A 72,089-nucleotide genomic window follows, 5' to 3' on the forward strand; every position below is an offset into this window, starting at 1 on the left:
TTAATTTGGGAAAAAAAATCTCTAAGTATCAAATTGAAAAAACTTGGGTACTAAAGTAAATATTGAAACCATACTCAAATACCAAGTTAAACATTGAAACAAAATTCAGATTCCAAATACTAAATTATACACATAAAAATTTAAGACATAGAGATTAATAATTTTAGGGTAAACTATAATAGTCACTCAACTTTGGTCACCCAATTTTAAAAATTTTCAATTTAGGCACTAATGTTTGAATTCATTCCTGTTTTGGTCACCCGTCGTTAAATTGATAACGAAAAAGCCTTTTTCTAACTGCTATAGTAACACATGTAGTCCCCAATACTTACTTATTCTATCCATTTGATCCTAATTCTAACTAATTCAATAAATTTAACCCAACACATTTACAAATTTTATCAATTTAATCTTCAAACTTCCTAATCAAAGCTTTCAGCTTTTAGCTTTTAAAATAAAGACATTCCACATCGATAAATTTGAAAACCCCAAAAAAGAAAAAAAAATCTCTCAACTAACAACCCGTTTTCCGAACAAATTCCTGATACCAATAAGTTTATCTTGAAACATAATTTTTTCCTTTTTTTATTAGTTTTCTTCTAAATATAATATTTTATAACCCTTTGATTGATAAAATTTTGGCTAAAGAAAATAGAAAAACCTTAAAAAAAACACTTTATATTTACTATTGTTGTTAACAATATGATATTTCCTTCAAGGTACGTAGAAATAGTCCTCAAAGTTGGTCATTAAAATTGGAAATTAAATTTAGAGTTAAAAAATATGGTTTTGAAAAATTCAATTGTTCAATTAATAATTATATAAGAAAAAATTAAAAACATTTAAGTTTTCATAAGGAAAAAAAATGTGAACGAACTAATTGAATTTCCTTTTGTTATAATGATTTTTTTTTAAATTTTATAAATTAATCAAGATATTATTATTTGTTCTATTTATTTCTAATTTTTAAATCCACAATAAAAAATATGTATCACTAATAATCTGATTTAGTGTCAAATCATTTAACAAATTAATTAAAAACTAAAATTATGCTAGTTAAACTAAAAATATATATTTTACAAATATTAAATTATTTATATAATTATATTATATATTATATTTTTAAAATTTTATTTTCCATTATTTTTAATGGTATTTAGTTAATTTCTAATATTAAACTTCTTAAAAATATAAACAAAAAGGGTTATATATCGAGTTAGATAATTTCAACCAAAAATAAAATAGTTAATAGAATGAAATGACTCTGTTTTAAAAGCTGAAAGTTTTGATTAAGAAGTTTAAGGATCAAATTCATAGAATTTGTAAATACGAATGGTTAAATTTATTAAATTATTTAGAATTAAGATCAAATTGATAGAATAAGTAAGGATTGAGGACTAAATGTGTTATTATATCAATTAGAAAAAAAAAACTTTCGATTATCAATGATGGGTGACCAAAACAAGAATAAATTTAAACATTAATACTTAAATTAAAAAATTTTAAAATTAAACAATCAAAACAAAAATACAAATATAATTGAGTGACCATTTATATAATTTACTATAATTTTAACATCATCCACATCATTGTCATTATCATTATCATAAATGACCCAAGCTTTGGGGTTTTTTTTTCATATTCTAAAGTGGAAAATTTAGGATATTTACTAATGTGAAGTAAGGTTGTAGCCATTATTGCATCATATGTCATATAGCCAATCCTATAGCTCTAAATTAATTGACCAACTTCAGATAATTAAGAGAGGATAAAGGAAAAAAGTGACCATGATTTTAGGTTATCTAGTGGGGTCCCCTTTATAATCCACATGCCTACAGTTCCTCTAAACCTATAGCATTGTGATGATTCTTGGATCAATTGTTGCAAATTAAAGATAATCATCTAGGAGACATTAAATTTTAATTTATTTTTTAATTTTGAGATTTCAATTTAAATTTCATTCTATTTGTGTTCTGTTTAAATTTATTTTGATTTAAAATTAGATATTTTAATTATTAATTGTAAATTAATTTTTGGTTGTTATTATTTGAATATATTTCTTGTGATTATATTGTAAAGTATGCATCACATTTCGATCAAATTAAGGCACAAATAGAGAGCGATATCGCGACGAGAAGCCATGGGACGTCACAATGACGCGACAACAAAAATAGGGGAGAAGTAGAAACGATGTCGCGACAACACAGCAGGGGACGTCGCGGCGTGGTGACGTGCCATGCAATTTTCTTGATTTTCTTCTCCTAGTTAAACTTTGAGTATTTGTTCCAGTCGAACTCCAATTAGTGTAGATTATTTTAAAATTATTTTATCTACGAATTTAGCCTACAAATATGTTTTTTTCAACTCATCTTAATTAACCCGTGATTTTTTACCCTCTTTGAAGGGATTTTTCTACATAAAATATTTATGTTCGATCTTTTCAAATTTTTTTATTATTTTACTTGTTCGTTGCTTAATCGAGTTTATTCCCAACATATATTTTCATTAATGAAACGGACAGAAAGCATTTGCAATAGAAGATAAAAACACTTGACCGTCATTAAGGGCACATTGAGACGAGCCTGTGGCAATTTTAATTGTCTGCTTTAAAACAAATTTTTAGTTAATATTGTTGTTAATTTAGTTAATTTGTTAAAACTTTTTGAAATTTTTTAGTACAAAACCAAAAGTAATTGGTTGAATTTTTAAGGCAATGCACATGCCTGTGCTGAACCTACCAATATTTTTTTAAAATATTGATTCCATTTTTGGCCGACAAATTCATCATTGCAGATTAAAGTGATTGAAAAATCATGGTAACATATTCAACACTCAGGAAAAACCTATCAACTAAATTAATTCAAATTTTTGAAGAGTTTAAAGGTAATTTTTGAAATCTGAATAGGCGAAATTATGATAACCCAACAGCTTTGTGTTGAGAAGACGTTAACCTATAGCGGTCATGTGGGAAATTATGATACTATTAAGATATCTTCGTATTATCTGTACCATACTCTAAAAAGGATTTTTTGTTGAAAAATTTTATGTTTTTTTCGTTAATGTACAAAACATTGTGCAAGTCAATAATTATTCTCTTTGATATTGTTGTGTTGAAGAGTGATGCATCTTTAAGATTTTATCCTCCAATTTTACAAGGAATCAATGGGCGCCTTTGGATGTATAAACAAGCGGAACCATGACTATTATAAAGCTTTGCACTTATGTATCATACTTGCCTACGTGATCTTTATATTTTGTACATCATGGATTCAAGTATTTCCATATGCAAAGCTTTTTTGTAGCTATAGTTTTGCTTGTTTAAGCATTCAAAGATATCTTTACACTATTTTTAAAGTTGGGAAACAAAACCTTGATAGTGCACTGCTCATGACACCTAAAAAGAAATATACGTATGATTTAGTTGATAATACTAAATTTGTTAAATATAATATACTCATGGAATATAAATTATATTTAAATATCTAATTTTGATATTTTAAAAAAAAAACTATTTAAGCTATCGTAAAAGTTATTCCTCACCATGTTTTAGTATATAAATTAATAATAAACTAATTTTAATTGTCCGTTAGAAGGTTTCTTTTGCTTATTTTTAAATTTATACTAAATTATAATTATAAGTAATAAATAATTTTTTCCTCATATTATTACATAAAAATGCAAAAAAATAAAGTAATTATTTTATTAATTTTAATTTTTTAAATAGAGAATTTTAAACTTCACAAAAACCCCAATATAATAACACACAGCACTATGAAAGCATCTATCATAATCACCATTATTCCACAACCTAATGATTATATTATAGAAAACGATTCCATATGTTCTCTTTGAGCGGGTTTGAATGAACAATACATTTATTTATGGTTAGTGTAAAAGTAGTAATGGTGGTAAAATTAGATACTATATTAATATTATAACATAAGATAAAAAATAAGCTAATGGCTAAGCACTATACTACCTATCCAAGCCCTTTTTTTTCCCTTTAATCCATGCTTTTTCCTAACATATTTCAACCTTATTTTTTCCCTTTAATCCATGCTTTTTCCTAAGGTATTTCAACTTTGCTGACATACTACATACAATATATTTGTTATTAAAAAAATTTAAAAGATTAGTATTTAAAATATTTTAATTTCATAAACAATTATATGCTTATTTTTTTATGCTAATATATACTGAAATCAGAGTAAGATCGATCGATTGATGAAATCAAGAAATCTTGATCATCCACGTGTGAAAGACATAATACCCCTAGAAACCTCATGTATTCCAGGGTTGAACCCCAAGCATCCAAGGAGACCCTGCTTGTAAGGCAAGAAAGTCTTCCTCCTCATCTCCTCCGACACCGCCCGGTTCGCCGTGTAATGCAACTCGTGGGCAGAAACCGGTCCTCTCCGTCTCGAACTCGACCCAACACTCTCAGTAGAACGAAAGCTCCAACTTTTAACAACCTCTGCCTCTTTCTTAGACAAGACGGCATATTTCTTGAAGGAATCCTTACTCGTTGCTCTACCTTCTGATGCACTTCTAAACAACAAAAGATCTTTCAACTTCCATTTCCTGTTACCTTTAGAGAATGAAATTGCTGACAAGATTGAAGACACGTAAGATTTGGGATTCGTTGAAGAAGCAGTGGTTTGGTCTTGCTCGAACATGGTGTGGTCGGATACTCTGAAAGGAGACAATGATCTGCTTTTCTTGTGAATGTAGCTTGAAGATGATGATGAAGTTGTTTCTCTACCTAGTTGTGTTGTGTTTTTGGGCTCCACTGCCGATCTTCTACGAGACTTCTCGATGGCGGTTTCGAACGGATCAATGTCCTTCTTTCGAAAAGATCTGGGAGATTTGGGTGAATAACTTGACAACTCTGAAAAGCCAGGTGGGGGTTTCAATGGCTTAATCTTTCCTCCATCGAAGAGCTCCTCGGCCGACGAAGACGTCCTCTCTAACTGTCCACTAAAGTCGAACTCGAAATCTTCACACCCTTCACCACCAACACCGTGGGTGTTATCTTCTTTCTCGATTCCGCCATTAAAATCATTCCTTTTTGGTATACCAGGCTTTTCCTCCCACACGAAAGGGACTGCAACCGAAGAAGAAGCACGAGTTGGACTGGTTGGAGCACTGAAGATGAAGCTGCTGCCATTGCCAAAGCGTTGAGGAGTGGAAGGAGCAGTCATATAGGGAGACGAACATGCGCTATCGAAGTTGAAGTCCAGCGGCACCGGCACCACCACTTCCATGTCCATAGGCTTCTTTTTGGAGGTCGAGATGGGAGGATCTTCGTTTTATAAGGAAGAAAGAGAGAGGGGAAGGAGAGGATGGGAAAATGGAAAACTGATTATGTATGTATATGACTCAAGAGAGCCGCCTATGTAAACCTACCTACACATCTATGTGTGACATAAAATCTTATATAAATCGGATAAGTGAATTTTTACTTAATAGAATTATACACATGAAACTTTTATCATGGTTCAAATGTATAAATAAAATTTTGATTGTCATTTAATCATACATATTTTTTAAAAATAAGTACTTCAAATTTCTTTTCATGTTAGATAAATACAATTATTTGTATATGCAATATGTAAACATAAAATGATATTATACTGATAATTGTTTTAGAGATTTGTGAAAATCGAGTCAAATTAAAATTTCATGTATAAAATTACACAAAATTATAATTCATATATAACATTGCACATTTAACCAAAGTTCATGTATAATTTTGATATTTATCCTAATATAAAAATAATAAGATAGTTTTTTTCTAGGGCTAAATATCAAATTTATACATGAACTTTGGTCCAATGTGCAATTTGATACATGAACTTTAATTTATTACAATTATATACATGAAACTTGAATTGTGGTTTTTATGTATACATGAAACTTTGATTTTGGTTCAATTGTGCACATTTAAAGAATTGAATACATACATTTATTTTTATATCTTAATATAATTGTTTGTGTATACAATATATCAACATAAAATTGTGCTAATTTAATAATATTATTAATGATTTGTAAAAATTGAATTAAATCAAAATTTCATGTATAAACTGCACAAAATCAAAGTTCATATATAACTTTACACATTGGACCAAAGTTCAAGTATAGTTTTTATATTTAGCCCATTTTTCTGTCCTTTTTCTCTTTTCTTGGTCAAATTATAGTGTTGGTCCATCTATTATGCTCAAACTTAGGATTAAGGCCTCATACTTTAATTTTTAACACAATGTGGTCCCTTTATTTTATAATATCATTAATTAATCCAAATAGCTAACACTTTTAACCATTGTAGTTAAAATAATTATGTGTACTTTTTTTTTCTTAAAACAACCCTTTCAGCTACATGATTTAATTACCTTCTAATTAATCATTCTAATACAAAATTTCTTCTTCTTCTTTTGTTGGAATGATAATTTTAAGGAAAAATCCACTTTAAAATTTTAACTAAAATTTCTAATCATATTAATTATTTAGACTAACTAATTATACGAAAGTACTTTAACAAATTATGACAAATTAAATAACAAGGATTAAATCTCAAACTTAAGTATAATTAAAGGACCACGCCCATAATTTGACATTATGTCTTTCTTTCTTTGTCTATTTCTCTCTCTTTTCTCCTTCCCCATTTTTCCCTCCCCGCCGGTACCTCCTCTTTCTCCCCCCACCAACCTAATTAAATAAATTAATAAATATGCTAGGTGTCAAACTGTGGGATAAACACTTCTACTGTGCCCCATATGTATTTAGTTTTTATAGACGTTATACATTGTTTGTGTAAACGGTACAGAGTTCAAGTGCTTGATTGCAGTAATCACCATAATTGGCATTGCGAAAATTAAGTAAATAAAATAATAAAGAATTAAAAATTTAATGTTTGTTTATGTAATTCAATTTCCCTACATGCGGAGTCTTACTCGGTGAGTAATTTCACTATCTTTAATACACAATACAACAAATGAGTTATACTCTATTATTACCCAAGTATGGAGATATTACATTTGTATATAATGACTAGAACACTAAACATTAAAGGTTTACACTATAATTACAATTACACAATAAGTTCCCTAACGAACAAAACAAAGTGCTTTCAATAAGCTCCCTTACATAACCTGTACAAGCCTCGAAATATAAATTAAGTTTGGTTTGTTAAAATACTAGAGATTGGATATAAAACGACTCCTTAAAATTAGCAACTACAAAATAACAAAATAATATACTAATAAAGTCTAGTAAATCACAATATGACCGGAGATACAATCTTTTTAATAAAACAACAACTCGATTTGAACAAATCTCCATAAGTCAAGGGTTATAAATGATTCAATCTTCTCCAATACAATCTTTATAAGCAAACGGATTGGTTTCTATAGATAGACTTCCATATCTTCAAAATATCAACTAAGTTAATAGCCTAAAAATTTTGTTTCATTAATTTGCCAACACAAATATGACAAGTTTTGTTTCAATGTTATAATAATAGATTAATGAATACTACCAAGTAAGTACCACTTAAAATTTTACTTATAAATCTAAGGTAATAATGAAGAGTTATATTAGAAAATTGTTAAAAAGTGTTTTTTTTTTTACATTTTAAAAAGTTTTTAATGAGATATTATTACTAAATCTACATAAAGTGGAGCAATTAAATTCAAATGGGTCATACTTGGTAGTTTGGCTTTGGAACATCTTTTTCTTTTTCCTTCTTTTTTTGAGGTAAAAGATGGAAATGAAAAACTGGAAAGCCAAGGCTAGAACTAGCCTGGCCACCACTACATGATTTTGTTAGAATGGGTTTCATTTGGCTTTAACAATTATAATTAATGTTTTGAAAATCGGATTGATGATGTAATTAATTAAATTTTTAATTTTTAATTTAATTGATTCAATTTTCAATTTAATAATAATTAAATAAATTATTAAAATTTATAAAAAAATATTATATATAAATGATTCAATTGTTGATTTTTTATTTCGATTTTTACTTTTTATTAATTTTGAATAATTCATTTAAAGATTGGTTTAATCCCTTTATTCCAATTGATATATCAACTGATTTCTAATCTGATCATTTGATTCATTACGATACGAAAGATGAAAACTATGACCTGAGAGTTCTATATTGAAGCACTCTAATAATTTTATATTTGAGATAAAATTATAAAATTTTGAAATTTCAAAAAAAAAATTCAATGGTAGAATTTTATTATTCTGAAAGTTCCCTTCATGCTGGAAAAGTGCAGTGAAAGGCGAGGCAGGCGAAGGGTGGCAATTGGCCATTAATCGACAAAGCAACCGACGGCCATACAAGTAGAATTTTTTTTTTATAAATTACACTATTAGTCATTCTATTATAGATAATTTTTATTTTAGTAAGTTAACTAAAAAAATTTATAATATGATCACTAATATATTCAAATTTACTTTTTTTTATCATCTGATTGTTAGTGACCGACGGTGGTACTTTTTTAGTTGATATAATAATTCTTTTAGTAACATGTATAATGGTAATTTTAGTTCTCAGCTTTATATTTCCTGTCAATTTAACCTTAATTTTATATAAAATTATAAAAAAAACTCGATTATTTTAAGAATAAAATATTTTATACAAAAATTCAAGTTATTGCAACAACAAATTTTCAGCATTGCAATAAAATCATGAAATAATTTAAATGATTTAACTTTTTTTTTTATAAAGGCCGGAGCACTCATAATTTCCTTTTTATTTTAAGAAACTAATTCTAAACATTCTCGCAATACTTGTAATTATACATAAATAAGAAAAATTATGAAATGTGATTAGGTGAAACTTTTCGATTGGACACTCATGTTTTGTAGTTTTTCAGTTTTTATTAAATCATCTTTGACGTCTGATTCTATAAAACTTTTCATAATTCAAACATAGGAATACATAATCGTTATTTTATTTCTTGCTAAACGAAAAATTACTGTATAGGCCATTCCCACCACATTATTCATGGTTTCTTTTTAATTATTTAATGATATTTTAGTTCTTTTTTTTCATGTCATTGAACTTTAAACCTTAAACTCCAAATCCTGAATTCTAAAGTAGAATTCCTTCAGGGTTCAAGGTTTAAAATTTTAGATTCGGGATTCAGGGTCAATGTTCAAGATTTAATATTTTAAATTCAAGGTAAAAGAATTACCCAAATTATATCAACACATAAAAAAAATTATTTAATGAAAGATGATGTGATGGGTAAGTTGATAAAACAATTTCTTCTTGCTCACCATGCAAAATAAATGAAAAGGGAAATTGGGAGATAGGGGCAACTCATGTGTGAACAAAAAAGAGAGTAATGTTTGCAACTCAACATACCCATCTAGAAGATGTGGAAATAAATCAAAGAAGATGGCCGAACCTCTTCTTCCATGCACCTTCTCCTTTTTTAACATTCTTCTCTCCTTACCCTTCTCCTCTTTGGACCAGAAGTTAGGGTTGTCTTTTCCCTTGTGCCCAACTCTCATCACCATTAGGCTGTTGCTTTGTCAATTCTGATTTCTGAATTTCATTTTTAATTCAATTTCATAATAAAAAGTTAATTTGATTTTAACTTAAATTGATTTAAATCCAAGTCTTTCTACAAATAATTTTATTTTGATCTTTCCTATGTATGTTTTTTATTGTATTTATATCATCCCTTTTCATAGTTGGGCCATCAAAAATTTATTGATTACATTACCAAATAAAATCATTTTTTTAAATTACGAGAATAGGTCATTTTTGATAAAAACAACTTCAGTTGGAGTCGTTTTTTTGGAAAAACTTAGAAAAAAACTTTACTAGTTATATACTAAATAATAATCTTAATAAAAAGTTATTGAAATTTATCAAATGTAAATATTATCTAATTTAATATCAAGTGTCAATTGAAAATGACAAAAAAATTGTGGACATTTTTTTGTGAAAATTTTGTGGCCATCTTTCTAAGTGAAAATTATATATATCACCCCTATTCATCGTTGAGCCATCATAAATTTATCAAAGAGGACCAAATTTAAATACAAAAGTTGAGTTCATTTAATCACTAAATATATTTTTAATAAATTAATCAATCAGTTTAATATGATGTTGAACTCATTGTTTAAGTTGAAATCTTATAATTAACATTTTCCTAATACATGCAGATGGGTGGTGAGAATGGGTTCGATAATATTAATCATTGCGATAAAGGTGAATTTAATTATTATAGTAATGAGATTAAAATTAATTATATGAATGTATTTGAATTCAATCATAATGATAGCGGCAAAATAAAAGTAAAAAATAACTGTTAGAAAATAAGTGTATATATAATAAAAAATTATAATCATATTTGTATTAAATAATAATGAAAATCATATTTATATTAAATAACAATGTTGAAAGAGCACATATCAATTTACTCACTTCATGTCCAATGAATAAAGGTATACATGAATCAAGTCGAGTCATGTTGAGGTTCTGAGTTTAAAATATTTTTCAAGTCTAAATTTATTTTTGAGTTGATTTCATCGTCCAAACAACTCATTTTACTATTAAAAATTAATAAAATATTATGTTTTTTAGTTTATATTTTATATATTCTCATAATCAAATTTTAATTTAAAAATATTTTTTTATTATTTAAACTAAATTCAATTAATTCGGGTCCTCTTGAAGAGCAAAAATCTTTATTCAAGTCCAGCCTAAGTTTGGCCAGATTTACCGAATAGGGCCAGCTATATGGCTCTTGAACAGGTCTGCCAATGAATGCATTGGACCCCTTGTATCACTAGTTAAAAATTAAGATAAACCACCTGGATGGAGACCCAACTCTTTTTGATACTTCTATTTTAATCACTCAATTTTAAAAAGTTTCAATTTCATCACTAACATTTTCAAAATTTAAAAAATTAGTCAACCACCATTAAATATGTAACAAAATGAGCTTTTCTTTATTGATCTAATAACAAATTTAACCTTTCAATATTTACATATTTTATCAATTTAATCTTAAATTTTAAAAACCAACAAAATTATCTACAAAATTTGTCATTTAATTCTAATTCTAAAAAATTCAATAAATATAACTCTTAACATTAACAAAATTTGTCGATTTAATTTTAATTCTAAAAATTATATAAGAAAAAGTCATAATTCTAAATTTAATCTAATTTTTTATTAACAATACAAGTTTAGTTATTTATTTTTAAATTTATCAATGTGAGGTTGATAATTTTAAAAAACAAATTACTTGTCAAATCTTCACCGATTGATTTAGCAATTTATTAAAAATATGTTTACGCCAAATACCATAACAAAATATATAATAATACACATTAGACATTTTCAAAATAGACATTATCTCTTTTATTATTAAATATAAATAAAATATTATATTCAATGAACCAAAATACTGGCCTATTCTCATGAATAACTATTCAATTTTTATTCTATTTCATCCCAACTAACCCAAAGTAAAACAACATAAATACAATCTCCTAATTTGCTGCAACATTCAGAAAATTGGTGATAAACTCCACCTTTTTAATTGTCAGTGAACTGATTCTGAACAAATAAAAAATTTTAGAGAAAACGAAAATCTTCCCAACACATTAAAAAAACGAAGAAGAAGAAAACTCTCAAACACAATTTAAAGTTGTAAATAAATCCGGCAACAAAATTCTTTAACCTGAAGATCCAGCTAAAGCAGCAAGCAAAACCCATCCTACCTAATTGGTAAATCTGATGAAAAAAATCTTAAAAACTTCACCTGAAAGTTCAGATTACAAGCCATTGTTAATTCTCAGACATGCTTTCATCTCTTAAACCCCTGTTAAGATGCACCCGGAATAGCAGCTGCAGCATACATGCTCGGATCCTGATTTGATGGCGTAGCATAGCCGTAACCATAACCACCATATACTTGCCCTTGATAATATCCTCCATTCCACTGGTTACCCGAATCGGCTCTCCACTATCAAAAACCGATTCTAAGAAGTAAGCCGAACAAGTCGAAGGGAAACAATAGCAGTAGAGAGGGGGAATGTCATAAACCACTTTTAGGAGATTGTATAAGTCATGCTATACTATTATATTATGTAACCTCAGGCGTATTAATTAGGACTTAGCCAAAAAATTCTTTTTTTTTTCTTTCCGTAATATAAGCATTTCGCAATGAGCAAGGCAACAATGGGCCATAAGACAGTTGCCACTGGTAAGAACATCAGTTTAGCATAAATTAAATTTACCTGTTTGTTTACATTGCGACCCCAAGAAAGACGGACAGTCTGCTTCCCTATGGTTGTCCCGTTCAAACTCTGGATTGCTTCCTCAGCGTTCTTCCTAAAATGGATATACATTACATTACAACAGGCTCATTATTGAATAATACACCCACATTACCGACTGTCAGAAAACCTATCTTCTGCATCACTTAAAAATGTGCATCAATGTTTTTATGGTGTTATCAACGATGGAACTCTAAATAACATTTTTTAACAATATAGTTACCACACTTTCAACATTATGTAAAGTATAATGTGGTGAAGTACATATATAGGGAGGCACCTGTTCACAAATTGCACAAACCCGCAACCTTTTCCAGGTGGTATTTTCACAGAGACGATCTCACCAAACTGGGAAAAGGGTTGTCTGAGATCATCATCACTAACATCGGAGTCAAGTCCTCCAACAAATATCTGAAAGAAACATAACCTTGTCATCAATGGTAGATATAGGGGAGAAGATAGCAAAAATGGAAAGAAAAGGACTTACGGTTGCATTATTTGAATCATTATCGTATTGAGAACCTTGGGCTACAGCACCATTTGATGCATGTCCACCAGCCAATACCACAGCTAACAAAAAGGAGAACAAAAATATAATCATTCAACTAAAATTCACACTGAGTTTTACAATACAAAATGCAATGATTGGAAAATTTTACATTTAAAAAAAGAAAACACTAGCTCAGCAGTCATTCATTCAACCGACAAAAGAACATGATGACAGATGGAATAAGGAAAATCCTGTGACCCTGATACTGAACAAAATAGAATGTCCATATGATGAACAATTTGAAATAGCATAGTTCGCCATATTAAAACGAGCCTGAAATGAAGAATAGATCACGATATGCTCCACTAACGTAGAAGTATCAATCACCTCACCATCACCATTATGGCAGAAATCATAGAGAACCCAGAAATGGCCCCTGCATGTTTATCCCTCACAGTTTTACTCAACTGGACTAATTTGTCATGGATAAAATATTAAGGTACCTTGTGAAGAATACTGTTGCCGATATCCGGATGCTTTCTTGGGAGTAGCAACACCAATTCTCATAGGTCTACTTGAGCAATACACACCATTCATTTCAGTCATGGCCCTTGACCTTTCATTTTCATCACCAAACCTAACAAAACCGTAACCTTTAGAACGACCAGTATTTGAATCAATAACAACTTTTGCTCCTTTGACAGATTGAAATCTACTAGAAAAGGTTTCATGCAACATTGTATCAGTTACATCTGCAGCCAAATCTCCTACAAATATAGATAGGTCAGAGCCTGAATCAGGTCGCCTTTCATTCACACTGAATGAAGCCCAATTCAAACGAAAAGGCTGTTCAGTATTTGGCATTAAAGAGCCATTATAGCTTTGCAAAACCTTTTCAGCTGCTTCCCGTGAGTAAAATTCCACGAATCCATATCCTTCAGACTGACCAGTTTGCTTATTGCGTATGATCTTTACAGAAGAAACCTGGATTTTGAAATGCCAAATGTCCATAAGCTAGGTAAAACAATGATGACAAGAACATGTCATATGGATAATTAAGTAAAATTTTCAGAAAGGTACTGGTCACACATCAAGAATATGATATGCAATGAGCACCTAATCGTCAAAGAAAATAAAACCACTAAAGCCTTGTCAGATTTTAAACTTCCAAAGAATAGTAAAAGGTAGCAAGTCTTTTTAGCCCCTCCTAACCATATTTTTTTTTTTTCAAGTAACACAAGTAGAGAAATCAAGAAAGCTTTCTACATGATTAACGATACATGAGAGATTTTCTCATAAACAAATTCCAACAAGATCCAAGCACCTTCTCTGAAATGGTGTTCGTAACTTTACACTACCATGTAGCCATCTCAGTAACCTTTCAATCCAAAGCAAGAGGATTCTATTTCCAGTATTTATGAACAAGTTATCTATGTTGGAAATCTTAAATTGAAAAAAAAAAAAAAGCATCTCGAAGTCTTAGAGAAGTCCATGTAGCAAGGCAAAATGCAAGCAAAATTGATTTTAACATCTAGCCTACCTCCAATACCCCACCCCCTCATTAACACCCAACATGAGAGGATGTTATGCTTCTAGTTCTAACTAACACACCTGTCACGTGCAAGTCTCTAGAAAGAAAGTGCAAGCTGTTAAAGAAGCATTATACTGTCAAAAGGCAACCAGGCAATCATAGGTGAAGAATTAAAAAGTTGTTTCTAGTATTCAAACTGAAAGCTCTTCTACCATGTTAAATTAGGTGACTACTTATCATAAAAGCTTAAATTGATAAGAAACAATCCAACCACATCCATTTAAAGTTCTACCAAGAACGACGTTAGACTCTGCTATTGCTTCAGCTTTTGATGCAAGTAGTGGATTATGTATGATTAATCCACTTCTAATTCAAGTTTATTAAATGAGATGCAAGCAGACTTCAACCAAAACCTAATCCTCTAACAGTCGACAACAGCATAACCCGATTTTTCCGCATCTAGTCAATATTACTTAATTACGGCAATTAACAACAGTCTATTGATCCGTTCAGTCGTATTTTAATGAACCAACTTTAACATTCAAGACATACAAGTTAATCTAAATAAATTACCCTAATTATACTAAGAAAAATAAACCACAAACTTAACATTCCTTGTATCTTTTAAATGAACTAAACCACAAATTGTCTATAATACACTTCATGAATGATCAAGGCGCAGTTACCTCTATCCTAGCATTGACAAGACCAACTTATTTATGGGAAACAAGCTCTTAACTGCAACCATTTCATAAACTTCAAACCTTAATTACCCTTAAACCTCTGTTATCTCCCTAACTATTTCCAATATCGGCATGCACGTTCCCAACCCAGAAACACTATCAATCCAATTAAACAAACTAGCACTCCCATTATCATATAGTTTATTATAAAATTATTGAGTAAAACAAACAATTCACAATCGAATAAATAGCATTTCATTCCTACTAATCGAACCCAAAAAGACTATCTTTACTGAATTAGGTTTTGTATAAGTAGCGAATTGCGTTCCTACTTCCTAGCTCTCATTCCCGCACAAGACCGATCTGCATTCCAGCTAACATTGCTAGCTCAGCAAACAAGAAATGGCAACAAAGGAACAAAACCAAAAAGATTCCTTAAAACCACAAAAAAGAAAAAGAAAAAAAAAATCTAAAGCAAGATTCAAATATAACAACACATACATCTATTATTCAATGATAATAATACTATTATTACTGCTTTTTACCTCTCCAGTGTGAGAAAAGCAACTATGAAGATAACTCTCATCCATCCAATGAACTAGGTCACCAACCCAGATCGTTTTAACCTCATCCGAGTTAGATCCATGTTGTTGTTGTTTCGTTGAGTAGCTTTGCTGCTGCTGCTGCTGGTATTGCTGTTTACCTTGCTGTTGTTGATATTGTTGGTACTGGAAATGATTATTATAAGCCATATAATGATGAGGGTACATCATCATCTGTTGCTGCTGCATCATTACCATAGCCGCCGTCGTCGGGTACTGCATGGCTCCCATCCACTGGTTCGCCACCCAATGCGGCGGTTGTTGCGGCGGCTGCTGTTGTTTTTGTTCTTGATTTGAGCTCAAATCAGTAGCGTTGGTTGACTGCATCTTGTTATGTCGATAACAACGTGATCTAACGCTCTGGGAATTGTTTTTTTCACTGTTCCACCGTAAAAATAGGCGAAAGAGAGAAAGAAAAAGGTGGTAGTGTGTAAGGTTTTTTTTTTTTTAATAAAGGGAGGCGGTGGATCTGAGTTTTTAATGGGGGGTGAAGGTTACAATGTTGGTCTGGAGGTTGCTTTGTTGCCGTCCCGTGGGCGAGTGAGTTTAGGATGGACCCCACTTGGTTGTCGCGTGGGGTCGTGTCTTGCTGACCTGGACGGTCTGGATGCTACCGGCGGTCCAATTTGGATCTGCTTTTACTCTCTCTTTTTCTCCTTTTAATTTACTTATTATAAAAAATAATTAATTAATTTATTTGGTTGTAGTAATTGAATTCTGTCAAGGGCTGTCACTACTTGCATCTTTAAATGGATAAGGAATAACATTAGTTTTAATTGTAGATTAAGTCTTAATTTGATTAGTATGAATATTATTGTTAATACAGAAAGTTGTAAATTCGAGTGCGTTGAAGCACATTATCTTTTTATTTATGGGTTGAGAGGAAATATGAGTAGCTCTAGACATCTTATGTCAAAAATAGTATATATAATTAGAACCTATAATAAATTTAATCTCCATCTTATAATTAGAATATTTTCATCTTTTTTTTATATAAAATTTTCATCTAATCTATCGAGTTTATAAGATTTTTTTTATTTACAACAGCATTTTCATCAAAATTAAAATTGATATTATTAAAAAGCTTTTATCTGAATATCACCCCCGAATAATACTCAAACTATAAAACTAACCGAGTGGAGGAAAAAGATTACTCAAACTATAAAACTAACCGAGTGGAGGAAAAAGATTATAATTTGATCTATTGATAAACTTTTTAATGAAGCATTGAATTTCAAGATTTAACAAAGTCAACCTTTTTCTTTAAAAAAAAAAGTAAGCCTTGGAGAGTAGACCTAGAGTTGCTAGCTTTGATATATAATTTGCAATTAAAAAATATATTTTATATGTTAATTATATTAAATGTTAGAAGGTGACATTGATTCTCCTAGCTTTCAAGGATTTTTTGTTCCACCAAGCAAAATTTGACCTAATATATTTGCCGACATAATTTTAGTGGGAATAAAACTGGTGGGTCAAAAAGGAAGGCTATGGTGAGGTCAGTGGTGGGCTGGAAATCTCAACTTTGAAAGTCAACGCGTTACTTATTGTTTGGTATCTATGAATAATCCAATCCTGAAAAGGGCTATTTCATCTTCGGACTTCATTTACAATTTTACCTGTATAAAAGTTGAGGACTATGGCTGTAAATAATACTAACGAGACAAATCAACCATGATTGAAGCAAAAGCCAGTAACAGCAACTCCACTAAACAATCAAACCATCCTTTTTTTTCTTCTTTTTCCATGCCCTTTTCACATGTATTTGATGATCTACATGCAACCTAACCTAGTAAACACTGTCTTAGATACTTGGTATCTAGTCATCAAAGTCGATTGAATCATAGGTGGCATGTGCTCAAGTGTTCAGTTGAGGCCAAAATCCCAATTTCGACCCCTAAACTCCTGCTCCCTACCCCTTTATATAAAAAAAAAAACATGGTAACCAAAAATATATATATGGGTTTTGATGATAAATAGGATTTCCTTGAACCATCATCACTATTATATGCAACTGTAAAATGGGGGAGGAAATGAGTAAATGACACCACCTTTAACCATTGATATTCATATTATGGTTACTCAAAGAAAAATAATAGATGGGGCATCATTAACATACACATTGCAGGAAAAAACAAATTTCTCCTTTGACTGGAAAAAAAAAAGATACAGCAGAGTTTGTGTGTTGAGAGGGCAAAAGAATGAATAGAATAGTCGATGTGAGGCTACAAAAGAAGAAGAGGAAGAAGAAAAGAAACAGGTTTCTAAGTTGAAAGCAAAATAAGCAAAATCTATAGCCAAAACTGCAACAGGGTGGCTTGGTGGGTTCCCCACCCTGTTGACTCCTGAGTCCTGTCATTTGGAGATCAAAAGAATTAAAGGGTCAATAATAGAATGTACATGCCAATGATTTACCTCCTGTAATCTCCATATAGGTAACTTTCATACTGTGTTCCGTTGAGTGCTTTTTCTACATCATTCCAATTCTGAATGTGTTTGGATAATGACCCCTTGTGTATCTTTACCTGACGACTACTTAACTCCCTCTTTGGAACTTTTAGGAATTCTTGAACTTCGGTTAGTTTCTGCACAAATAATAGAAACAACAATCTTAAGAACCCACAGTTGGATAAAAGATTCATTAAGAAAAGATGTCTTGCTTTCTAGCATTTATTTTCTTACAGTGCGGTTCTTTACTACATCCTCGTAGTAAAGTATGATATGCCTGGTGCTTTTGAAGTACTCCAATGCCTTTTTAGTAGTCTCTTCAACCTCCCTTATGTTTGGAACTAGCAGCGTTGCATTGATTACAGGCTTGTAACTGGCAAGTATGTCAGCCTGAAATCATTATGAAAGAGTTGAGTCTTTTAGATATGAGTGCGAGAGAGATAAAGAGAGGAGGAGGAGAGGGATGAAAACCTCAAGAGGGGAATGAACATGAGACTTGTGGGTTCCATTTAGTAGCTTGGCATTCTGATCATAAGAATTAGCTAGTATCGAAATCATCCTGCGCAAAAGATTCCTCCTAAAGAGAAAAATAGCTGAAACACCCCGAGCATTAAAGTATTCCACTATTTCTTTGTGGTACTGCATCAATCCCTGAAGTAAAGGATTATGGTCATGTATAACAGAGACATATTTGTATCATGAAATCAACACTTAGAGCAATGTGTGTTCATAAGAAACATGACTTTACTAACAAGACTAAATACATATTCTCAAGTTAACAAAAAATCGAACAAGGGGCAATCTCCTGTTTAATATATATTTTCTCCACTTCGCAACACATATTTCTACGTAGTCCCTCAGAACTTCATAAGCTGCCATCTCTTCTTTCCACGTTTATTTGTTACAAAAACATTTTCTCCTGTTCCCCTTTCATTATTTTGCTAAAGCCTCCACTGCATTATTCAAGGTTACAAAAATTTATAGCTGTTTCCTATCAATTTAATGGTAAATATTTACCTATAATTATGCTTCTCATTAGAAAATGAATAAAACCGTAAAATACCAAGAACTTATAAACATGTCTCCTTTCTTTAGTGATGGCACTTAAGATTACTCTCAGATGTGAATACCACGGTATCCAATAGTCGTACCCAACTTCATGCAGAAAAGAAGACACCGAACCTGCTTTGTGAGAAAAAGGAGTGTCTAGATGCAAATAAGGCTCCAATCAGTCATAGTTGTACAGAAAGTCATTTGCTAGGTTAAGAATATATGATTGGTTATGTTTTGGAATGAAAACAAAATGAAAGGATTGACGATTGTTTTGTGCATAAAACAAGCTAGGATAGTCTTTTCTTCTTCAGAGCAATAGGGAATGTGTTTCTACTGCAGGGAAAATATATCTGGTTGCTAGAGAATTACATAAAACTAGAGCTAGAAACAAAGATTGTGGATAATTTTAAGAAGACAAAAGAAAATGAAACATGGAAAGAGAAGATGAAATTATGACAATGCTCTAGAAACCAATGAACTCAAAGGTTGTTTTCACCGAAAGAACATTAAAAATACTATAATCACAAGTGTATCCATAAATATGAAGGATGTTTCCAGTTTCTTCTGCTTCATCCCTGATATCCTGGTTGTAGAGTTTGCTTCGATATGCTAAGTCATTTCTATAACTAAGGCTTTGTATAGCTGATATGGTGAACCAATTTCTAGTTTAAAAGGCTAATCAATTCCTATTCTCAGACTCATGAGGTAAAGGGCATAAGACATTTCATTAAGGCCACAGATTTCTGCTATAACAATGTTAGCAAACATTACGTTTCTGCTATATGAGAAGCTCACCTGATTAAGCATCCACTTCAATCCAACAGCAGCTGTGCACTCATTTTTAGAGGCACTGGTGAACCAGTCTAAGTTGTAAACTTTGTCCAAAGTCTCAACAATTGTTGACACATTAGTCCTCCTAACTTTGACAGAGAATATCTCCCCATTCGAGCTTATGTTAGTATGATTGTTCAATAAGGTTTCAAACCATCCGCTCCCAGATCTCTGCATTGACATAATGGCAAAATACCGGACAGGATTGCATGCACACTCGGCCCTAATCACACACAGGAAAACCCATAATTAAGTCATAAAACTGAAAAACCAAACTCTGGAGCAACAAAACCAGTTTCATACCTGCTAAAAGTTTTGGGGTTAGGATAGTGCACGTAAGGAATTTCCCATGGCTCAATATTAGGTTCTGGACAAGGCTTTTGAATCACTCCGATATTCAAAAACTCAGACGTGCTGCTGGTGCTTATTTGCTTCAAACAAATTGAGAATATATACACACCACAAACCATTACAAACAACAACACAACCATCCTCAACACCAATGGAGACTTCTTTGGCAGCTTTAGGATGAAAGAATCCTGAAATTTAAAGATCACTTCAATATCGATAATCCCTTCAAAAATATGATATGGGGTATTGCTATAGCATTAATCTCTCATCTAATTCAGCTAGAAAAAACTCAACTCCGTTCTCAATAAGCCATATTAATTAATTGATTAATCACGTTTTAACGTACAAAAACATATCAACATCGAAACCACAATCAAAGAACAAAGCTTTCATGAAAACGAAATCTGGGTGTTGCTTCAATCTTAATAAAGTGATAAAAGACAACAAAGCCCCTAAAATCATGGGTGTTTAATGCAAAGATTTTATGTTTTACAGAAAACCAAATAAGGCAATATAAATAAATATTTAATATTAATAACAGAATCTTCAATCTCACTCTATATGACGACAATGGAACCTACTCAACATACCCAAAGAGGAAAATAAAAATACTAACCTTGCTGAAGAAACTCAGATCGTCGGCCATGGCTTCAAAGCTCAAAGAGTAAGACAATCAAAAGGCATTGGCAACTCCTTTTTTTTTCTATGGTCTTTTTCCCTCTTTTTTTTTCACTCACATAGAAAAAAAGAAGTATTTAGTTTTCATCTCTCATTTCTTTCAAATTAAATCTTTTTTTTTCTATTAAAAAAATTCAATGCAAGAGAAAGAGAAAGAGAAAGAGCAGGGTTAATTCTCGTGAAGAACAAAATGATTAGGCTCTTTTCTTCCTCAAGTCCGTTTGCCGTTGATGAAGCACACGTTCGGTCCTATGTTTTTTTGGAGTATTGCCTTACATTTTGGGGGTTAAATTTCGTTTTGGTCCCTCTATTATGATCAAGTTTTGGATTTAGTCTTTATACTTATTTGGTAGGTCCAAATTTGGTATAATTCTTTTTGGGGGACAAATCTCAAAATTATACATGAACTTTGATTTAACGTGTAATTGTATACATAAATTTTAATTTGGTGCAATTATACACGTAAAACTCTAATTGTGGTTAAAACATATACTTGAAACTTTAATTTTAATTTAATCATGCATATTTAAATAAATAAATGCATCAATTTATTTTTATATTGGATAAATATAATTATTTATATATGCAATATGTAAACATAAAATGATGTTATATCAATAATTGTATTGTAAAATTTCATGTATAAAATTACACAGAATCAAAGTTCATGTATACAATTGCACATTAAACCATACTTCATGTATAGTTTTCAGGTTTATCCTCTTTTTTTTTACTTTTATAATAGAGATAAGGTAACATTTAGTTCCCAAACTTCATAAATTTTCTCAACTTGACCTTTAAAATTTTTTGTCCATTTATCCATATTAGCCTCTAAACTTGGTAACATTTCTCGGATTTAGTTTATGTGATGACATGACATTTTGAGAATGTATTACAACATCACTTCAATTTTTTTATTAAAAATATAATTTTTAGCTTACAATGTGGCAAAATTTTAAAGCAACATGTCATAGCATGTACCAAAACGAAGAAAAGTTGCTAAGTGATTGTTCTTACCCACTTAGACCTTTTAAAGGCATGGGTCTGAACGATACCAAGGTCAAATGATAGAACATTTCCTTGGTGGACTCAGGTGCTCCTATCGAAGCTCCATGAATCCTTTTGGGCTCTTTTTGAAGTAGGGAGACAAAAACTCGAGGCTAAAATCAAGCATAGACACTTTATGAACAATACCTCCACTGTTGAGGGCGAGTATCTACTATGGAGTGTCTCACTCCTTCAATAGAAGGTATTGTCCCAATGTCAAGGTTTCATCTCCTGTATTCCAATGAGAACCCAAAAGGGTTCACGGAGTTTAGGGAGCGCCTCGTTTGGTGGAGATATGACTTGCAAGCTCATGGGAGAAGTGTCAATATTGTGCGAAATATTAATTATGCATATTACGCATGTGATGGTTCAAACCACCAACTAAGGCTCAAATGTCTTACCTTTGCATACCTAGTACCACTTGGCCGACACTTCTCTCATGAGCTTGTAGGTCATATCTCCACCAACTGAAACACTCCCTAAACTTTATAAACCCATTTGGGCTCTCCTCATAGTACAAGAGACAACCTCAACAAGGGAACAATACCTTTCGTTGAAGGAGTGAGACACTTCATAGTAGATACTAGACTTGTTCATGGGTCAAGCTACTCGCCCAAGCCAGAAGGCTTACTCGAAATTTGAGAGGGTTTGAGCAAAAAGATTAAGCTCAAAAAATGGGCTTGGATAAAAAAATTAGGCTTGTTTAAAATATGGGTTGAGCTTGAGCTTGAACATTCAAGACCCGAACTCGGCCCGATCTATTTTTAAGATAGTAATATTTTATGGTATATTATTTTTATATATTACGTAATTTATAACACATAAAAATTAAATCTACAGTAGTATATAATACAAGTACTATGATGTAAACATTATAAATTGCTAAGGTGACTATACATAAAATTTTAATAAATAGAAATATATAAAATTATTAAATATTAATTTAAAAATAATATGGGTAGGCCTAAAATAGTTTTGAGTTAGTCATTTACAAATATGGATGTGCTTGAGCAAAATTTTAAGCCCATATTTCGAGTTGAACAAGGCTTGAGCAAACATAAAGAATGTTAATATCATATATAGGCCCGACTCGACTATACCCGACCCAACTTATGAACGCCTCTAAATAGATACTCACCCTCAACATATTTAATAATATTAACTATTTCAGTTAAAATATTAACCTAATTTATTCTTGAAAAAATCCCTTTCACTATTAAAAAAATATTATATTAGTATGACAAGTTAAAATAGTTATATATCCAAGGTAATATTTTTACTAGATTAGCATTTTAATCAGAATAATTGACTCCGTTGTGTGTTGGCTCTCAACGCATAAAATGAATCAAAGAAAGGATGGATTGAATCCTTAAAAACTTGGTTTGGAAGATACATTAACATTAAGGTATTTTCTAGAAATCAATTTAATCAAGACTATAAACTCAAACTAAAGTGAATGGAAAGAAAAGCTAATATAAGGGTTTATACAGGTTGAGCCATACTAGCCCACCTCCTCTACTTAGCTCGAGAAAGTTAATACAAAGATACCTCTTAACTCGCTTACGAAAGCATTTTCAATTCATTAATGTGAACAGATACATTTCAAAGATAAGATATAACCTTTACAAGTTCGATTAATCTTCTATGTAAAATAAGATGTAAACCTTTCTTTTTATCTTTTACAATGATAATAGTAAAAGTTACTCCTAACTTTCAAAATTGAACTATCAAACCTCTTGTTTTACAATTTTTCAATAAATAACAAAAATATATACAATGAAAGATATAAAAAAAAATGAAGTTGTCTTACAATTTCTTACTAATAAACTGTATTTGATGCTTGAATATGTATCTCTTATCTGTTAAATAATTAGAGTTGTTGAGGGGACCTATTTCTGAGATTGATCTTAAAATAATTCTGAGGGCGAGCTCTTACTTATCTCCATTTACAATTTAACTACTTGAGGGATTGAAGTTAGGGTCATTGTGTTCAAAGTTTATAAAATCAACTTTAAAATACTTAAAAATGGATTTGTGATAACCTCAAAAATATTAAAAAATTATCAAACTATTTTAGATAAATGTTTTAAAAGATTTTGAAGAATCGAAAATATTTTATGAGATTTTTATAAATTTTCTTCAAAAGGAATAAATCAAACTTATAATTAATTTATCTAAACAATTAGCGATTTCGATTAAGATATTGACATGAATTGTTATTAAAAAACCCATAAAAATATTAATATAGTTAGAATTAATTTGCTTTTGCAAAATATTCACTTTAATCTTTTTAATAAAAATAGTTAAAAATGTTAATTATTTACATTAATATTAAATTATTTCGACTTAAAATATAGATATTAAATATTAAATTTGATCAAAATTTAAAATTTTTCATATTTAATAATCATTGTCAATCTATAATAACTAATGCTAAAAGTTAAACCCCAAAATCAATGAGAACAGCAAGTTTGAATTTTATACACTCGTTAGGGGACAACTAAGCTTAGTCTTATATCATAATGAAAGGATTAGTTACGATATTGACCTTTTAATGTGAGTTTGAAGTGAAATGTAATGTGACCTATTTTGTATGAGTTTATATATATATATATATATTTGTCTATTATCTTTATCCGCGGTAAGATACGTGGTAAGTTTAGGAGTTGTCTGAACAATGAGTTTATCATCAGCGAGTTAGGAGGATACCTGTGAACTCAACTTCTTAAAGGGACTATCAGGACAATGGATGGTTCAGTCTTCATTGGGAACATAGAATCATTTGATTACCAAATATCACATGAGCTCAACTGCTTTATCCTATCAGAGTCAAAAGAGAGGACAAGATCTGTCATGTCACAAGCATCCCCATCACGTGCTCCATAATGATGATTAGATGGTAAGTCCAACATGTTAACACCATATTACAAGGGACCATCGCCTATATATATCCCAAGAACAATGAAGAGGGAATCAACTCTTGAGAATACTAAGCCTACATTCTGCCTATACTCTTTGAAGCTTTTATCTTTAGCATTCTCTCCATCCTTGTTCTCTTGCTCTCCATCTTGATTGAGTGAATCGACCTTCTCAACAACTATTCTCTTCTTCTCTCTATCCTTCCCTTATTGAGTCCAATATCAACAATATTTATATTATTTTCTATATGATGTTATGTTTTGTACAATTTATATTAGTTAGTTATATTAAAAAAAATAATTTAGTATTAATGTCGTATACTGTATTTGTTTTATTTTATATTCATATAACTTGTTATAATAATTTGGTTTATAAAAATGTTATATGTATATGTCTTGTTGGCATGCTTTTTTATATGTAAATCATTATAAAATTATATAAATTTTTACATGTTAATATTTTTTTATTTTAAAATGATCTTAACTCGTATTATAAAAAAATATCTTCATGTTTGCTTTTTTATTAGAAATAAATTTGTTCATGGTCAGATTATTTGTTCAAGCTCGAACACCTATTTAAAATATGAGAAGATTTGAAAAAAGTAAGAGACCCAAAAAATAGGTTTGGGTAAAAAAATAGACTCATTTTAAATAAGGTTCAGACTTGAGTTTTAACATTCAAGAGTTGAGCCCGACTCGAGTACCCTTTTTATGTTTTTGTAATATATTTTTATTTTTATATATTATGTAATTTATATAACAAAAAAGTAAATATATAATTAATACAATACTATTTAAATATTTTAAAAAACATGTTAAGTTATTTAAATTTAAAATTGTAATTACAGATGACCTATAATATTAAAAATTAAATTAAAAATAATATATATTTTATAAAATATGAAAAATTTAAAATAAATTTGGGTTAACTATTTAATTACAAATATAAGTGAGTTTGGATAAAATTTTAAGCTTATATAAAATAAACTAAATACTTAAATCATAAATAGACTTAACCAAATTCAATCCAGCTTATAAATAATTCTAATCAGAGAATTGAGAATTTAGAATAATTTCTATCTACGCTTCTATTTTATTTTTAAAAAAAATACAGTGGTACAACATGCACATCTTTCATAATAATAAATCAAACCATTGATTTAATAGTATATTAACGTGAATTTCAAGTTGATTGACATGAGATTTAAGATTTAATCCCTGTGTATGTCAACCCATTCTCCTTCTCTCCCGTTGAAATCTAATTGTTTACTTATATAAGAAGAAAAAAACCACTAACATCATGACCCGAACCTACTATGTGAGTGAGTTGCGGGTGAAAAGAAAATATTTTTAGATAATAATGATTTTGTATTATAAAAAGCAAACTTTTACTTTTCTCTATCAATTCTTGTAGAGGTCCACACGTTTTTCGCTTTCGTTCTTTTTTTTTTAATAAATTATTTTATATTTATTTTATGGATGTTTTGTCCAAAAACTTTTTTGTAATATATATTTGTCATAAGGAAATGTGCTGCACGAGTCAACCACATGGAGGAGGAAACATAGTGGAGTTCGCCTATCTCGCAGCATAGAAATAAATCCTCCTTAGAAATAAGTGGTTGTGTTTGGGCCTGTTTGCAACAACTTATATTGGGCTAGAATACGGGTCAGGTCCCTTTGGCAAAAGCCTGTGTATTAGTATGACTATTGTTATTAATACAAGATGACGTGAGTTCCAGTGCGTTGAAACACATCATACTTTTATTTATGGGCTGGGGATGAGCTATGAGTAGTTCTAGGTATTGTGTCAAAAAGAGCAAATATAATCAAAACTTGTAATGAAATGTTCAAAAAAAAGAATTAAATAACAATTTAGATATGATGTAGTGCATTTTTAATACACATGGATTAAATTATAAACATTGTTTATTTATTGTATTGATAGTTTTCAATTTAATATGTTAAAAAAACCATGTCATTATAATTTAGGTTTTTTTTTAAAACACATCATATTCAAGTTGCAATGTTATTGGAATCAAATCTAACCATTCAATTCAATTGAAAATTGATAAGTTAAGCGGTTCAACCATTACATACAATTGTACTTATTGAGAACTACTTCAAACTCGAAAAAATTGAAAACAAAAAACTGAAAAAATGGAGAAAAAATCCAATTTAAATCGGTTTTTATCTATATTTTGAGATTTTAATTTTTTTTAAACAAAATTAAGCTTAGATTTTTTTTCCATAAGTATAATTGGTAGGAAAGATATAAAAAAGAGAAGAAAAAGTAAATTTCTTCCCGTCTATTGCTAGATAGAATTGAAAAATGAAAAAAAATTAAAACATTTGAAAAAATGCATAATTTTGAACTAACATACACATCTGCCTCATTTTTTCTCCTCTTATTATTCCAATTTGAAATAATTGATTTTTATGCATTAGGATAAATATGATCATCTCTCTTATTTTTTTTCTCTCACTTTTCTTTTCAACCAAGCACACTCAAAATTTATTATTTCTACTTTTCTATCCAACCAAGCACACTCTTGAGTTGTTAGAACTTTGGGTTTTGAAGAATACATATGTTTGCTAGCAAGATTTGGTTTTTAAAACATTGTCAAGTTGTTCATGCGATAGATACAAATGTGTTTACAATTTGGTTTACTTGCTTTGAATTGATATTAGCTTAAGCATAATAGCTAAGTTGATAGAAGAACTTAATCGGTACAATACAAATACTTTGATATTTCAATTAAAATTTTTAAAGTTTGAGAACCAATTTAAATTTTAAGTCATATTTTAGCAACGTTTGGTGTGATCAACCTTTTCTTTAAATTTATAAAAATATTTTTTTCGATGAAATCAAAACTAAATCGACTCTATCAATTCAATCGATTTAATTGATATGTGTCGTTGTTCAACATGAAAGAAAAATAAGAAAAAAAAACTAAATAAACTAAATGGGTAAAAAAAATAGATCCCTCAAATTATAATTGTGTATATATTATTGAAAAGTGAATTAATTGTTAGTTAAATGGAGTAAATTGAAAATAAAAATATTATTAATTTATGATTTAATTCTATTTTTATAATATTAAAATTACATTTTTATTAATAAATATTGAATGTAATAATAAAATATATCATATTTAAAAGAAAATTGCAAATTCGAATGAGGAAAAATTATTATAAACCCTAAATATAGATGTGAAAACATGAAAGACAAATAAAAAAAAATCTTTGGTGCAAAAAAAAATGTATGATTTGAAGGTGAAAAAAGTATTTTCCGTAAAATAAACGCAACTTTCCAATTTACGAAAATCAACTACACGCGACGATGACTACAAAATTTCTTTCCTACAAAGTTTCAAACTCTACAAAGATAAGACATTTATTGGTGAAAATTTCCCATTATTCAATATTTGGGTATTCCCAAAATCATAAATATTCATTTTGCAAAAAGAAATATAGATCGACAAAATCAGGAGTGAAATCAAAAAGAAAATTTAAGGGTAAAATTAAATTGTAATTTTTACAATAGTAAAAATATAATTTTACTATTTTAATAGTCTATTTCTTTATAATTTTAAAAGATTAAATCAAATTTTTATCATTTTTAAGGGAAAAAAGTACAATTTTATTTTTACTAATTTAAAATTTTAAAAATTTTAAAGGGCTTAAATAGAAACTTTTCCATTTTAGGGCGGGGTAGGGGCCATGCTCACCGCCCTAGTTTTGCCATTGGATAAAACAAGTTAGATTCTTTATTTTACATCAAATTTCTTAATTTGTCAAAGAGAAAAATCATATGCATAAAGAATTTTTTAAATAGATAATTGAGTCTTAGTTTGATTAACATCGTTATTGTTGTTAATTTAGGAGGACGTAAATTTAAACACGCTAAAATATATTTATCCTCTTATTTAAGAGTTAGAAAAATATTATGTGTAATTGTTCTAAGCATTATATATATATATAAGAATTTCAAGTTATTAAAATTTTGGTTAAAGAAAAAGAAGGGTTAAGTTTGTAAATATAAAATAGATGAGGAGGGATTATTTACATATGTAAAATTTAAGTAGTTTTATATTTTTTTTAATCTTTTATAAACTGATAATTTAATAATCTAATTGTCATATTTTATTCTTCATTCATGTAAATTATGCATGTCAAATCTATTCGTTTTATGTAAAAAAAATTCAACTATTAAATATATATTAATATAGACAATATTTTATATTGATATGATAGAAATATTATATCAATTAAAAAATTTACATGACAAATACAAATATCTTGATAAAATTAACGATTGAATTTTTAAAATATCAATAATAGAAAAAGTTATGAAAATGTGTAAAATAACTTAAATTCTACACAAATATAAATAGATCCCTCTCAAAACAGAGATATATATATATATATATATATATATAATCACCTTTTTTTGAAGTTACGACTTTTTTTTGGGTGTAGAAAAGAATAGATATAATTTAAATCTAAAATTAAAGTAGTATTCAAAATATACTACATCCCATCATATTACAAACTAACAGGGAATTTAGGTAGTAAGGTGGTGTTCTCCATAAGGACAGCATCCGGGGTAGGGAGCTAGTAAGGTGGTGTCAAGCGACCAAAAAATATTTTTTACTTCAACTCTAGTCCTACATAAACAGAATAATTTTTTAGAGCAAATATCATCATTTGGTAGAGGAGGAGACTGGAAATTGCTCCCAAATTGGGCTAGTGCATCAGCATATTTGTCTCATTCCCGAAAGACATGCTTTAGAAACCTAAAAGTTATACCATGGAAAATGTTGGAAGCGTAATAAAAAAAAAATTCAAATACTGATTTTATTACATACAAATAAACACAATATAAAATACAATACAAACTCTCTCTCTTTTTTTTTTCTCTATACTAGCTGCTGCTAATTTTTCTTTCTATACTCACAACACTTTTTTTTTCTCTCAAACTTACTAATTTTTTCAACACTCACACACACATGAACTATACATACATATATATAGACATAGTCTAGTTACCTTAATGATTGCTTATCCCTTAAGTATATCATAAATGATAATGCTTATCCATTGTACATGCCTTGCCTTGTAGAACTTTTCAATGTTGCTACCATCTTGATTTTTCATGAAGTTTCCAACATGATAAGCTTTATCTAATTTGCAAAGTTGTATCAGGTAGAAGCCAATTTGGATACAAACACTTCGGTTGCAATTTTTGACTTTGGAAAGTTGGTTTGATTTCTAACATTCCCATTCAAACCGAACTTTTCATTCCAAGCTTTTCTTTGAGTTTATGGAATATGTCCGCTTTCAATGGCTTCGTAAAAATGTTCGCCAGTTGATCTTCTGTTCTGCAGTAGACTAACTCCACATTTTTATTTTTCACTTGCTCTCGAATAAAATGATACTTTGTATCAATATGCTTGTTTTGACTATGAGACACTGGATTCTTTGCAAGAGATATTGTGGACTTGTTGTCAACATAAATTGTAATTGGACCTTCTTGTATAATAGATAATTCACCCAAAATATTCTTCAACCAAATTGCTTGACACGTACATGTTGCAATAGCCATGTATTCTGCTTCACATGTTGAAAGGGCTACTATTTGTTGCTTTTTTGATGACCATGAAAATGCTGCGGAGCCAATATGGAATAAATATCCGGATGTACTTTTGTGATCATCCAAGTCACCACCATAATCACTATCTGAATAACCAACCAAATTTGAACTCTGTGAGTATGTATAAAATAAACCTTGATCCATCGTACCTTTGATGTATCTCAAAATTCTCTTTGCTGCAATCAGGTGATCTTGCTTTGGCTTCTCCATGTTTCCTTCTTTGTTGGCCTTCGTCTTGTACACCCATTTGAGACCAATTGGACTATGTCCTTCTGGTAGAGTTGTTAGCTACCATGTGTCATTTCTTTTTATTGCTGCAATTTCTTCATCCATTTCCTTCTTCCATCTAACATCTTTGATCGCATCTTCATATATTATTGGATCACATTCTGTCATTAAACAGAATAATGAATAATCGAGTATTGTTTCTATGGGTTCAGTAACCTCATAAATATAGCGTAAACTACGCATTCTTGCATGTGCTTCCTCTGAGTTGCTGGTATTGCTGCTGGTTGGTAATAATGATGTTTTAGGAGTTGTTGCAACAGGACTTGGAGGAGGGCTTTGATCGTCGCCTTGTTCTTGATTAATGATGTCGTCGTCTTTGTCATCACTGAAAAATAATCCTTCAATTTTCTTTTCTTCTTCAATCTATCTCCAATAATTAGTTTCATCGAATTCAACATCTCTTGAAATAATAACTTTCTTGGTGAGAGGGTTGTATAACCTATATGCCTTGCTTCTCTTTTCATAACCAATGAAAATACATTTTACTCATTTATCGTCAAGCTTCTTTCTCGTCTAGTCAGGAACATAAGCATATGCAATGCATCCAAAAATCTTGAGATGTCCGACTCCTGGCTTTTGATTGCTCCAAGCTTCATTTGGCATCTTGTATTTTACACTTTTTGTTGGACATCGGTTCAACAAATAAACAGCACATTGAACAGCTTCAGCCCAGAAAGTTCTTGGTAAATGCTTACCTTTAACCATGCTTCTTGCCATATCAAGAATAGTGCGGTTCTTTCTTTCAGCAACTTCATTTTGTTGTGGTGTGTATGCAGTTGTCAACTAGTGAATAATTTCGTGTTTCTTGTAGAAGCTTTCAAATAGCTTTGAAGTATACTCACCACCTCTATTAGTTCTGAGTATTTTAATGAAATGTCCACTCTGTTTTTCTATGATGGCTTTAAACTCGATAAACTTGTCAAATGCTTCTGATTTTGTTTTAAGAAGATATATCCAACTTTTTCTACTAAAATCATCAATAAAAGTAACAAAGTACCTGTTTCCACCAAGTGATGGTATATCAAAAGGACCTACTATATCGGAGTGCACGATCTCCAATGGTCTCCTAGCTCGTCGAGTTTTTGTCGTTTCAAAACTCTATCTGTGTTGTTTTCCTTTAATGCAGGCTTCACACAGTTGATCAGGAGGATTAGTTTCTGGCAACACATTCACCATATTTTCTTTTGACAATAGCTTCAGATCGGAAAATCCAAGATGCCTGAACCTTAAATGCCACAACCATGATTCATCTTTAATTGCATTCTTCATGCATTTCACCTCTCCAGATTCAATGTCAATAGTAAATAGACGGTTACGCGTCATATCAACTTGGGCAATTAATTTACCACTCTTATTTTTTAAGGCGAGCATGGAATCCTTCATATGTACTTCATATCCTTTTTCTAGAAGTTGTCCAAGGCTGATGATGTTGCTTTTCAAAGTTGTTACGTAATAAACATCTGAAATGATCTTATTTTCTCCATTCTTTTGTGTAATAGTGACTTTGCCTTTGCCTTTGACCGTGGCATGCGATTCATCTCCAAACGTTACTTGTCCATGAATATTCTCATCTAACTCTGAAAATAAGTCTTTTCGGCCATACATGTGATTGCTGGCGCAATTATCAAGATACCAAATATTTTTTCTTGATTTTTCACTTTCTTTGTAAGTGAGGAATATACTAGATTCCATGTTTTCCTCTTCTTTAGCTGCTGCTACATGATTTCTCTCCTCCATCTTGGGATTTGATCCACACTCGTAACTATAATGGCCATATTTATTGCAATTATAACATTGTACCTGAGATTTGTTTCCTTGTTGAAATCTACCTCTACCTCTGCCTCGACCTCGGCCTCGAGCTTCTTGTCCACGACTCGATGTTTGATATTCATCACTTGTTTGGACTTTACCATATGATTGATTTTCTCGTCCACGTGTTCCTCTTCCACCTTTATTTCTGCCTCTATATCCTCCACGGTATCCTCCACGATTGCTCGTACCTTGTCTAAAATTGTCCCTAGCTCCACTTTCGTTGAAGGACAACTTTCCTTGCAAGACTTGGTCTAAATTTTCAGTACCATCATTTAGCTTCATTTTATGCTCATGGGCTTGGAGGGAACCCAAAGTTCGTCGATTGATATTTGTGATAAATCTTTTGACTCTTCAATGGCATCCACCATATAATCAAATTTGCGTGTCAATGACCGTAAAATTTTTTCCATTACTATGACATCATCAAGTGTTTCTCCATTTCTTTTCATTTCATTTACCACCACTTTCACCCGAATAACACAATCATCAACACTTCCGATGGTTTCATTTTCAACATCTCAAATTCGGCTCTAAGGGTTTGTAAACGTACCTTTTTAGCCTTTTCCGCTCTTTGAAGGAATTTTTGCAAAATTCCCCATGCTTCATTTGATGTCTTCGCATCTGAAATTTTTTCAAAGGTTAATTCATCAAAACCTTGTAAAATAAAGAACAACGCCCTCTTATCCTTTTTACGAGCTTCTTTCAATACTCTTTTTTCTTCATTTGTCAAAGCTGCTTCGGCAGCTGCATTTTCAAGCTCGACATATCCTTCTTCGACAACATCCCAATAATCTTGAGAACCGAACAAAGCCTTCATCTGGATGCTCCAGTTGCCATAATTTGTCTTTGTTAATTTCGGGATCTGCGGTTGAATCATATTTGCCATTGTGACGTCAACACGAACCTAGCTCTGATACCACTTGTTGGAAGCGTAATAAAAAAACTCAAATACTGATTTTATTACATACAAATAAACACAATACAAAATACAATACAAACTCTCTCTTTTTTTTCCCTATTATCATTTATGATACTCACAACACTTTTTTTTCTCTCAAACTCACTAATTTTTTCAACACTCACACACACATGAACTATACATACATATATATAGAAATAGTCTAGTTACCTTAATGATTGCTTATCCCTTAAGTATATCATAAATGATAATGCTTATCCATTGTACATGCCTTGCCTTGTAGAACTTTTCAATGTTGCTACCATTTTGATTTTTCATGAAGTTTCCAAAATGATAAGCTTTATCCAATTTGCAAAGTTGTATCAAGTAGAAGCCAATTTGGATACAAACTCTTTGGTTGCAATTTTTGACTTTGGAAAGTTGGTTTGATTTCTAACAGAAAACTATCCTACACTAATCAATCAAAAAGAGACAAGACAATCTTAGAAACTTTATCAGAAGACATAAATTGAATAATGATAATGGCATCCATTGCTATTTCAAGATTGACGATGTTTAGCTCCCTAGCATTATGAGATCATCCCTTCAAGGCCTAAAACTTTGGCTCTACGCTAGTGATTTTAGGTATATGTCGATAAGCTCTAACCATCCAGCTTCCAGCATGGTTTCTTACAAGAGCTCCTACCCCAACTTTACCGAGGTAACCTAAAGAGGAACCATTGGTGTTAAGTTTATACCAACCACTAGACACGGTTTCCAAGTATCTGGAACAAATGAGGCAGTTTCCTATGTCATGGGTGAATTTTTTTCATGTATAACTTATAGTTATGAAAATATTATATAAAATCGAACGTGGAATGTAGAAATTAAGCTTTAAAATTTATGGTTCATTGAGTTTAAATTTTATCATGTGTTGTTATTTTTTTAGATTTATTTAATATAAAAAGAAACAAATATATTCTTATAATCGTATTTATTACTCTTTAAGAAATGATATTTTAATCATTTTCTAATAGAATTTGTGCTCGTTTGACTCATTATACAAACTCAATGAAAACCTAAATTTTATTTATTTAAACCAACATTGTATTTAAATTCAATCAAAATTTCATTATTTAGTAAACAAACAATGTACGGAACAATATACATATTACATATATGTCTATAAATTTATTGGATACAATATTTGTTTATAATTATAAGTGTTTTCATCTATTTTACGGTTTGATTCTGAAATTATTTTTTTTGGGGTCTAAGGTGATATCGAGAAAAGCCCTCTCAAAAATAACTACTACTGGATACTTGAAAAAAAACTCAACTTTTACTTCTTCCTATCACTTTGTAAAATAGAACATAAAATTTACTGTTTATTTAAGGGTAAACTATTAAAATAGTCATTTTTGTTTACCTTATATTACATTTTAGTCACAAAGCCATTAATTATCGTTAACGGTGTAATAGTAAGCCGATGTAGCACGTTAAATCACCATTTCAAACAAAAATTTTAGGTTAAATTATACAATTGGTCCTCATTTTATTTGAGCAATTTAAATTTTATTCTTTTATATTCTTTTAACTTTTTTTTCCATTCTCTTCTGCTTCTCCCACTCTTTGATTGATCTTCCCAATTTAAATAGTTTTAAAATAAAGTATAAGGACTAGTTTTAATAAATGAAATACATAGAAAAATTATGTTACAAGAAATGGAGAAGGGAAGAAAATATAGGGAAAATGAGAAGAGAATGAAAAAAAAAAGAAAAAAAAGAGGAAAGTTCAAAGAATATAAAAGAAAAAAATAGCTCAAAACGAAAAAAATATAAAGACCAATTGTATAATTTAACCTAAAATTTTCGTTTGAAATAATGATTTAACATGCCACGTCAGCTTACTATTACACCGTTAATGATAATTAACGCTCAGTGACTAAAATGTTGCAACACGATAATGTAAGTGACTAAAACGTAACATTTCAAACATAAGTGACTAAAATGTAACCTGAGAAAAATAAAAGTGACTATTTTATAGTTTAACCTTTTATTTAATAAGCAAAAGAAAAATAATATATCGCGTCATAATCACCATGATCAATAAAATCCATAAAAGAAATGAAAGGCCGCCCTTCCATCTGTGTGTGTTTGCCACTCTTATTTTCCATTAATGGATAACATGGAGTCCACCAAGTTAGAAGAAATAGCCTTCGACGGCGGTCCTCCTGTTCTTCGCATATACAAAGATGGGCGCGTCGAGAGGCTTGTCGGCACACAGATCGACGTCCCACCAGGGATCGATCCCAAAACAAACGTCGAATCCAAAGATGCCGTGTATTCACAAGAAACCGCCCAATACCTCCGACTTTACATCCCTAAAAACTCCACTTCCTCCTCCGCCCAAAAGCTCCCACTTCTCGTCTACTTTCATGGCGGAGCATTTTTCACATGGACCGCCTCCTCTCCTATGTACCATACTTACTTAAACTCCTTAGTTGCAGAAGCCAACGTTATTGCCGTCTCGGTTGATTACAGGCGAGCCCCTGAGCACCCTATCCCTATTGCATACCATGATTCATGGGATGCCCTTAAATGGGTCGCCTCCCATTACGGCGGAAACGGCCATGAAAAGTGGTTGAACCGTCATGTTGATTTCAACAAAGTTTATTTATCAGGTGATAGCGCAGGTGCCAACATAGCGCACCACATGGCCATTAGAATCGGCAAAGAAAAGCTGGACGGAATAAACCTTGCGGGCATTATGTTAATACATCCATATTTTTGGGGCAAAGAGCCAGTAGGTGACGAGACCAAGGACCCAGATAAAAGGGCCAAAATAGAAAGACTTTGGCGTTTGGTATCTCCGACGACGAGTGGAGCCGACGATCCATGGATCAATCCCTTTAAAGATCAAAGCTTGGCTAGCTTGGCGAGCCTGGTTTGCAGCAGGGTGCTTGTCTGCGTTGCTGAAAAGGATGTGTTCAGACACAGGGGGTGGTATTACTGCGAGAGGTTGAAGAAGATTGGATGGAAAGGTGAAGTGGAGATGATGGAGAGCAAAGGAGAAGACCATGTATTCCATCTGTTAGAACCGACTTGCGATAGTGCCATGGCTAAGCTGAAGAAGGTTGCTGCTTTCATGAACCAGGGTCCATGATAAGGTTTAGTAGTAGTAGACTTGGGTTCGTATTCAGTTCTAGTACTTTGTTATTATTGTTGTAGTTGATGATGATTTTCAATGAAAGTGTCGGTATTTGGTTACCTAAAGATATGAAATCAGTACTGCCAAAAAAAATTCAGTATAATATTATATTACGTATCTTCTTCAGAATTATGAGTGCATGAGCTCTGAATTATTATGTCTGTAGGGTCATAAAATTATGGTTAAATTACAAAGATAGTCACTTTTATTTAGATTATATTTTAGTCATTTATATTTAAAATATTACGTTTTAGTCACTTACATTATTATTTTGTTATGAAATAGTCACTTTGCCCTTAAGCTCTATTACTTCTCTAACGTTAATCCTATATGGTAGCCCAAATGAGTTTTAAATGTTAACTTGGATATCTAATTAGGATGAGAATTGTTTTTTCAGTCAAAATAGAAAAAAAAGAAAAGAAAAGAAAAAGGAGACAGATAGTTTTTCTTGTGTAGTTCAAGGTGTAATTAATTTAAAATTTTTAATTAATTAAATTTATTTAATTAAAAACTTATTATTGTCCCAGTTTGGACATTCAAGTTGGCATTTAAAAACCCATTTGAAATGTAAGATTGCGGTTAGGGAGATAACAAAGCTTAACGGCAGAATGACCACTTCATAACAAAAAGATAACGTAAGTGACTAAAACATAATATTTCAAACATAAATAATTAAAATGTAATCCGATGTGAACAAAAGTGACTATTTTTATAGATTAACCTAAAATTATCAATTAAAAAATTTGGTCATGATAAAACTTTTTTGGTATTTAACTTGGTATTTTGTATTATTTCTACAAGTCATCGGTCTTTGGAAGTTCTACCGAGGATGGGATCTTAATCATCTAGTATCATGAAAAGGTGTGAAGCTAAATGCTTCTGCAACACAACTTTGCTTTCCCTCTCTTATTCTTTTTCATGTATGGTAATAATAAAATATGATAAATTAGAGAATAAAAAACATTAGTTCGAAAATATGTATGTATGTATGTATGTATGTATGTATATTTATGCTACTTCATGTTTTATATACTTGTTTAGATTGGGAAAAGGCAAGATACTACTGGATTGAAGGCACCAAATGCTCCTCCTAGATTTTCTTTCAACATGCAGAGCATAGGTACGGGGTTGCATATCCTTTACTAAGCAAATAATCCATATAATTACTGATTTTCGTAGCGTATGTACGAGTGCATACACATTTTGGCAGCAGAGAGGGAGGGGGAGAAGGACGGTGCTGGGGAGGAGGGAGGGGAAGAGAGAGGAAAGGGACGATGGTGGGGCAGGTCCGGTGGGAGAGGGGTCTGGGATTTATTTAATATTAATATAATTATATTATTTAATATTAATATAAATTTTATTATTATATTTTTTTAGAAATATTTTTTTATTTAGATATATTTGAATTTTTAGAATTATGATCAAATTAACCTTTGTAAATTTTAAGAGTTAATTTTTTAAAATTATGATTAAAACGATATAATAGGTAAAAGTTAAATGCTAAATATGTTATTATATTAATTTTTTAACTGTCACGTCAACTTTTTGTTTGTGATTTTAACAAGTGACCAAAATGACCAAACAATATAACAATATAACATGGCCATATAAATTATAAACTTTTTATTTTAAGTGCCTAAAATAAAAATATATATATAATAATTTTGACTATTGAGTATAAAGGTTAATCTAATTGGTTTTTACATCAGTTCCAGTGCAGGAAATTAAGCTTTTAGCAGCGTTTTTAGTGGCGTTTGGATTAAAAACGCCTTAAAAGTTATACATTAGTGACACTAACGCCGCAAAAGGTTAGAGCTATAGCGGCGTTTTTTCATAAACGCTGCAAAAGGAAACAATAGTGGCGTTTGGACCAAAAACGCTGCGAATATGTATTAAAATTTTGCAAAACTGCGCTATTTTATTCCCAGAACCCTTTCTTTTTTCCCCTAAATCAGTTCCCCCCCTTTGATGAGTCACTAAACTAACTAAAATTACGATAAAGGCAAGCGCACCTATCAAATAGTAGTATAGCTATGGTGAGTCGGGAATATCGTATCCACGAGGACTAAAAGTACTAGCAATTACTATCTTTTTATTATCTAGCCTATAAATTAAAGGGGATGTTTTTAATCTAAATTTAACTAAACTAATTATTAAGAGCGCGACAGTGAATAGAATGAGAAAATACTTGAATATAACCAAAGAGAAAGACAATAACCAGAAAAGAATCCACTTAGACTTCACTTATTATTCTGAATTTGAATTAGAGGATTTATTCACTTGTGCCTTTGTAACACCCCTTATTCCCATCGTAAGCAAACACACAATTTCGAGTCATAAATTTTCATCCAAATTAAAAACCATTTGCATTAAAACATAAAGTCCCTAATACGAGCCTACGAGGCTCAAAACATGCTTTGGAAGTGGTTCGGGATTAAATGGATAACTCAGGAAATTTTTACAAAACTTAAAAAATTTTGCTATGAACAGGGGTCACACGCCCGCGTGGTTTGGGACATGCCTATGTTGGCAGGCCGTGTGGTCACTCACGCCTGTGTCCTTAACCCGTGTAACTCTCTGTTTTGCAAAGTATGAACAAATTGAAGTCATACGGCCAAATCACACGCCCGTGTGCTAGGCCATGTGGTTAATTTAATTTTCATAAAATAGGTGGAAACTTCATACGCCTGAGACACACGCCCATGTCTCTGCCTTTGTGCCTAATTCTAAGCATTCTGTTTCTCAAAATTTAGGTGCAGGGGACACATGGCTGAAACACATGCCCGTGGCACAAGTTGTGTGTCACACACGGTCTAGACACACTCCCTTGTGTCTACCCGTGTGGACAAAATAAAGGCTATTTCCCAAGCCATTTGTCACCCTCATTTCCACCTACACACACAAAAGTTACAACATCATATTTTATCAAACCAAATCATACCAAACTCACATTCTACAAGTTTCAATATGGCAATCAATAACATGCATAATTTTTGTAACAACCCCTAACCCTATCCCGTAGTCGAGACAGGATTACAGAGTATTATCGGTTACTACAGTTTGATTACCATTAATAGAGAAAGAAATAAAATTCAGTTTATAAAATATATCTTAGTGTCTCTTAATGGGGTCTTGAAGCTTATAATGTATGTTGGAATCAATTTGGGACTAAATCGGAAGCTTATAAAATTTTTCGTACAATTCTTAAAATTTCCATTAATAAACAGTGCCACACCTAGGAGGCACGCCCGTGTCTCCATGACACGCCCGTATTGTCACCCCGTGTGACTCACACAGCTTGGACACGCCCGTGTCCTTTACCTGTGTACAACACTGACTTATTACTCATGAATAAACTAGTTTGACAAGGCCAAGTCACACGCCCATGTGCCTGTTTTACAAAGCTTAGGTGCAGAGGACATACGGCCTATCAACATGCCCGTGTGCAAGCCGTGTGTCTCACACGGTCTAGTCACACGCCCATGTGAAATGCTGTGTGGACTCAAAATGAACCTTATAGTTCAAATTTACCAACCCTGCAAACCTTGAATAGCAAGCAATTTAAAATACAATTTTTCAACTAGTCCAAAACATGATTAAACATATCTAATACACACTAAAACCACTAATACAACAATTGATCGTGTGATTCATAACAAGTAATAAATATTTATAATGAATATCAAACCTAGACTAACTATTATCACGACGAAAAGGCAAGCGCACCTATCGAACAATAGTATAGTAATGGCAAGACCGAGATATTGTACCCAAGGGAACCAAAAGTACTAGTAATAACTATCTTTTTTATTATCTAGCCTAAGAATAAAAGGGTTTGTTTTAATTAACTAATTGTTTAAACTAATTAATTGATTTAATTAAAGCAAAGAGAAAAATTGGAAAAAGACTTGAAGAAAAGCAATTGATAAAGACGACACCCAAGGAGGAATCCACCTAGATTTCACTTGTTATCTAACTCTGAAGCAGACGATTTATTCACTTGACTTGATCCGTGAGACTCCTTAACCTATGTTATTATCCCTTTCGAGACTAATAACGTCTAACCCTCAGTTGAATTAATCGAAATTTCTTTCTTAATTAAAACCCATAAGGAAGCAGTAAATCACTCTATGGACTCCCATATTAGGTTTCACCCTAATCCGGCAAAATCTCGTAAACCTATTTCTAGGCGTTTGATCAACTCCGCTTAATTATGCCAAATCTACTCTTAGGCAAGGTCTATTCCTCCTCTGCATAAGCACACCAAATCATGAATTAATACCCGAAATATTAACTCAAACATTAAGAACAAATCAAGTGTTTATCATATAGTTCAGATAATAATAACAAGATCCATCATAGGTTTTATCCCCTTTAGGTATCTAAGGGGTTTAGTTCATAATAAAATAAGAGTACATCTCAAAAGTATGAAAATAACAAAACATAAAGAAAACTCTAAAACCCCTGAAGGAATTCTCAGAGAGATCTTCAGTCTTTGAGTAGCTTCGGCTTTTGATATGGATCGTCTGGCTTCCTTCAAGTAATTCCCGGCGTGTGGTTTTGTATTCCAGAAAAGTTCTGGAAAGAGCGGCTTCTTTCTAGGTCACACTTTGGGTGTTTATATAGGCTTTGGATTGGCTTTCTTCCTCCCTAAGTACCCTTTTCCGTGTAAAATACAACTCTTTGAAAAAGGGACACGCCCGTGTGCCACGGCCGTGTGACGTGATTACCAGGTTGTGTTCGATCCGTTGAATTACACACGGCCGTGTGGGCTCAATGGCCAGGCCGTGTGAATCATGAAAACCTTGGTCGACACCCCCGAAGGACACGGGCGTGTGAGATGCCCGTGTGGCAAGGCTTAGGTCGTGTCATCTTCTCGATTTGGTCCGTTTTGTCCATTTTTAGCTTGTTTTTGGCTCATTTCGACTCTTGATTCTCTCCTGAGTATAAAACATGAAATAACCGGATTGAGAGCACCAAAATCCACAAATCTAGTAATAAACATCCATAAATATGCTAAGTATTTGGGGTATAGATATGTATAATTTGGCATTTATCAACAATCTATCATATGTATTTTATTTTTAGGAACCATGCAAATTAGATCAAAATGAACTAAATTATAACATAAACTTTACATTTATTCACTATCCATTAACATTCTTCACTAACAACACTTATATTCAAACTAACATCAAAGACAACCTGGGTACATGCCATTCATTAGGATAAGATACATCACCAAGTATTTGAGTTCGGGAGTTAGCTTGGATGCTAAGACGTTAGTAACTTTGTACCTAACCTGCCCATGGAAACAAACCGTACGCTGAGTATAGACTCAGTGGTATTTCTATAAACCAATACTTAACATGCCTTAAAAACATAACCTTAAATCCTAACAATAAGAACTTTATAAATTTTCTTTCAATTATCCTTATATTATAATAACATTTATCAATAAAAATCATATTTAGTAAGAAAGTACAGTTTCAATCAGTGTCTTTCAGTATTCAATACAGTAGTTTACCCCTATTAACATAATTCAGACCTGGACGGATATGTGGATCCAACCCACACACCGGGATAACATACAGTGTTTCATCAGCCGGAGCCGGAATACACCGTAACGGTAACAGTAACAGTATCATTATCAGTAACAGTAGCGGTACACTAAATACCTCATCGGAATGAATCCGGAACAATAACAGTAGTTGACACTCATAGTGTCTCATCAACACAAAGTCGGAATATCCCTGAACACTACTAATCCTATGGCATGCCAATTATATCCGACTAGCCCAGCACTGTTAATAAGGATTTTTAGTTTTTTTTTAATTTAAATGTTCACATTTCAAATAGTACAGTAAGTTAACAATACTTACCTCAATTTTCATTTTTCATACAATTTAAATAATAAATACATTAATCAATTATTAAGCTCGGTTTATAGAAATACAAACATTAATTCCTGAGTTACTCTTCGTCTACTTTCTCTTTTCCTTTCTTTGTTGACGTTTCCGGTACTACGTTAGCTACGAAAAATTAAACAATTAAAAATTATCAATATACCATTTCACACTATACATTTCAATTTCTACACAAATTTTACATAAATTCCAATTTAGTCCTTAAGTCATAGCTAATTCTTTTCCTTCAAAACAAATCCCATATTTTCATTCTAATCTATTTTTAACAAGTTTTAGCACTTAACTACCTCTATAAAACATTATTTTTACAATTTAGACAATTTAGTCCCTACTATAACAAAACTTATATCTCCTTTTACAATTCAATCCTTCTCCCACTTCTAACTTGAATTTCTATCATTTTATCTCATAATTCATCTATTTATTCAACTTAATTAATATTTAAAAAGTTCACTAACTTTCTAAATTTTTACATAATTCAAGTAGAGCTTTGTTCCAAGATTCCAAAAACATCAAAATTACAAGAAAATAGACTAAATTGACTTACTAAATAAGCTTCAAACTTTAAAACCCTAATTTTCTCTTTTCTTTCCTTTCTATTTCGTTTTCATTCTTTGTTCCCTTTTTCTATTTTGTTTCTTTATTATCTTTTATTTACTTTAACTATTATATTATATTATTATATTTTAGTTATTATTATTATTTACTTAAATAATAAGTAAATGCATACAAGTATTTACAAATGTACAAACATGTGTATTACACATGTACCATATTTTTACCATACACTTGTTTTTTGGTTTATTTACTAATTTAGTCCTTTAAATCTTCTTTAGTCTATAATTAAACTTTTACACTATATTCAATCTAGTCCTTTCACTAAATCAGCTTTAATTCAAGCTAATTCACTTAACCAAAGTCTAATTAGCCACGCTACTAGCTTTGTAAATATTTCTAATAAATATTTACGAATTTATTTTGTGAAAGTAATGACCCAAAAATTCTATTTTTCGATACCCATAAACTTTGGGTCGTTACATTTCTCCCCCTTTTAAGAAATTTCGTCCTTGAAATTTACCTGAAAAGAGATGGAGGTACTGTGATCTCATTGTATCCTCTAGTTCCCACGTTGCTTCTTCAATATTATGACTTCTCCACAACACTTTTACTAAGGGAACTCGTTTATTTCGTAATTCCTTTACCTCACGTGCCATTATTTTAACCAGTTCTTCTTCATATGATAAATTAGGTCGAATCTCTATATCTTCAGTTAAAATCACATGAGAAGGATCAGATCGGTATCTTCTTAGCATAGAAACATGGAAAACATCATGAATCTTCTGTAATTCAAGAGGCAAAGCTAAACGATATGCCATCGGCCTAATTCTTTCTATAATTTCATACGGTCCAATATATCGTGGACTCAATTTATCCTTCCAACCAAATCTTAAGATTTTCTTCCAATGAGGACTTTAAGAAATACTTTGTCTCCAACTGAGTACTCAATGTCCCGTCATTTCAAATCTGCATATAATTTCTGCCTGTCAAAAGCTGCTTTCAATCTTTCTCAAATCTTTCTGACAATACTTTCTGTTTCTTGAATCAACTCTGGACCAATCGCTTTTCTTTCATTTAATTCTGTCCAACACACTAGTGTCCGACATCTCCAACCATATAGAGCTTCATACAGTGCCGTATGAATACTTGATTAGTAACTATTATTATATACAAACTCAGCTAACGGTAAATAACGTTCCCAACCTGATTCAAAATCAATAATACAAGCTCGGAGCATGTCTTCTAAAATTTGAATGACTCGTTCTAACTGTCCATCGGTCTGTGGATGAAAAGCTGTACTAAAATAAGTCGAGTACCAAGAGACTCATGCAACTGTTTCCAGAACCTCGATGTAAACCGTAGATCTCGATCGAAAATTATTGATACAGGAATACCATGTAGTCTCACAATTTCTTGGATATAAGTTTTTGCCAACTTTTGAAGTGACCAATCCGTTCTGACTGCTATAAAATGAGCTGACTTTGTGAGCCGATCAATAATCACCCAAATAGCATTTTTCTTACTTGCTGACAACAGTAATGTAATGACCTAAAATTCACGGGCACCGGAAAAGTGAGTTATAGGGCTTCCGCCTTAGTGCAATAAGTTCGAAAATACTTATTAGAAATATTTATGAGTTTAGTAGCGTGTCTAATTAGGTTTTAATTAAGTGAATTTAGCTTAATTTAAAGAAATTAGTAAAAAGAACTAAATTGAATAAGGGGTAAAAGTTTAATTTTAAAGTAATAGAAAATAAAAAGGATTAAAATGGTAATTAAACCATTTAGAAAAGATTAGGCGCCATATGCATTAAAAAAAATCTAAGATATTATTATTATTATTAATTATTAGTATAGTCTTATATTATTATTATTACTATTATTATTATTATTATTAATTTTAAGTTAAAGATATTTATCAATTAAATAATTAATTTATGAAATTTTTGTTTGACAAACAAATTGAATAATGACAATTGTAATAAAAATATTGGTACATTTGTAATAAATAGATACATGTACACTTGTAATAAAATAATTAAGTTACTTAATATTAAAGTACAAGATATTTGTTAATTAAATAATTAAATTATTAAATACTTGTGTAAAAAAAATAAAAATAAAATAAATGGTGACAAATGTATGGTATTGATGGTATACACTTGTGTGAATATAATTAAATGCTTAATAGATATTTAAAATAAATATATTATAATATATGTTAATTAAATAAATAAAGTAAATAAAAGAATGAAAGAATGAAATAAAAAGAAACAAACAGAATAAGAAACAGAGAGCATTCGAAAAACAGGGGAAGAAAAGGGAAAGAAAAGAAAAACAGAAAATTGGGATTTTGAAGCTTCAAACTTGTTTGGTAAGCTAAATTTAGTCCTTTTCTCTTAAATTTGATGTCTTAAAAGTCTTAAAACAAGGTTTTGATGAAATTAATTTGATAGTTTGAAAGTTTAAAAGTTTTTAAACAAAGTTCATGTTGAAGAAAAAGAAGAATTAGAGATTTAATTGAATGAATTTTAAGTTAGAAATTGAAAAAGGGATTAAATTGTAAAAGAAGCTATAAGTTTTGTGTTTTAGGAAATTAAATTCAAAGTAATTTTAAATTAGGGTTTTATAATGAACACTAGATTGTTAGGGTGAACATGGAAGGAAATTGAATAGAAATGAAGTATAAATTAAGTTAAACAAATAAAAGAGTTAATTAGGATTAAATGAGAATTAGGGAATAAATTGAATAAAAATTCAATTAATTATTAAATTAATGCTGTAATTAATAATGTAAATTGTTATTATTATTTTTTCGTAGCTAACAAGGAAAACGAGGCATCAGCATCCAAAGGAAAAGAAAAGATCGTTGAGGAGTAAATTCGTATTCCGGGTTTGTATTACTATAAGTCAAACTATTTATTAAATGTATATTGAATTTATAGTTATGGAATAATTAAGATAAGGTAAGTATTATATTTAAATTTAAATATAAGTATGTGTGAAAATTAATTTGTATATGAATTAAGATAATAGATATTTGAATTGATTGAGTATTGAAAATTTTTGTGTAAATGAAATTGAAATAAGAAAAAGTAAAATAATACCCTATTAACTTGTCGGATTAGATTTGATACAAATGGCATGCCATTGGATTTGTGATGTGATGAGGAGATTGTAGTTCGGTCGAAAAGATGTTTCTGTTATTATATACTTCGGTTTATCCGAAGAGGCACTTAATGCCTTACTGGTGTGTTATGGAGGATTTATAATATTCTGGGTGTGTTTGGGTTGGACATTCTGGTGTGTTTGGGTGGAATCTGCGTATCTGTCAGAGTCCGAGCCTTGTTAATAGGGTAGATAATTGAAATGAAATTTTGAAAATGAGATTATTTGTTTTAGCACTATTGAAAAGTACGAGAAAGAATATATGAACTAAATTATGAATTGAGTTGGTATGAGAAAAATGAACTATGAATTTAAGATTTATGAAGTAAAATAATTATATATAAAAGTAGTTTAAATAATTATAAAATTTATGGTTGATGTTTGTAATTTATTAATGTTAAATAGTCTTGATTTATAGTAATACCACTGAGTATGAAATACTCAGCGTACGGTTGTTTCCGTGCGCAGGTCTTTAGAGTTTCGGATCCGGTCTAGCATCCAAAACAAACCCAACTCCAACAAAAAGATTTTGGTGATGTATTTCTTCCTTTGGTTAAGTGGCATGTACTAGGTAGTTGCATATAAATTATATGTATACATTAAGTTAAATGATTTTGGTTGTATATAAATGATTATAATGTTTTGGATTATGAATATGATATAAAGTTATGAAATGGTAGAATTAGTATTAAATAATTGAAATGAAATAAATATTATTAATTATACATATATACTAACATGTTATATTGTTTAAACTAAGGTATTAAATTATTATTTTGATATAAATTGGATGTAATTGAGTATACTTAATCATTGGTTGGAGTATTGATATTGGTTTGTTTTTGAGTTAAAAGTTTTTGCAGGGGGTTTTATGTAAAAATAAGCAGAAATGCTGTCGAAATTTAAAAAAAAATCAGGAGAATTTGAACAAGTTCTGTTTTACTTTTAAATTTATGTTTTGGCTTCGAGCGTCTATTATTAGGACTTAACTATTATATTATACTATGAATATTATTATTTATTTATGAATTATTTTGTAAGTTGTCTGATTTGTCTGGTAATGCCTCGTAACCCTATTTCGACGACGGTTTGGGTTTAAGGGGGTGTTACAAGTAACCCGGTTATAAAGTCCATTGTGATACAGTCCCATTTCCACTTAGGAATATTAATAGGCTGAAGTAAACCAGTTGGAACCTGATGCTCAGCTTTGACTCGCTGACATGTTAAACATTTAGCCACATATTCCACTATATCTTTCTTCATACCTGGCCACCAATACAGTTCCCCGTAAATCACGATACATCTTTATTTCTTCAGGATGTAATGCAAAAGAACTGTCATGTGCTTCTCGGAGTATTGACTCTTTCAATTCTGAAGTAGTTGGAATGCAAAGTCAATTCTGATATCTCAAACAATTATGCTCATCGATGCTAATATTTTCTATCACATCATTCTGCACCATCTCTCTCTTCTTCATTAGCTTTTCATCTTTTAACTGTGCTGTTCTGATTTTATCAAACATTACTGGTTTTACTCTCAATTGAGCTAAAAGACTTCCATCATCAACAATATTGAGTTGTACAAACATTGCTCTCAATTCAGTTGCAGCTTTTCTACTCAATGCGTCAGTTACCACATTAGCTTTACCCGGATGATAATCAATAACACAATCATAATATTTTAAAAGTTTTATCCACTGACGTTGTCTTAAATTCAACTCTTTCTATGACAGAAGATACTTGAGACTTTTATGATCAGTGTAGATATAACAGTTCTCACCATATAGATTATGTCTCCAAATCTTTAGAGTAAATACCACAGCTGCTAGCTCCAAATCGGGAGTCAGATAATTACGTTCATGCGGTTTCAATTGTCATGAAGCATAAGCTATCACTTTTCTACTTTGCATCAATACACATCCGAGACCATTTAAAAAAGCATTACTATACACAATCAAATCTTTTCCCGACTCTGGTAAAGTCAACACTAGTGCTTCTGTTAACATCTGTTTCAATATTTCAAAACTTTTCTGACACTGCTCATTCCAAAAAAATGGAACATTCTTTTGTAGCAACTTTGTCATCGGTAAAGCTATCTTTGAAAATCCATTCACAAACCTTTGATAATATCCGGCCAAACCAACGAAACTATGTACTTTTGACACATTTTTGGGAACTTTCCACTGAATTATAGCTTCAATCTTCTTTGGATCTACTCTAATCCCGTCTGCTGATACTACATGACCAAGAAATACAACCTTCGACAACCAAAGCTTACACTTGTTCAATTTCCCATACAATTGTTTCTCTCGCAATATTTGCAAAACAATTCGAAGATGCTGTCCATGTTCAGTTTCAGACTTTGAATATACTGAAATATCATTTATAAAAACCACTATGAATTGATCCAAGTATAGCTGAAAAATCCGGTTCATAAGATCCATAAAGTAGCCGGAGCATTTATTAACCCAAATGGCGTTACCAAAAATTCATAATGTCCATACCCTGTACGAATGCTGTTTTCAGTACATCACTCTCCTTTACCTTTAGCTGATAATATCCGGACCTCAAATCAATTTTTGAAAACACAGAAACTCCCTTTAGTTGATCAAATAAATCATCAATATGAGGTAAGGGGTATTTATTTTTAACAATCACCTTGTTCAACTGTCGATAATCAATACATAACCGCATCGAACAATCTTTCTTTTTAACGAATAACACTGAGCTCCCCACGGTGGTGTACTAGGTCATATAAAACCTCGGTCTAATAAATCTTGCAATTGTATCTTCAATTCCTTTAATTCAGTAGGTGACACACGATATGGGGGTATTGGCGCTGGATCTGTACCCAGGTATACTTCAATCACAAATTCAACTTCCCGATCAGGAGGTAATCCAGACAATTCTTCAGGAAACACATCAGGAAATTCACATACAGTTCGGATTTTACTGCACTGACTCTTAATTGAATGGGAATTAATAACATATGCTAAGAAAGTAGTACACCCTTGATTAAGAAGCTTACTAACTTTAATTACTGAAATAACACGAACTGATCTATTGGTCTGAATACCATTTACTTCAATCTGATCACCATTCTCATTCTGAACAGTAAATTTCTTTCTATAACAGTCCAAAATTACTCCATGTTCTGAAAGCCAACCCATACCCAGTATAATATCAAAGTCGCCAAATGGCATAATCAACAAATCAACAGAAAAGATTTTATCCTAAACCATTAATGGACATCTTCGATATATCTTATTTACTAACATAGTTTTCCCCAATGGACTAGACACTTCTATCATTGTTCTAGACAATTCAGGTTGTAAATTTCTCGTCTCAACCAATTTTGTATTAACATAGGAATGTGACGATCCTAAATCTATTAAAACATAAACGGGTTCTGAATGTAATAAGAATATACCTGTCACTACATTATGAGAATCTTCCTCATCTCAAGTTTCTATAATATATGCTCGGGCCGAGCTTTTACTTCAGATTGCTGTGTAGCATTTTCACTAGTTCTTCTAATACCTCCTCTAGCAATAGGACCACTTCGGCCTGACCCTCGGCCTCTAGAAGCAGATTCAAATCTTTGTGATACCATTGACGCTGCCTTACTAATCTTCAAACATTCCTTTACAAAATGATCAGTGGATCCACATCGGAAACAACCTCTAGTTAATCTTCTACACTCATCTTTATTCATGTTTTCACAGTGTTCACACTCTGGAATTTCCATATTCTAATTTGGACTTTTAACACTGCCAATGGATACAGTTGTTTGTCTTCTCCGACTTCTATCACCTCTTTCCAATCTAGAGCTGAATCTCTAATTACCTCGAAACTACTTGAACTAGCAGTTCTAGGACGTTTTTCAGCCGAACGAGCAACTTCAGACTTCTTATTTTTCCTCAGTACTTGTTCAATCATCTTAGCTCTTTCCATAAGATCTGCAAATTCAGTAATTCGAAGTGGCATTAACTGTAGTCTAAATTCATCACGCAACCCTCTCAAAAATCATTTGCATCTGTCAGCTTCAGTCGGCACAAATTCAATTGCATATCGGCTTAGTCTCAAAAATTCACGTTCATAATCCACTACAGACATTTCACCTTGCTTGAGTATTAGAAACTCCTGTTTTCTATCTTCTATATACATTTCCCCCAAATACTTTTTCTAAAATTCTCTTTGAAATAATTCCCAACTTATTTGTTCTTCTGATACACTTTGAATTACTGTCTCCCACTATACATACGCTTCTTCTTGTAGTAAAGAAATGGCACACGTTAGACTTTCTTACGGGGTACATTCGAGTTGCTTCAAAATTCTCTTTGTAGTTTCCAATCAATTTTTGGCTTTTGACGGATCATCTCCTTTCGAACCCAAAAATTCAGTAGCTCCATATTTACGCAATTTTTAATCGAGGCTCGTCGGGTAATAGGAGTAGTAGTCGTTGCAGGTATAGTTCCCACTACTTTTTGAAGAGTATCAGCTATTACTCTGAGTAATTCTGTATTATCTCTTTTACTAGTACCACCCCTTCCAATATTTGACGGTTGATTACCTACCATGTTTATACTTGGAGTTACAGATTCCGATTCATTCATATCATACGGTTCATTTTCTTCGCTATACATTTCTTAGTCAGTTTCTTCAATTCTTTCGTTAGACATCTTTAATACTATAAAACAGAAATAATTTAATCAATATATAATTCAGCATCCAATCCTGACTCAAATTTAATTCATTAATGGCATGTACTTCTAGACTCTTTTCTGTACTCGCTTTAATCCTAAAATTGACTAAACCTGAATAGATCTGATACTACTAAATGTAACACCCCTTAACCCTATCCCGTAGTCGGGACAGGATTGCAGAGTATTACCGGTCACTATAGTTCGATTACGATTAATAGAGAAAGAAATGAAATTCAGTTCATAAAATATATCTTATTGTCTCTTAATGGGCTCTTGAGACTTATAATGTATGTTAGAATCAATCCGTGACTCAATTGAAAGCTTATAAAATTTTTCGTACAATTTTTAAAATTCCTATTAATAAACAATACCACACCTAGGTGGCACGCCCGTGTCTCCATGACACGCCCGTGTTGTCACCCCGTGTGACTCACACGGCTTGGACAATCCTGTGTCCTTTACCCGTGTAGAACACTGACTTATTACTCATAAATAAACTAGTTTCACACAGCCAAGTCACACGCCTGTGTGTCTGTTTTACAAAGTTTAGGTGCAGGGGACGCACGACCTATCAATATGCCCGTGCGCAAGCAGTGTGTCTCACAAGGTCTGGTCACACGCCCATGTGACATGCTGTATGGAGTCAAAATGAACCTTATAGTTCAAATTTACCAACCCTGCAAACCTTGAATAGCAAGCAATTTAAAATACAATCTTTCAACCTGTCCAAAACACGATTAAATATATCTAATACACACTAAAACCACTTGTACAACAATCTATCATATGTATTTTATTTTTAAGAACCATGCAAATTAGATCAAAATGAACTAAATTATAACATAAACTTTACATTTATTCACTATCCATTAACATTCTTCACTAACAACACTTATATTCAAACTAACATCAAAGACAACCTGGGTACATGCCATTCATTAGGATAAGATACATCACCAAGTATTTGAGTTCGGGAGTTAGCTTGGATGCTGAGACGTTAGTAACTTTGTACCTAACCTGCCCATGGAAACAAACCGTACGCTGAGTATAGACTCAGTGGTATTTCTATAAACCAATACTTAACATGCCTTAAAAACATAACCTTAAATCCTAACAATAGGAACTTTATAAATTTTCTTTCAATTATCCTTATATTATAGTAACATTTATCAATAAAAATCATATTCAGTAAGAAAGTACAGTTTCAATCAGTATCTTTCAGTATTCAATACAGTAGTTTACCCCTATTAACATAATTCAGACCTGGACGGATATACGGATCTAACCCACACACCTGGATAGCATACAGTGTTTCATCGGCCGGAGCCGGAATACACCGTAACAATAACAATAATAGAAACAGTGTCAGTATCAGTATCAGTAACAATAGTGGTACACAGAGTGTAATATCCTGAATTAGGGCTTAATCAGAATAGTGGTTTCGTGACCACAAATTCGAGATAGAAATAATTATTTTATAATTATTTGATGAATATGATAGGATTGCATGATTGTGTGAAAATTTCGTGATGAAATTCTATGCCTAAAGTGCTTAAATTGAAAGTAGGGACTAAATCGAATAAGTTGCAAAATTTACATTCTAGAAGTTTTTAGTATGAAATTGCATTGAAATATTAATTAGGAGGTCTTAAATAGAAAATTGACCAATTTCTAAGTCTATGGACAAAAATTGGACATGGATGGAATTTTTGGAAAGTTTAGTAGTAAGGGCATTTTGGTTATTTAGTTATTAAAATGAATTAAAAACAAAATTAAAAGCCAATTTTTGTCCATCTTCTTCATTAGGCCGAAATTTCAAGGGTTCTCCATAGTTAGGGTTTGTTTCAAGCTTCCAAGCTCCATAGTAAGTGATTCCAAGCCCCGTTTTTAATGTTCTTTACGTTTTTTGAATCCCGGTAGCTCGATTAAGCTTATGTTAGCAATAATTCAACCTAGGGTTTATATTTGGAAAAAATACCCATAGGTGAAATTTGTGTATTTTGATGTTTTATGATAGAATATGGGTTTTAAATTATGTTAGACAACTTGTGCTACTCGGTTTTGAGTGAAAACGAGTAAAAGGGCTTAATCGGCAAAAATACCTAATAGTCACAAGTATATGTTAGAGTAAGAATTTGATGTTGCCATAGAAAGGAAAAATGGTCAGCATGTTATAAAACATAAGAATAAGGAATAAAGTTTAATTCCCGAGCCTAGGGCAAAAGTGTAATTATGCAAAAGTTTAGGGGCAAAAGTGTAATTTTCCAAAGTTCGTATTAAATGCTGTTTTGATGAATGTATGTATTAAATAAGATTAATTTGGCATTATAGATCAAGAGAAGCGAGATTCAAGTCGCGATCGAGGAAAAGAAAAGATTGTGGACTAAATTGCAAAATCTTTATATTTTGGTACCAAGGTAAGTTCATGTGTAAATAATGTAGCATAATTGTTATTTTTAAGTTATTGATGTTAATTATATGATATGCTGATTTTTATTATGAAATATATGCTTTGTGGTTATTTTCGAATAAAATGCAAATTATGTGTATTAATTGTTAAATATAAAGTACTACCGAGTATTGGTTTTGGTATTTTACGGAAGATGGCAAGGATATGTGTTCGAGGAAAATCCCGTTTGAACCTTAGGAATAGATTAGGATACAAGTGACATGTCACTAGGATGGTTGAGCATCCGAACTCGTTGAGTTGAGTCCGAGTTCGTGAAATGTAACTAGGCATCCGAACTCGTTGATTTGAGTCCAAGTTCACTTATGGATGCTAACGTCCGAGCTCGTTGAGTTGAGTCCGAGCTCACTTAGGGGCGGGTTACATGATTTCTTGATTACATATGAGGCACTTATGTGCAAATTATTCGTGTATCCGAGTTGTATTCCGATGTGTTCAACGGGTGAAATTTCTAGTGAAATTGAAGAACACTTAAGATGCAAGCGACGTTTTGGTAAGTGTTGTGAAATGGACACTTTGGACAGGTATGTTCTTAACCCTCGGGTTGAAAATAGATACAACAACGATAAGGTGGTAAGATGATGAATGATGTTTAGAAATATGATATATGTTTTGGTGATACCATGCTAAAGTTGTTTGGTATATTTGTATTGTTATGTTACTTGTTATTTACATATGAACTTACTAAGCATTTATGCTTACTCCCTCCTCTTTATTTACTGTAGTTTTGAACAAGCCAGCTCGGGAATCGGGACGGGTCGAAGGTTCGATCACACTATCCAAAGGACTTTCATCTGGGTAAATGGCTTGTAAAACTTAAGTATGGCATGTATAGCAATATACTTATTTTTTGTAAATAATTTTATGGTATGGCCATGATTGGTTGAGAAAATGTTTGATATTGATAAGTCATGGTGATGGTTAAATTTAGATCATGTTTGATATCATGAAAGTTTAATAGGTTATCTAGTTCATAACAACTCATGAAAAGATGAAATTTGCCTTAAAACAGAATATTGCTGCAGCAATGACATGAATTTGAAAAATCACTAAAAATAGTATAAATGGAATTAAATGATGAGAAAGTTATGAAATTGAAGCTTAATGAGTATATTTTCATATGGATTAAAAAAAACAGGCATATAAATTATATTTTATGAGATATTTGAAACCTTGTGAAACAGGGCCAGAGCGATTTCTGGATCCTATGTTCTGACTTTAAAAATTAATAATAAATTGTAAAAAAATAATTAGAAGTAATTATTTATATGTAAAGATTCCTTATTAAGTCTAGTTTTAAGAGAAACAAACCTCGTAGTCATTGAAATTCTTTATAGAGAGATATCTGATTCGTAATACACAGAGGTCAGAGCAGTCGAACCCTCAAACAGGGGAGACTTTAGCTAATAAAATGTACTAATTGGCCCAACCAAAAATTCTATAAAAAAATTAGTAAATAGATATATGAGTCTAGATTTAGATAAAATTTACGGATCTTGATTTTGAGTTTCTTAACTCGAGATATGATTTTTCTTGTAACTGTGATGCGGGTAGCTAGAAAGCGGTGAATGTAGAAACAAATGATTTGAAGTTCTTAATTTGATAAATTATGTTCGGTAACCCCTCAAGCTCGACTCCGGCGACGGTTTCGGGCGTGGGGGTGTTACACAGAGTACCTCATCGGAACGAATCTGAAACAGTAACAGTAGTTGACACTCAAAGTGTCTCATCGACATAAAGTCGAAATATCCCTGAACACTACCAATCCTATGGCATGCCAATTATATCCGACTAGCCCGACACTGTTAATAGGGATTTTCAGTTTCTTTTTAATTTAAATGTTCACATTTCAAACAGTACAGTAAGTTAAAAACACTTACCTCAATTTTCATTTTTCATACAATTTAAATAATAAATGCATTAAGCAATTATTAAACTCGGTTTATAGAAATACAAATCGTAATTATTGAGTTACTCTTCGTCCACTTTCTCTTTTCCTTTCTTTGTTGACGTTTCCAGTACTACGTTAGCTACGGCAAATTAAACAATTAAAAATTATCAATATATCATTTCACACTATACATTTCAATTTCTACACAACTTTTACATAAATTCCAATTTAGTCCTTAAGCCATAGCTAATTCTTTTCCTTCAAAACAAATCCCATATTTTTATTCTAATCCATTTTTAACAAGTTTTAGCACTACACTACCTCCATAAAACATTATTTCTAAAATTTAGACAATATAGTCCCTACTATAACAAAATTTATATATCTTTTTACAATTCAATCCTCCTCCCACTTCTAACTTGAATTTCTATCATTTTATCCCATAATTCATCCATTTATTCAACTTAATTAGCATCTAAAAGTTCACTAACTTTCTAAATTTTTACATAATTCAAGTAGAGCTTTGTTCCAAGATTCCAAAAACATCAAAATTACAAGAAAATGGACTAAATTGACTTACCAAATAAGCTTCAAACTTTAAAACCTTAATTTTCCCTTTTCTTTTCTTTCTATTTCGTTTTCATTCTCTGTTCCCTTTTTCTATTTTGTTTCTTTATTATCTTTTATTTACTTTGACTTTTATATTATATTATTATATTTTAGTTATTATTATTATTTACTTAAATAATAAGTAAATACATATAAGTATTTACAAATGTACAAACATGTGTATTACACATGTACCATATTTTTACCATACACTTGTTTTTTTTGGTTTATTTACTAATTTAGTCCCTTAAATTTTCTTTAGTCTATAATTAAACTTTTACACTATATTCAATCTAGTCCATATTCAATCTAGTTCTTTCACTAAATTAGCTTTAATTCAAGCTAATTCACTTAACCAAAGTCTAATTAGCCACGCTACTAGCTTCGTAAATATTTCTAATAAATATTTACGAATTCATTTGCGAAAATAATAACCCAAAAATTCTATTTTTTGACACCCGTAAACTTTGGGTCGTTACAATTTTACTTAGTTTTTCCTAGCATACCAATGAGCCAATCTTAACCATTCAACAACCAAAACCATTAAGCCACATTCAACTATTTACCAAGCATTTATAAACCACATCACACTAGAGATAGTTGCTCATGCATGCATATATAAATATATATAAGCTTACAACCAATTCAACCAAAATAAGCCAAGTTACATGGCCAAACACCACATCAAGCCTTTGAAAATTACAAGCCAATACATTTGGCCAAATTCATAATGACACATATAACAAAATGACCAAGTCCCTATAAATGCCATATTCTCAAAACGTTTAAAATCATCGGTACCCAAAATAACAGTTAGATAGTGTGATGTGATTTCCGATGATCTCCAACCCGAGCTAGCTCGGTGACACTATAAAACATGGAAAATAAAACAGAGTAACCTATATAGCTGAGTAAGCTCGTATGAAAGAAATAAGCTAACCTTACCATACATTAACATGCAAATAACATAACATAAGATAATGTGTTTTACCATATTCTCATGATTATAATTCATTCTATCACAACTTACCTTGAGTTTATCATTTCACGAGTTTAATAATCATAAGTTTTGTGCACATACCTGTACCACTCATAATGGATTCATACTCATTCTCATCTTTGTCATACCCAATGAACCACTCGGAATAATAATATTGGATACTCGAGAAAACCTTCCACACGAGGTGCCACATATGTAGCCATTGCTACTTCTATCTCATAACACATATATGCTCACTCTCGAGCTATTAACGGGCCTGCTCACATAAGCTGTCAGTCAAGACGTAGCTACTCAGTGCTGCTCACACAAGCTGTCAAGTAACCGCAACATATGCCGGTATACTCAACTACCAGTAGGACGTACAGGACCAGCACCCAAATCATATAACATAAAACCCTAGTGACATGTCACTTGTATCCTAATTTATTCCTAAGGTTCAATTGGGATTTCTCGCTTGCCAAATCATCGTCAAATGTGTCCATAAGGTCGACTACACAAATCATGCATAAATTAAAGAATTTAAAATACATTTGAAGTAAAGCTTATTTAACACACGAACTTACCTCGATTACAAAAACGGCCAAAGAGATCTATTCATCAATTACTTTGGTTTTCCCTCGATCTAGACCCGAACTTCATTTTTCTTGATCTATAATACCACATTTAACTTATTTAATCATCACATTATTCAATTCAACCCACAAACACATTATGGCAAAATTTATATTTTTTCCCCTATTGTCGCATTAACTCGATCTATGGATTCCCCTATTAGATTTGACTCTAATCCGATAGATTTATGTAGTCCTATTTCTAGGATTGCATGCAACTCCACTCAATTATGCCATATCTACTCTTAAACAGAGATTTTTGCTCCACTGAAATAAGCCCATCACACTTGAATTAATATCCTGAAAATATTAAAGCAAGAAATAAGCATACATAATTGAGAACAAGAATCAAGTATTTATCATATAATTCAGAAGATCAAATAATAAGATCTATCATAGGTTTCATCTTCCCTAGGTATCTAGGGAATTTAGTTTAGAATCTGGGAGGAAAACATCTCAAAATTAGAATAACAATAAGACATAAGAAACCCAATAAAACTTCGAAGAAAATTTGAATGGAGATCTTTAATCTTGAAGGAGATCTGCTTCTGAGTTGATTCTGACTGATTTCTTTGACTAATTTCTTCGTTCTACTCTGCATCCCCCTTTTAGCGCTCTTTTAATATGAATTTATAAACTTTAAAATGCTTAGAAACATTAAAAATTAGGTTTCTTCACGTAAAAGAGAAGTAGGGTTCGAAATTGACATGGCTGGCACATGGGCGTGTGGCCAGCCAGTGTGGCTCACATGGGCGTGTGCCCAGTCCATGTAGAAGTGCCTAGGTCGCGTGGTTCCTGAAAATAACTTTTTTTGTCTGATTTTGGCCCATTTTTCGCTCCTTTCACTTCCCTATGCTCACCTAAGTATAGAAACATAAATTTAAAGGATTAGGAGCATCAAATTCACTAATTCACATAATAAATCATCCAAAAACATACCAAGCATGGTATTAAAATATGTTACTTTTATGGTTTATCAGCCCTCCCCCAAATCCCTAATTATTTTATTCCTAAAACCTTAATTTCTTTTTTCCCCTAAATCAGTTCCCCCACCCCAAAATCCCTAATTTTTTAAGGACTAGGTTCCCCATTAGAGAGTCCAAAGATGGTTCCTATCTATGTCTTTCTAGTTCGAACCATCGAGCTGTTTTTAAGGATTGGGGTACTCACAAAACGGGAGTTGGGCAGTTGGGTTTGGATTCTTCACATGTGTCAGCAGTTTCGGATGGTGGGTCTGGTGGAGACGGTAGGTTTAGAGGTTTTGGTGATAGGAATTCTGGTGGAAAAGGTGATGGACTGGTAACAATGGAGGCGAAAGTGGCTGCTCTTTGCTTTCGTGGTAATAAACTAAAAGCCTTCCTTGCTTTTTTTAAATTTGTAATATCATTTTGCTATTTTTTGAATTTTTTTTGTTGCAAATTGATGGATGTTTTGAATAAATTTATCTAAAATACTTGTCATTAAAGGTTTCGTTATTAGGTTGCTCGATATACATGTTTTATCTGGCTTAAACTCATAATGTACTACATGTAGGATAGCTTGGTTTAGTGACGAATGTAAGCAAAGCTTAGCTATAGAACTAGAATAATGTAGGTTATTACTGCTGTTTCAATGTGATTAAAGTACTCGGTAATGTTTTAGAAGAGAAGAAGAAGAAGAAGAAGAATGAGAGGGAATGTTCGATAATAGAGTAAAAGAATTTAGTAAAACTCTAGTCATTTAGATCCTTTATCAGTAGGAAATAGTTGTACCATGTTTGAGAACAAAATTGGTGGTACTTCATGTTTCAATTGTTCAGTAGCTTGTTTTAGCTTCGGTTCCCTAAGAAGATAGTATCTACCTATGCTATTGATAGGCTGCGTAAAGTTAGTTTGATAAACATACTTGTTTATTTTTTGAATTGAGAATAGTTCTACAATGGGATGTTATGGAGGTAAATGATTAGAAGATTTTAGATAAAAAGTTACAAAATCTGTTTAATTAGTAATTTACATTATTGACTGCCAATCATCAATGTTTAAAGCCATCATTGAGTTTGCCTATATATACACGTACACTTACATAAACAAGACTTTAGTTACCTATGTATATGATGTAAGACACTTGGCATGTAGATTTTACATTCTGTCCGATTTTTGTTCTTAAAGGTGTTGCTTAAAATTGAATAACTTGAGCAGAAGAAACTTTTAAGCTTTGTATTTTCCTTGACAAGATTATGTTGATTGCTTAAAGGTATAATACTTTGTCATTTATGAAGCATTTGTAATGGTTTCTTAGAAAATTTACTTCTTCTTGTGAATGCTGGTTGAGGAGTGTTTGTTATGGTGTTATGAAACTTTCACAGGACTAATACTCTAAACTACTACTCTGGCTTGGTTCCAAAGTATTTATGTTGCTTCTTTAACAGGTATTTGACTCTTCTAGCAAAACATCCCGTGTTGACAAAAGCAGTGACATCTGCACTTTTGACTTGTGTTGGATATTTGATTTGTCAAGTAAGTTTCTAAGTTCCATTTAGAATGACAATGCACTATGAGTAATTTCCTCCTTTCTCCTAGTTTTCCATTTGGTTTTCTAGTTTCACTTGATTTTATTTTCTTTGTTGAGTAAACACAACAAAACAATTACTTTTCCTCCCTTTTTTTTTCAATTCAAAGTGTCTTTTTTGTTAAAAAAAAGTGTATTATTGAGAAGCAGTGTTAAGAGTATAGTTTTATCCATATCAGAGCCGTTGTTGAATAAAAAAGGCAAAATTGGTGATTAGTAAAAAATAACTTGTGCTATCATCTTGCTGTATGTGGCATTGGACCTAAACTTTAGATTTTGGTTTAATAAAAGTTGGGAGAATGTTGAAATGTTATTTTTTTTTGTATGAGTAATGATAAATGTCAATTTTGGTTCAATGACTTGTGAATTGATAATGTCTGAAGTGCATTGACAGTTGAGGGAATTGTACTTTATCATAAGGACAGGAAATATTTTATGTTTTTCACCAATTCAATCCTTCCTAATGATAGTGATAATCCATTGCCTTATTATATAATGAAACCAAGTTAATTGTGTTGGTAACTTGTAGAGATAATAAGATCACGTGAGTTGACCCAAAAAGATGGGTCATATTTCATAATAATTCTATGAATAATTAATTTATTTTAGATTAATTAAATATTCATATTTCATAATAATTATATAAATAATTAATTAATTTTATATTAATTAAATAAATAATCATATTTATAATAATTTTATGAATAATTAATTAATTTTTGACTAATTAAATAAATAATCATATTTCACAAAAAATTTATGAATAATTAATTTATTTTTGATTAATTAGATAAATAATCATATTTCATAATAATTCTATGAATAATTAATTCATTTTAGATTAATTAAATAAATAATCATATTTCATAATAATTTTATCAATAATTATTTATTTTAGATTAATTAAATAAATATTCATATTTCATAATAATTATACGAATAATTAATTAATTTTAAATTAAATAAATAAATAATCATATTTTATAATAATTTTATGAATAACTAATTTATTTTAGATTAAATAAATAATCATATTTCATAATAATTCTATGAATAATTAATTTATTTTAGATTAATTAAATATTTATATTTCATAATAATTAATTAATTTTCAATTAATTAAATAAATAATCATATTTTATAATAATTTTATGAATAATTAATTTATTTTTGATTAATTAAATAAATAACCATATTTCATAATAATTCTATGAATAACTAATTTATTTTCGATTAATTAAATAAATAATCATATTTTATAATAATTGTAGGAATAATTAATTAATTTTAGATTAATTAATTAAATAATCATATTTCATAATAATTTTATGAATAATTAATTTATTTTCGATTAATTAAATAAATAATCATATTTCATAATGATTATCATAACTTACATAAACATTTAAACATTTAAAGTTAATGATTATCATAATTTACATAAACATATAAGGACTATAAAAAAATGTAATTTCTAACATTTAGAGAATATAAAAAATATATATATCATATCATACCTTACATAAAACTTTGGATGAAAATATATAAAAATCACAGAAATTAAGGCAATGCTATTGTTTTTCCCTACTGTTAATTATTCTTATAAATAAACAACTTACCTGAATTAGTTTGCACCCATTAAAATACAATGCATTAAATCTTCAAGGTAAATTTTTTATAGCGAATTTGGAGTATCCAAACGTAAAATGTTGTCACTAATATATATTTTGATTTGGGGACCGTAATTTATTGTCAACTTTAAACTTCAAGAACTACAAAATGGATAAGAATTGGATGGATTTGTCAAGGGTAAGCATCAACTATCGAAATGGAGCACAAACTTTTATAAATTTTGCATTTCAAAATGCAAGCCAAGAGAATATGATTCTTTGCCCGTGTAAGAAGTGTGACAACATCAATTGACATCTTCGTGAAGTTGTCTACGAACATCTAATTATTGATGGCTTTATTCGGGGGTATAAAAAATGGATTTTCCGTGAAGAGTGTACACCTTGTAGAACCTCTTCAACGATTAATCTGGCTTATCCTCATAATGCTTACCATCAGTGTGTTAGAGAAGATAACATGGAAGGTATGTTGCGGGATGCATTTAATATGCACAATCATGATTTGCAATCATTTCCACCTGAAATTATTGCATCCGATGATTGTGATCTTGGTGGAAATACTTTTACCAAAACGGGAAGAAGTGCACCTGATGAAGAGCCAAATGGAGAAGTAGCAAAGTTCTACAAGTTACTTAATGAAATGAATGAAGAACTTTATGAGGGATCGAAATTTTCAAAATTGTTCTTCTGCATTCGTCTTTTTCACTTAAAATGTTTGAGAGGGTGGACCAGAAACTCTTTCACACTATTGTTAGAGTTTTTGAAAGATATGTTTCCATTTGAAAAATCCTTCATTCATGCAAAGATATGACGAAACTGATAAAGGATTTAGGCCTTGGGTACGACAAAATTCATAGTTTCCCAAATGAATGCATGTTGTATTTTTCGTTGGATGAATAGGAATGCAGAAGATGTAAATGAGGATGAAGGTGAGGCACATTCAAGAAAGAAGCCAGTAAAGATTTTGTTATATTTTCCACTAATACCAAGGCTTCAAAGGCTTTTCATGTCGTCAAAGACAACCGACTTTATGAGGTGGCATTATGATCAACGAACCAATGATGAATTATTAAGGCATCCTGCAGATTCTTCAGCTTAGAAATCATTTGACAATAAATTTCCAAACTTTGCAAGTGACCTCGAAATGTGAGCCTTGGGCTAGCATCTGATGGATATAATTGATTTAAAATCATGAATATTTCGTACAGTACTTGGCCTATAGTGTTTGTCCCTTACAATTTGCCTCCGTGAATTTGCATGAAGCAATTTTCTTTTATCTTATCTATGATTATCCCTGGAGAGAAAGGTCTTGAGAATGATATTGACATTTATATGCAACCACTTATTAAAGAGTTGAAACAGTTATGGGCGGGTGTGAAACATATGATGTCTTGAGAAATGAGAACTTTTATTTACGTGCAGCTTTGTTGTGGACTATTAATGATTTCCCAGCTTATGCCAATTTATCTGGTTGGAGTACCAAAGGATGTTATGCTTGTTCTTGTTGTGCGGCGCAAACATATTCGAAGTGGTTATATAATGGGAAGAAGTTCTCTTATATGGGGCATCGTCGGTGGTTAGACGGAAATCATAGATTTAGATTTCAAAGGACTCTATTTGATGGTACTGAAGAGTTCAGAGAAGCTCCTGAGCAGACTATTGGATCTGGAATCTTGTTCATGTTAAAAGATATAAATTTTAGTTATGGAAAGATGAATCTACCACCCTACACGCAAACAAAGAGAAGACCGAGGGAGGCGTATGTTGGCGATGTTGACCAGTAGAGTGATGACGAATCTGATGAAGAGGATAATCCTAATGAGGTGAACTTGTGGAAAAAAAAGGAATATTTTTTTGAGTTACCTTATTGGGAACATCACATTTTGTGACACAATCTTAATGTCATGCATATTGAAAAGAATGTTTGCGAGAACATTATCGGGACAATTCTGAATGTCGATAGAAAATTGAAAGACAATATTCAGAGTCGAATTGATCTAATTGACATGGGAATTCGGTGTGATCTTCATCCCTAATTACCTCTAAATGGAAATTCTCGGTTGTCGCCTTCTATTTTTGTAATGTCGAACAAAGAAAAAAAGTATTATGCACGGTGTTGAAGGATATATAGGTCTCAGATGCGTATGCATCAAATATATCTCGATGTGTGAGCCTTAAAAATCGAAGACTATATTCCCTAAAATCACATGATTATCACATCTTGATGCAAGATTTACTGCTAGTTGCTTTAGGTGTTGTATGTCAAAAAATGTGGCGTCTTGTATAATTGAACTATCCAACATAATGAAAGCTATTTGTGGTAAAGTTTTGATTGTTGAAGAACTTGAGGAAGTACAAGATCAAGCTTCCTTGACTTTATGCAACTTGTAGAAGATTTTTCCACCTTCGTTCTTCAGTATTATGGTACACTTGCTAATCCATCTCCCTCATGAAGCAACACTTGGTGGATCGGTTTTTTATCGGTGGATGTATCTTAAAGAGAGGTGCTAATTTATTTGTAAATTTTTCATTCATTCATTAATATACCTTTAATTACAACTTTTGATAATATTTTATATCGTGTTTAGGTTCCTATGCAAATTGAAGTCTTATTGTCGTAATAAGCGTTATCCAAAAGGATTAACTGCTGAAGGTTACTTGGCAGAGGAGTGTATGACTTTTTGCTCTAGATATTTAGAAGATGCTGAAACAATACTGAATTGACCAAGTAGAAATGCTAGGCTCACTAATCATAACTTAACTGAAACTTATCTATTTCGAAGTTATGGACAACCAATCAGTAAAGTTGAAATTGCACACTTAGATGATAGATCTTGGGTATAAGCACATTGATATGTTCTTTTTCACCACGATTCAATTCAACCATTACGCAAGTAAGATTTAGAATTTGATAAATATTCATCTTTTTTATTTGTTTATCTTCTAACCAAGTAATCCATTTTTTAACATAGTGAGTACAAACAAGTCTTAAGATCTCATTTACGCTCCCAAAGATTACAACATCGAGAGATTCATAAGTTATTCCCAGAATTTTTTCATGAATGGTTAAGACAAACAGTATGCAACTGAAGCTTTTATTGACAAATAATAATGTTTTTGTATAACATTTATAATTAATTAGTTTACTTTCAATTCAATAGGTTTGAAGTGGAAAGGACGTCAATGGCGAAGTTAAATGACTTTCCTAAGGTCCGAATGGAATAGTAAAAAGATATATTGCCTTCCTCATTAATGGATTCAGGTTTCATACAAAATCTTGCGAAAGATTAAGGAGGACTCAAAATTGTGGAATAGTTCTTCAATTACAAGTTATCCTAGTGCTAGGGACAATAATCCTATTGAGGGAAATGTGGAGTATTACGGACTTCTTACAAACATTATTGAGTTGGATTACTATAGCAAACGGAAGGTTGTCTTCTTTCGATGTGATTGGGCTGATGTTAATACTGCTCAGGGAATTAAAAAAGATCAATTTGGTATTACAATTAAAAAAGATCGACGAAAGATCAGAAACTTTAACTTTTCCAGAACAACACTTAAATTAAACTATCCCTAGTACTAGTACACAATTTCAATGAATTTACTAGGATGTGGATGAAGATATTTACGAATCATGATGTAGTAAGATTTTACGATTTTTTAATTATATGTAATATTATAATTTAAATCTTGATCTTGTTAAATATTTCAACTATTTTATATGTACTATTATTGTTGTAATTAGTTATTAATATTTCGACTATTTTATGTGTATTGCAGATAATATGCTTAGAAGAAGATTGTGAGATCTAAGTATTATTCAAAATCCTCTAAATTCGGAAGAAACAAATATTGAACAAAAAACTGCTATTAGATCTTCGAATGTTCCGAATATAACTGATGAGCCTACAGAAATTCAAAGTAACGTTAACAGTAATTTACATACATGTTGACTTTTATTATTGATTTTTATTGCAACTTCTTATATTATCATATACCCTTTTTTTAGTTGAAAGTGATGGGAGGCGCAAAACTCGATGACGTACACTATTAAAAGATTTATACTATCTAAATTCTGTCGAGCTTGTCAAAGTTGCTAAAAAAAGTCACGGTCAGCCTATTGGATCAGAAGCTTAACTTTTAGCAGAATACTTAGGCATTATAGCACGAAATGCCAATCTGTTACCAATCAACTACAAGTCATGGCATCATATGCCTAATAGTAACAAAAATCAAGCTCTCGATAATATTAAGGTAATAACGTGAATGCAATTTATAATACTTTGGTTTAAGTTTCATTTATATTTACTTTATAAATTTGTGTTATTTGCAGGAGAGATTTACTTTAGAGGTCTTGGATAATTATGTGAAGAAGGCATTAGGAAAGAAATGGAAAGACCATAAAAGTACTTTAAAGAAGGAATATTTTAAGAAAAATATAAGCCTCGAAAAGAAATTGCAAAATGTCCCGCCGAGAATGTTGATGTACCAATGGGAAGATGCAGTTAGATTTTGGAATTCAAATAAAGGAGAGGTACTACGTACTTCCAAACTCTTATAATTATTTCGGTTTATAGTATTTACTATATACATAATAATAATTTTATAATGTAGGATCATGAACGAGTTGAAACTACAAGTAGGCAAAAACAAAAATTCACGCACACAACTGGGTCGAAAAGTTTTGCTTGCGTAGCTGATGACAAAGTATTTTGAATTTATTAATTGTGTCAAATATTAATTACTTTATACTAAATAATATTTTTCCTACTATATTGTAGGAACTGTCATCTGGTCAAAAAGTTGGACACCTTCAGCTTTTTGATATTACACACAAAAAGAAAGATGGATCTCCTATGACTATTGAAGTTGCAGAAATTATGGTATATTTACTTAATAAAATTTGAATTATTTTAAATATTTATCATGTTTAATTATAATAGTTTAATTCGTTGTTTGTAATGCAAATAATGTCAAGTTATGTTGCATTTGTTTGATTATATATTTCATTTCTAACTCCTTAATTGATTTATTAGGAGAAACTAAAGGATAAAATGGCAGAGTATGAGGCAATCGCTTCAAGCAATAGTTTTGTTAATCTTGTCGATATTGATAACCGAATTATTACTGAAGTGTTGGGTCCTAAAAGGTATGGTCGGGTTTGATTTCAAGGATCTTTTGTTAGCCCAACCCAATATTTTGGATCCAGCTCGCAGCAATACATACCTTCAGTGAATCAGGCTCAAGCTAAAGTTCAGAGGTTAGAAGACCAGATGGCTCAGATGCAAGCGAGTATAGTTGAGCAAATTGCTCAACTTAAAGCGAAGGAAGCATCGAGAGAAGCAAAGGCTCAAAGAAAATATGATGAACTCCAGCTACAACTTAAAGCAAAGGCAGTAGCAAGGGAAGCAGAGGCTAGAAAATATGACGAACTTCAGCTACAACTTTAGAATATGATGAAGATGTTTCAGCAGTCGCAGAATCTGCCATCTTAGACTTTTGTTTTCTTATTGTGAGAATATCTTAACAATATAACTTTTGAATATAATATATTTTGTTATTTCATTTATTAATTTAGATCATATACATATCTCTTTTGTGATGGTATCATTTATATTTGCAAAATTAGTTGGATTTGGTGTTATAGGATATTATGTTGAAAATTCAAGTTCCATATGAGTTAAAATGGTTTGGTAAAATTTACTAAAGTTAGTGGCTTTTTCCCACAAACGTTGCTAAAGAATGCTTTTTCCAGAAACGCCACTAAAGAACATCTTTAGCGGCGTTTTTATGAGAAGCGCCGCTAAAGGTCATGTTCTTTAGCAGCATTTTCCTCGCATAAAAGCCGCAAAATTTAGCTACGTTATCTATAGCGGCGTTTTTTGCGACGTTTATCAAAACGCTGCAAATTGTTTTAGCGGCATTTATAAGCGTCATTATAGAGCCAAAAAAGTCACTAAAAACCTATTTTTGCTGTAGTGCTCGTTCCAATCAATTTTAGTTGCATCGGTCGAAACATTGCTTACCAATTAGTACATGAATAATGTTAAAAATAGGTAAAATTATTATTTTTTACCAACTTTAAACTTTAAAATAGAAAATTAGTAAAAAATAAGAAAAATAAGAAATTTATATAACAAACAAAATAATAATAATAATAATAATAAAGACAATTTTTTAAAAAATATTAATAATTTTAAATGAATAGAGAAAACGATGCTTGCGGTGTCAACGATATTGACACCTTGAAGTAAATTTCTTATCTTAAAATTCTGAAACCATATCCTAACCGTGATGTCAGTGGATTTTATTAATAAGATCTGCCAATTGATGGGCTGGCTAAAAGTCATATTAGCGTCCCATTTTGATGAGGGCAGGTGGGCATTTCATTGGTGCTGCCTAATAGAATTAGTCTTATATTAATTTTTGATTCACAGCAGCAAGCGACCATGCTGGATTTATAACTCACAGCAGCAAGTTTGAATGCATATGTAACGTAATTCCATCTACTCTCATTATTATTCCCATTTATGCTGCTAAATGTTTTAACATCTTTGCAGTACTGAAACATAGGAAAGCAGCTTCTGTCCAAAAAAAAAAAGTTACCATAGAAAGGTTTGTAGACAAGTCCAGCAAAATTCAGTAATTGTGGACTGTGAAATGAAACACCATTGATGTATCTACTTTTAGAATTAATGTTTTTTCTCTCACGACTATGATTCAAATTGCATACCTGCTTTAACCTAAAAAATAGGAGTATTACTTAAATTAACCTAAATTATTTATTGATATTACTTATCACAAAACTATCTCTTCAATTATAGATATTGAGGTTTGGGGAAAAAAAAATAAACTTCAATAATCTTCATGGATACAGTCAAGTTTATCATATATATATTTGGTGAATTATAAGAAGAGAGTAAAGTTCTAATAACAACGTGACTTAAACCTAAGTCACACTTGGAGTTACACCTGAAACGATGAACACTCTGATCATCAGGTCAACATATGGAGTTCTCAAACTCATCATATTTATAGATTATGTTTTTATTATATAACATATAGATAACTTGTTTTTCAACCATTCAGGTTTGAATACTTTTTATGATGTGCTTGAGTAATGCTATATATATAAAAAAATGTTCTAAAAATTGAATTGATAATCGATTAGATTATCAGTTTTCAATTCAATCGTTCGTCTAATAATAATTAAATAAAAAATTTAAATTTTATAAAAATATATACATAAACCGATTCAATCAATTCAATCATGATTTTTGATCTTGATTTCTGATTTTTTACCGATTCTAAACGCGTTTGCTCATATGTTGGTTCAATCCCTTTATATTTATTTATATATCAATCAATTCTTAGTTCAAATCGCTCAATCGATCAATCCAATCTAATTTCAATAACATTAAAAAAAAATACCATATCTATACTACCATGTATAAAAGAAAGGCCGTCAAGGTCTTCCTTGGAAAGATATATCTCCATATTTTTACATGAGAAAATAATGACTAAATTTCAATTTTAAATTTCTCTACTTTTTAGGATTATATAAAATGGTTAAATTTCAGTTTTGATTCTTATATTTCATTTAAATTTGATTCTATATTTTAATTTTGACATAATTTAAACATTTGTTGATTCTTTTCCTTTTCTTTTCTTTTTATATGGGAAAGTAATGGCTAAATTTTAGTTCTAATCCATCTACTTTTTAAAGATTATATAAGAATGGTTAAATTTCAATTTTGATCTCTATATTTCACTCAAATTTGAGATTTAACCTCTATAGTTTAATTTTGACATAATTGAATGCCTCAACTTTTATAGTTTCATTAGTTAGTTTTAATATTTTATTCGAATTAAAATGCTGAGGTGAATTTTTAAGAATTCTTAACACTATTAAATTTCTCTATTAAATTCAAGTCTATTACAATGTCATTTTTTGTTACATAGATATCATTGGAGTATTTTTTTTTAAATTTTAAAATGTCACATCGACAAATTCAAAGTAAAGATTTTAACAGTGTTAACAATTGAACTTAAATTTTAAAATTTAAAAAATATGAAAATTAAATTTTTGAAAATAAAATTATAGAGAGTAAATTCCAAATAGATGAAGATTATAAGAACTTTGAGTATATTATAACATTTAAATTTTTACTTTATAATTTAGTTAAAAAGTAAGTAATCAACCTAACGCGAAAGTGGGTGACAACCATACTAGTATATATAAAAGTTAATAATACCCTTATGATGAGTTGATCCCCATACATCCCTTCAGCTTGGAGCTTTTAACTAGTGTGATGTTATATTAAAATACAGGTCCCTACCTAATTGGTTATCTAATCTGCCTGCTAAGCAAAAATAGCTAGTATGCCTTTGATTTCCCAGTCATTGGTTAATAAATTGCCAACATGGAGTTGCCACTGAATGGATCGATCTGTCGTTTTATTCTAATTGTAAAAATAAGGTGAAGTAACCCCAAACAAGAAAGAAAGAAAGACTTAATTGCATATTGTATTAGTAGCCATTGGTAAATTAGGGGTGTAAACGAGATATTGGTGCTTATAAGTTACTTGATTTTGACTTGAAAAAGTTTGAACTTGATTTAGTAATTATCAAGCTAAGTTCAAGCTCGAGCAGCTTGAACTATTGATTGAGCTGAATTTAAGCTTAGTATAATACTCGGCTCAAACGACTCATGAATCTTATTGAACTTTTTTATTTTTAATATATATTTTAAATATTTTATATATTAAATTACATTGTTGCCCTTAATATATATTATTAACCCTTAACTTGAGTATCAAGTGGAGTTCGAGCTCAAGCTTAAATGCGTATGAGCTTAATCAAGCTTGAGCTCAAGTAGCTTGAGTATTTTCCGAGTTGAACTTTAGCTTAAAAGTAGATGTTTGATTGAACTTGAGAACTCGAGTTTGCTAGTATTCGGGCTCAACTCAATTACACCATAGGGTTTAGGGTATGACATGTACCCATAAGATATAATAAAAAATAAAAGAATAATATATAAACAAATTGGATACTTGTCACATTTTCAACCATGCTTGTAGAATCTAAATACTCTACAAGCTTTGTATTAAATAATTGCCCATATATATGATAGATAATGTGCTTGATTGAATTAGTGTCATGAGTCGACTCAATATTAACTCATTTGAAAAATTACTTAAAATCTTTTTTTAATAAAATAATAAATTAATACAACAATATTTTTATCTTTTACTATTTTTATATGAAAGATTTAAATAAAACAACTAAATATATATATATATTGAACATGAGTTTGATGATAAATACTTCACCATTCTACATATGACACAATTATAATATAAGATTTTTATAAATATAATTTTGATAAATTACAATATTAGTCACTTAACTATTAGTAAATTTCTTTTTGGTCTCTAACTATTTAATTTTAATTTTTTGTCACCAATTGACTAATAGTGGTAATTTTGTAGTTTATCAGTTAAAATTTGATTGAAAATATACCAAAAAATGAAAAGACCCAAAAATCTAAGATAATATTTTCTATCATTTCCCATTCTTTTAAAATTAACCCACTGTGTCACAAAGAAAGGCAGAAAAAAGAGAGACCAAATTACACAATATATAAATGTTAGGGGTTAATTTTTTTAGAATCAATACTAAATTGACACAATTTATAAATGTTGAGAGTTTAAGTTACTATCATGCCAAATTAAAAGCTATCATCGTATGCCAACTGGTGAAAAAAATTAAATAATTGAGTTACCGTAAAAAAACTAATAATTGAATTACTATTAATATAATTTATCTATATAATTTTAATATTTCTTTTCTCACACACATGGATGCACTTTTTCAGTGCAATGAGTGCAAAGTGATAAACGTCAAGAACTAAGGATAAACAATAAAGACACCGGGGAAGAAACGTTAAAAATAGGAAACCAAAACTAGCATTTTGGGCCAAAGATTACTTAAATATTTATTGTAGTATTTAGTATTTATTAATTAGGTGAATAGGTGAAGATGAACACTAGATCAAACGAAATTTAATAATTTTTAAGGAAATTTTTAAAATGATTGTATTAATTTTTTATTTTTAGGCATATATTTCAATTTTAATATGAGCTATGAAATATAATTCTTTAAATATAAATTT

General features: G+C 30.9%; 4 protein-coding genes and 1 long non-coding RNA gene across 5 annotated transcripts; 1 reads left to right on the forward strand and 4 right to left on the reverse strand.

The window, feature by feature from the left end:
* Nucleotides 1-4,138: 4,138 nt before the first annotated feature.
* LOC107942658 (uncharacterized) lies at nucleotides 4,139-5,407 on the reverse strand. Its single transcript, XM_016876363.2, has one exon. The coding sequence runs from the start codon at nucleotides 5,268-5,270 to the stop codon at nucleotides 4,245-4,247; it is 1,026 nt and encodes a 341-aa protein (XP_016731852.2). The 5' UTR covers nucleotides 5,271-5,407; the 3' UTR covers nucleotides 4,139-4,244.
* A 6,132-nt stretch (nucleotides 5,408-11,539) lies between these two features.
* On the reverse strand, nucleotides 11,540-16,113 carry LOC107942660 (polyadenylate-binding protein RBP47B). Its single transcript, XM_016876364.2, has 6 exons — nucleotides 15,562-16,113; nucleotides 13,306-13,786; nucleotides 12,800-12,882; nucleotides 12,593-12,723; nucleotides 12,274-12,367; nucleotides 11,540-11,999 (listed from the first exon to the last, which is right to left on the reverse strand). Exons 1-6 carry the CDS (start codon nucleotides 15,943-15,945, stop codon nucleotides 11,859-11,861), a joined length of 1,314 nt encoding a protein of 437 aa, XP_016731853.1. The 5' UTR covers nucleotides 15,946-16,113; the 3' UTR covers nucleotides 11,540-11,858.
* A 1,539-nt stretch (nucleotides 16,114-17,652) lies between these two features.
* Nucleotides 17,653-21,224, reverse strand: LOC107942657 (uncharacterized). Its single transcript, XM_016876362.2, has 6 exons — nucleotides 20,918-21,224; nucleotides 20,254-20,489; nucleotides 19,915-20,173; nucleotides 18,538-18,717; nucleotides 18,301-18,456; nucleotides 17,653-18,203 (listed from the first exon to the last, which is right to left on the reverse strand). The coding sequence occupies exons 1-6, from the start codon at nucleotides 20,945-20,947 to the stop codon at nucleotides 18,030-18,032; spliced, it is 1,035 nt and encodes a 344-aa protein (XP_016731851.1). The 5' UTR covers nucleotides 20,948-21,224; the 3' UTR covers nucleotides 17,653-18,029.
* Nucleotides 21,225-29,439: 8,215 nt separating this feature from the next.
* Nucleotides 29,440-34,564, reverse strand: LOC121212200 (uncharacterized). Its single transcript, XR_005907384.1, has 2 exons — nucleotides 33,827-34,564; nucleotides 29,440-29,740 (listed from the first exon to the last, which is right to left on the reverse strand). It is a non-coding gene; the product is annotated as an uncharacterized lncRNA (long non-coding RNA).
* An 878-nt stretch (nucleotides 34,565-35,442) lies between these two features.
* On the forward strand, nucleotides 35,443-37,017 carry LOC107942661 (probable carboxylesterase 12). Its single transcript, XM_016876366.2, has one exon. The coding sequence runs from the start codon at nucleotides 35,774-35,776 to the stop codon at nucleotides 36,758-36,760; it is 987 nt and encodes a 328-aa protein (XP_016731855.1). The 5' UTR covers nucleotides 35,443-35,773; the 3' UTR covers nucleotides 36,761-37,017.
* Nucleotides 37,018-72,089: the final 35,072 nt, after the last annotated feature.

This window comes from Gossypium hirsutum, chromosome A13 (assembly GCF_007990345.1).
Source record: "Gossypium hirsutum isolate 1008001.06 chromosome A13, Gossypium_hirsutum_v2.1, whole genome shotgun sequence".
NCBI classification, from domain to species: Eukaryota; Viridiplantae; Streptophyta; class Magnoliopsida; order Malvales; family Malvaceae; genus Gossypium; species Gossypium hirsutum.

Bases quoted from the DNA above. Each gene is read 5' to 3' on its own strand.
- LOC107942658 (XM_016876363.2), bottom strand. From the start codon at position 5,270: ATGGACATGGAAGTGGTGGTGCCGGTGCCGCTGGACTTCAACTTCGAT.
- LOC107942660 (XM_016876364.2), bottom strand. From the start codon at position 15,945: ATGCAGTCAACCAACGCTACTGATTTGAGCTCAAATCAAGAACAAAAA. The intron at 13,787-15,561 runs GTAAAAAGCAGT...TTCAAAATCCAG, and splicing joins GCTTTTCTCACACTGGAGAG to GTTTCTTCTGTAAAGATCAT. The intron at 12,883-13,305 runs GTACCTTAATAT...CCTTTTTGTTAG, and splicing joins GCAACAGTATTCTTCACAAG to CTGTGGTATTGGCTGGTGGA.
- LOC107942657 (XM_016876362.2), bottom strand. From the start codon at position 20,947: ATGGCCGACGATCTGAGTTTCTTCAGCAAG. The intron at 20,174-20,253 runs GTATGAAACTGG...GTGTGTGATTAG, and splicing joins AACCCCAAAACTTTTAGCAG to GGCCGAGTGTGCATGCAATC. The intron at 18,718-19,914 runs GTGAGCTTCTCA...CCTTTACTTCAG, and splicing joins TGAAGTGGATGCTTAATCAG to GGATTGATGCAGTACCACAA.
- LOC107942661 (XM_016876366.2), top strand. From the start codon at position 35,774: ATGGATAACATGGAGTCCACCAAGTTAGAAGAAATAGCCTTCGACGGC.